The sequence below is a fragment of the Melanostigma gelatinosum genome (assembly GCF_949748355.1).
Source record: "Melanostigma gelatinosum genome assembly, chromosome: 11".
Taxonomy (NCBI): Eukaryota; Metazoa; Chordata; class Actinopteri; order Perciformes; family Zoarcidae; genus Melanostigma; species Melanostigma gelatinosum.
The window spans coordinates 18351456-18423367 of NC_136644.1; the positions used below are offsets into that span (position 1 = coordinate 18351456).

A 71912-nucleotide genomic window follows, 5' to 3' on the forward strand; every position below is an offset into this window, starting at 1 on the left:
GCTGCCGCACCAATCCTGATATATTGTGTTGGCGCTGTGTGATAAAGTCAAAGGTGGGGCCTGTTTCATGGTTACCTAAAGTTGAGCTGGTAAAAGTGCTCATACACATGAACAAGAGGCCTGGGGAGCACAATGATTAGGGTAAGATGATGGTACGATCAAGAACAGCCACCGGCAATCTAAAAAAGTATCGACAAGTTGTGAACACATTCAGGAATGTGTCGGCCTGTTGATCAACTGGAAGGAACTATAGATCGAGATATGGCTGTTGTTGGTTTGTGACTCCAAAGAATGTGTAGATTGCTTTATCTCAGGACCTGTTTATGAGTTTGTGTCAGACAAGATGACAATTTTATACCAGTAATGGCAGCAGCAAAGCGTGCAAACTGCCAAGTAAGATAAAGAACTATTGAGTCACACTCCAGTCACTGATGGATTTAATCCTGACGAACAAAGTGTGCTATGTAAAACGGTATGAACCAGTGAAATACACAAACCTTTTACTTTTTATTGATGAAATCATTTGAATACAATATACTGTGCACAGATGCAGGTAAACCATTGTCTTAAACTTACATTACCATCAAATCAATCATCAATGTAATCATCAAAACCAGTGGCGGCTGGTCAATAGAGGGCCATGGGGCATGGCCCCACCATAAGCCACACAAAAAAGGGAAAAAAAAAAAAAAATAATAATAAATTGTACAAATTGTCAATATTTGTGTTTTTGAACTATGGAATGTACCCAGTAATGTGTAAAATATGATATCTGCGCAAAATATATGCTTTATCTGCTCGTCCTCTCCCCATGTGCTCGTGCTCTCTGTCTGTGTGCACGACACTCTGAGAACGCGCAGCTTGGGGGGCCTGATCGTTTTGGCCCAAAAGAGACGGGTCTATGAAGCAGTTTAGCCAATTGCTGATTCAAGATATAAATGAGTGACATACAATTTAGCCAATCAGCGCCCTCAAATAGATTCAGCTGTGGGCCAGAACGATCAGGCCCATAGCTGCGTGTTCTCGTCAGGAGAAGTCTCTACAGGTGCCTGCGCCACGAGCACTCCTCCTCCAAGACCCGTTTGAGAGGAGAACTTTGGCGGAGATTCTGCAGCCAAAGAGCTGATATCAGATCAGCCTGACCTCACAATCAGACAGCAGGCTCGCGGGAAAGGGAAGCAGTACATGCGAAGCTTCTGTACTAGCTGTACACCAGACAGGTTTGGCTAGCTGGATGACGTCATGCTAATCATTTATTTAGCTTTTTAAAACAACGGGGACGGATCCAGCACGGACAGTTACGGGAGTGAGGGATGAGGAGGTAAGGAAACATGAGAACACCAGGACACACATGGCGAACTCTGTCAAGCTACATATTAGACAAAGTGAACATCTTTTCTTCTACATAGCTGTCCTCAGTCTCATCTGCTTAACTTGGTCATGGAGGCATCAGCATGTAATAGAGATGTTAAATTAACAGTGAAAACTCATCAAAGCTTAATTTAACATCAGTAATAATGCGTGTTTGATAATTACATTTTTTTTTTGCATTAAATCATACTGGGATGTTTGCTGAAATTGATAGGATGGCCCTACCTAGAAAATGTTCCACCAGCCGCCACTGATCAAAACTATTTCAAACTGTACAGTTGGCGCTCATTCAGTGAATAACTTTTTGTATTGAAATCAGTGTAGTTGAACCGCGGTTAATCATGTGTAACTTCAGAGGTGACTCGTGCTGAAAGCTTTTATCACAAACGGAAACTTTACTGCAACCAGAACAGCTAAAGGGGATTGTTTCCTGTGTGGGTTTTCATGTGTCTCTGTAAAGCTGAACTGTGGCTAAAAGATTTCTTGCAGACTGAGCAGCTGAAAGGCTTTTCTCCTGTGTGGGTTCTCATGTGTATCTGTAAAGTTGAACGCTCGTTAAACGATTTCATACAGACTGAGCAGCTGAAAGGTTTTTCTCCTGTGTGGGTTCTCATGTGCATCTGTAAAGTTGAACGCCGGTTAAACGATTTCTTACAGACTGAACAGCTGAAAGGTTTTTCTCCTGTGTGGGTTCTCATGTGCATCTGTAATGTTGAACGCTCGTTAAAAGATTTCTTACAGACTGAGCAGCTGAAAGGCTTTTCTCCTGTGTGGGTTCTCATGTGGTTCTGTAAAGTTGAACGCCGGTTAAAAGATTTCTTACAGACTGAGCAGCTGAAAGGCTTTTCTCCTGTGTGGGTTCTCATGTGCATCTTCAGATTTTGACTCCTGCCAAATGTTTTCTCACACTCTGAGCATCTAAAATGTTTTTCACCAGCACTACATCTTGAATCAGTGACATGGACTTCATCAGGTTTCAAATAGTTTAAACCTGACTGAGGTTCTCTGGTCTTCTTCCCATCACCACCCTCATCAGCGGCAGAAGAGTCTCCAGTCTTCTTATCAGTATCTGGTTCTGGATGTCTATCTGGATCCAAGTTCCTGTCTGGTTCTCCACAGTCTTCTCCATCAGCTTCTGTTCCCATCTGTTTAGTTTGTCTTTGATGAAGCTGTGAGGACTGAGCTTCCTCTTCTTCACTCTTCACAGGAGTGAATGAGAACTTGACATCAGCCTCCTCCAGACCTTGAAGCTGCTCTCCTTCCTGACTGGTGCAGAGTTCCTCCTGTTCTTCTTTAATGTGTGAGGGCTCTGGGTCCTCCTGTTCTTTAATGTGTGAGGGCTCTGGGTCCTCCTGGTCCAGACTGGAGCTCCAGTCCTGCTGCTCAGAGGGAACCTCTTCTTTAACCAACAACAGCTGCTGGACGTCTGCAGGAAAACCGTAAACACACACAGAGACGTTACAAAGACATTTTAGAATTGCGCAAATAGTCTCCTGGACATACACTTCCAGAGTATCACTAGAACCAGATAATACAACTAGAAAATGCATTTCCTGCTGAAAATGCATTAGAATGCTGAAAGCTGAAATTAATTGTGAGAAAATTGCTGAAAATAGATATCCAATTAAAAAAAAAAAAAAAAATTGCAAAAATCTTAATAATTCAAAAAGTTCAAAAACAGTGATAACTATATTTCAGCCCTTTTTTCTTAACTTCATGAGTCACAAACCATGGAAGCAACAACCGTGTCGCAGCTTTTTCAGTGTCCCTTAGAAACACTTTGTGTTGTTCGTCTTTGCTACTTGCAGCACATTTCTGTTCTTGGTTGTGTTTTTATCCATTTGCAGCATTTCATTCCCTGAATGCTGCACTTGTGTTGTAAAAAAAGATTAGGATTTGCAAAGTGCCCTGAGCTCTCAGGACCCTGTATAGATGTCTGAAATAATTCACTGTTTAACACCCTCAAAAAACAATGAAACCAAGTGTGGATCATCCCATCGTGCTGCCAAAGAGCCGATCAGGAGTTCTAGACGTTCCCACGGGCTCACCTTCAGCCACAGAGTAGCACATGATGAAGTCAGCCCCAGCAGGGAGGGTGTGCACAGCGCTGGCGTCCACCACCACTTCATTCATCATCCCCTTGTCCACGGCATCACAGGCAGTCACTGGATCATCGTGCTTGTCTCCGCGGCACGCCTAATGACATACACAGTCACCTTCACTCTCACAGAATCTCAGAAACTAAAACAGGCGTTTTTTTTACGCCACATTCTGCCGGATTCGACTGGGTTTCACGTGTACGTACCTGTAGTACAAAGATCTTTGGCTTTCCTACGAGGCTCTTGCACTTGTCTCCTTTGAACAGGGACGTGATATGCTGATCTTGCCGTCGTAGGTGTACACGTGATCGTTCTCTCCGTGGCTCAGGAAGACCAGCAGAAAGCAGTCGGCGTCTGAATGGTTTTCCTCGGCGGCTGGCGGGACATCAGGTGTTTGTTAAACTCGCTACCGAACAAGTAAAACGCAACAGGATACCACATGTTGGATCTGAAGTTTGCATATTAAAAAAGGACAAGGAAGCAGGTATGAATTAGTAATCAAGTGATCAGGCATGTGCTTACCTTCACTGATTTTATCTAAAACTTCCACCTGTTTGAAGTTATCATAAGCCCTCACTTCAAAGTTCAGGTCCTTCAGTCTAAAAAGAGAGGTGAAGGAAAGTCTTACAGTCGCTCAACAAGTACAGACAAGTTCTTAAGCACACAGTATCCAACATGTCTGCGTAGCGATACCTTTTCTCCAAGTTGTAGCGGTCGGCGTTGGTTCCGTGCCTGTCACTTAACCCAAGGCGCCAGAAGAAGCGCTCCTGGTTAAAGACGAGCGCGAGGCCTCGTTTGCGGTTGTCCATCTTGTACTCCTCTGCAGGGTCCAGAGCTAAAGAGCTGTTTCACAATGACAAAGAGCCCAGAAACAAAGACAACATTAGGTGCATACTGGTGTCAATTTTAGCAGCATATAGTATAGTGCAAACAAGAGACATAGTAACTAACAGGAAGAAACAGTTTACCTTCTGATGAAGGCATCAGTCTCGGTTACGTTCTCCGTGCTTGCTATAAAACACAACACATACATGAATACCCTCACAACAATGTAGATGTTGCAACAATGTTGCACTGAAAAGTCTGGCTTTGCAGCTTTTTTTTTAGACAACACAAATACTTTGCTGCTTTTCAGGCTTCTTTGTTCAGCAGCACAACTAAAGGTGCATGCATTGCTCCACTGCTGGCGGTATGGGGGTCAAGCAGCCATTGTTTCATCAGCTTAAGAGTCCTCGTGGCCCTCAATAGCTGGGTGGCCGGTGAAGCAAGATGGCAAAGGCTGCTAAAAGAACAGAGGCCAAAAGTGACACCTCCATACCCCACCCTGCAGATATGTGGGTCACACTGTGTGCGCTAAAGGCAGCACTTGGAAGGTATGTGACTATCTACTGTGTCATCTGCTGTCTAATACAACAGTGTTGCAATAAAATCCTACCTTCATAAAGGGTATAACACAGATTTGACTTAATGGCCATTTCGGATGCTGTACACACGGAGCAGTGTTTGTAATATTTAGTGTACCCTCATTGACAAATAGGTTGGGTGGACAATTTTACTTTCCCAAAAAACCAACAGATCAGTTTCTAAATGACAAAGGATATCAGGATATATGGGGCAATGATATCCTGTCAACGTGATATGTAGTAATCGAGGCAGTTTGAGTTCATGATTAATCTCACCCTTATTAAGTTAACTGCACTTCAGCCTCACTGGTAATAAAACCTCGTTTGTTTCACTTTTGCTTCGGAAAGAGCAAAGAAAATTCACAAGAAACTTCTAATAGTACACAAACTTGACAAAAACAAACAGTAGAAGTGTGTGAAACGCTCACCCGCCCTGTCTGGTGCTGCTGCTCTGTGTTTAGCAGCACTTCCTGGGAAGGCGAGAGAAAGAGCAATTAAGTCCCGACATTCAGAATGTTTTCCTAAAATAAAAACCTGTTGTACTAACATTGTGACAGGCAGTAAAGGCGTGACAACTCTTATGATGGAACATAGGAAGTAGTAAAGCGCGCTTCAATCATGATACTGAGCCTTTTACATCGAACAAGAAAAGTCGTTGTATTTACTTTTCTAAGTTTTAAAATGTCTACAAATGATGTCGACTGTTAATAACAAACGTTCGTGTAAATGTGTTACCTTTACATCTGTCTTCTGTCGTGTTTGACATGGTCCCTGGTTTGACTCCGCTACAACTGGCACCGCAGAAAAATGAATCGCTTCGTCAAAGCAACACTGATGAGCCGGGATATATAGCCCCTCCCCTTTTTAAATCTCATTGGCTGAAAGTGACAACCGGAGAATGCGATTGGCTCTCACGCCCGTCAGTCAAAGATCAACAAGACAGAGGTTACGTGTTCGCCACACTGCAACAGCGACTAATCAAACGTATAAATACAGGCATTACATATGTCATGAAGTCTGATTCAGATCATGAATGAGATTAGGGTTAGAGCAGCCGAAGAAATTACGAGGGGCTAAATTTCTAACCCAGACTATTGTTAAATAGAATTATCTCACATTATTAAAATAATGTATTTTCTCTTTGATGAGGTATCAATGGGAGTCGACTCCACTCTGAATGCTGTTTACAAGAAACAGTTTCTACCAGTGGCGGGCCATCAGGGCCTGCAAGGCCTTCTCTGCTGGCCTAAGCAGAATCACAAAGCTATTTATATATATATATTTTTAAAGAATTATAATTTATTTTATAATTTTATAATTTTTCTGAAATGCACTACATGTATTATAATTTATAAAATTATTTTTCCCATTATCTTATTTTCTCATTGCACAGCTACTGTCTTCCTCAGTTGCTCTCAGTTGCTCTCAGTTGCTCTCAGTTGCTCTCAGTTGCTCTCAGTTGCTCTCAGTTGCTCTCAGTTGCTCTCAGATCTCACCTCTGTGTGTCTATGTAAGAACAGAGCCAGAGGCCTGCAGACTCGGCTCTGCAGCCAGTGCAGATTAAAGTACATGGGGACGATATTGTTGATTGTCATCGTGTTCAACCAATCAGATCTTTAGTTTGACATGTTGGGCGTATTCTTTGACTTGTCAGCGGCAGCTAGCGGCCTATAATGACGTCAGCATTATGTGCAGCTCAGTGTTCATCTGTAGCTTTCCCGCTAGGTGCAGTGTGCTGTGATTGCTTGCTAGCAAAACTGAAGTTGTTAGCAGTCAGAGTTCAAGTCGAAATATATGGAAGAAATTATGGCATTTTTAGTTTTTTTTACTTCGCTTTGTTTTTTTAACATCAAATGGCGGAAGGACGAGAAGCTGATTTAGTGGCGGAGTTACTGGGAACGCCTTTCTCAAGAAGGACATTAAGCTGCCTGAGCAAAGCCGCTACACGACACCAAAGTACGCGGGACACTTGCAAGCTACGGTGCTCTTAAAAACGTTTGGAAGGACCCGAGTGGATCTCCAGATCAACGAACAAGTTCGCAGGGAAACGGAGCTCCACAATGAAAAAGTTAAGAAGAATAGGGAAATACTGAAAAGGACCTCTTGCTGGAACTGAAACACACGGATGTACTGCACAGCCGAGTTATTGACCTCTTTGTAAACAGAGAGGAGGATGGACTTTGTATTTAAATAGAACAGCATTTGGTAAGTGAAACTGCTTTTGTTTTCTTTATATCTGCAGTGTGTTAAGTCTGGCACATGTGTTAAGTCTGGCAAATGCTTTTTAGGGAGGTTAAATTGTTGGATTGAAATTCAAATCATTAAATACACATACTGTTGCCCTGTACCTTGGGCAGTCCATTTTGGACTGAACTGTGTTCTTCATTAACTACACTGGTTTGAAAAAAGAGAAACCCAGAGGATGAAATGAAGACAGGAGGATTTTTGCTTAAGAGCATTAGTTTATTTTCCACAGGTTACTTCAGAAACAGGTAATTATGTACATCTGGAATGTTGGATAAATGCATATCAATCATCTCACTGTGGCCGTTTCCAGAGAAACCTTAGAAATACTAGCTATATATACATTAAGAACAGTTCCTCTGCATTGGAATGTATTGCTGGTTTTACAATCGTAAGTCACTCATGCTGATGATTCTTTTCTCAATGTTTTTTGAAGAGTATTTACAATTTGATTAGTGAGGTCTAAAAACAGAAGACTGCTGAATAAAGAAGAACAATACAGGAGCATAAGAAACCGACCCACATGAGTCGCCAAGATTCCAAACTATTTTCATGCCAGACTACAAGGCTTTTGAATCAAGAAATAAAACATATCCCTTAGAAATTAGTAAATTCTTGACCAATAAAAGACACCATTAATTCAATACATTCAGGGGTTTTCTGCAACAGGCTTACTTGGTCTGGTATGACCAGTAGTTTATGGGCGGCGAATGTTTAAATGTAACCTTTCAATAGATATGTTCACTGTTTTAGCATTCATCATTATCACATATAGGCTCACTTTATGTGTAGCATTTCAAGTATTCAGCTATCACTGATTGTATTAATATGATATAAATGTGACTGTGGTGCTCAGCTGTTGCAATTAGCAACAGTCATTAGTGACCTTATAGTATTTTCAGAACTCATAATATAACACCACATCAGTTAAACAGAGTTTTGTAAATACATTTGGTTCAGGGGGGAGACGCTGTTTCAAATCAGTGTTCAATTTGCATGATATGTACTGGATAGAAATCTCAGTCCAGTGTGGTGCCATCTGTTGGCAAAAATATATCAGTGGATAAAAAGTGAATGAAGTTACAATACTGCCATCATGTGGAGGTTGTCCAGATGACATACATGCATGATTAGTGTCCCTTGTTTTTAGAAATATGTCGCAAAATGCACCACAAAGTGATCTTCTCACGATGTGTATATATAGGTGAATATTAATAACAATTCAAAAATAAAACTGATTTTATACTTCACAAAGCAATGAAATCACAGACCGTGGGCTGCTCGGTATCATCCCAGTGACAAATAAAAAGCCCCACATGGTACTCAATTAAATGCAATAAATTTGGGTTTCATGAATTGTGCAATCTTTGCATGATGTCGTTGGAAGCATGCAGTGATTCAAGTTTAGTGTAGTTCATGTCTACTCATGTCTACTGCCTTTCTATTCATTATTTTAAATCTAAATCAACAACAACACAAATGAAACTGCTGACATGTTTCATTCTTGGTTGAACCTTGTATGTATGCTCTGGGTCAAGATGATGCAAGTGTATCATCACAGATCATCACACACATCACGGATTTATGGAAACACCTATTGTAAACACACACAGTCCAAACTATTTACATTTACACAATTTACTACAAAATAAAATCTCTCTCACACACGCAACCCTGCGTTAGTGGAGGGGGCGTGGCCTCATAATAGTGACGTCATCGAAAAACGGCCTTTCTGAGTTGCACTTGAACCTAACAAGTTTACCTGCAAAACCTACAAGATTGAGCTCTCAGCGATCTGATCACCTCGAAAACAACCTGTTGGAGAACTGACTTGAATACCTACAGCAAGCAATACCTGTTGGATACAATGGCTTCCAGCGGACCCCCGGTGTGCAGACCAGTGTGCATCGTCCGACCTACAGGTACATTTTTTTAAATGTTTTTTTATTTCATGCCAAATGTGTATATTAATGTTCCTTGACTCCATAAAAGGCCATTTCAGTACAAAACGTGCATTTAATTACGTTAAATTGTTGAATATTAAGCAAAAGAATGTTCAGAATTTAAGCTAGCAATTCGAAAAACTCAGATTTTGAGGCCACTCACAGTTTCTGGTGTAAAACAATAATTATATGTTAAGACTGGACTTTCTTCTTCCAAATAGGTGTGGAATGTGTTAACACATGTGTAGGGACATGAAAACACCGTTATTTTTGTTCGAGGGGATCAAATCGTCAATTTTTGTGTTGAAAATCTCGGAAACAAAATGGCGCCTCCACCAAGCTTAGCAGATAGCTAACAGTAGATCCTTTCAATAAAGACGCAGGCATCCGTCGAAGAGTTTCAGGGCTTTAGTTAGAATTATTCTTAATTTGTAAAACTGTGGAAACACAACATGAAATATGGCCTTACAAACTGTCCATATACACATACATGAATACAAAACAACAATCCAGAATGAAGCCAATGTGTAAGAATGTTTGACTAGCTAGCTTCTAAGCTAAGCCGTGGCTATGGTCTCACATGGAAATAGCATTTTCATAATTTGCTCCTGATAAATACTGAAAAAGTTGCCTTTTGAAGCAGACTAGCGGTGGCTTTGTGTTAGTTGGTGGCTTGTGGATGTGACTTTTTTTAAATAAATGTTTTTCTTCCTACCTCAGTCCGCCCTGATGCCGCCCTTGTGCCCGACGACCCGGTCCTTCCTGATTACGAGGACGAGGAGGAAGAGGTTGGCGTTGGTGCGGATCCTGTGGACGGGCTTCAGGAGGCTGAGGGTGAGCTGCAGTTCCCACCACCACACTTTGTGATGGAGGGACAACAAGGCTTTGTTCCTCTTCCTGTTTACTACCCTGTTTACTACCCTGTTTACTACCCTGTTTACTACCCTGCATTCCCTCACGCTGACCCTGACCCTGCTTTCCCTCACGCTGACCCTGACCCTGCTTTCCCTCACGCTGACCCTGACATTGCTTTCCCTCACGCTGACCCTGCTTTTCGTGGCGCTGAACCTTTTGATTATAATGCTTTTGATGCTGCTTTTGAGCGTATTATTGACAGGTACAGGTATGGGCTACCTGAAGAGGAGGAGGACCCTGAGATTGATGTTGTCGGACTTGAGGACGAGGATCTTGAAGACATAGTTCCTTCAACTTCTGGCCTCGGCTCCTCCACAAAACGACGCAGGGAAGAGCGCGACGACGAGCAGGAGGCTGCTATGAAGAGACCGAGGTGGTCCGAAGACACCGACTCGGATTGACTCTACGATGGGACGGGCTAACAATCCTCCCAGAAACGTCATCGGAGCAACCACTGAGTCCACATCGAAGCAGGACCAGTGGTTCTCATGGTAGCCTTTGCATCTGGCAAGGCTGATGACACCCCATGTAGCGCCTTGCACTGGGGCCGTTGGATTGACCCACTTTAACCCTGAGGGCCTCATATCTGCACGCTGGATCGATCAACCTTTATTTCATCCTGAGTGCTGTCCTTTGCATCTTCAAGGCTGGAGAAAACCCATGTAGCGTCTTGCACTGGGGCTTTTCTGTAGTATCTCTTCATTTTTTCACAGCTCAACCTTTCTTTATTCTTGAGGGCCGGCCTTTGCCTCTGGCTGAGCTAGTGACACCCCATGTAGCGCCTTGCACTGGGGCTTTTCTATCGTATCTACTCGTATATGCATGCTGGATGGATCAATCCTCCCAGAAACGTCATCGGAGCAACCACTGAGTCCACATCGAAGCAGGACCAGTGGTTCTCATGGTAGCCTTTGCATCTGGCAGGGCTGATGACACCCCATGTAGCGCCTTGCACTGGGGCCGTTGGATTGACCCACTTTAACCCAGAGGGCCTCATATCTGCACACTGGATCAATCAACCTTTATTTCATCCAGAGTGCTGGCCTTTGCATCTTCAAGGCTGAAGAAAACCCATGTAGCGTCTTGCACTGGGGCTTTTCTGTAGTATCTCTTCATTTTTTCACAGCTCAACCTTTCTTTATTCTTGAGGGCCGGCCTTTGCCTCTGGCTGAGCTAGTGACACCCCATGTAGCGCCTTGCACTGGGGCTTTTCTATCGTATCTACTCGTTTATGCATGCTGGATGGACCAGGGAAACTCCCCAAAGACCCTGATTTCCCTAACGCTGACCCATATGATGGTGACGCTTTTAATGCTGCTTTTGAGTGTATTATTGACAGGTACAGGTATGGGCTACCTGAGGAGGAGGAGGAGGACCCTGAGATCGATGTCGTCGGCCTTGAGGACTCCTCCAGGGAAGAGAGCGACGACGAGGAGGAGGCTGCTGCGAAGAGGCCGAGGTGGTCCGAAGAGAGCGACTCGGATTGACTCTACGATGGGACTGGCTGACAGTGTGTTCCCTTTGGTGGGAAGTAAGTAGGAGCTTCTGTTTTGTTGAGAAAGTGACCTAGAATAGTTTACAACATAAAAACAAAGTAATACTATGTAACATACCTACAAACTGTATGCTACGTCTATTTGTTCATAATTCATTTCATTCATTTTCAGTCATTCAAAGTTTATTTGTCCGTCTTACTTACTATATGAATAATTTAGTGTCTTTGATTCAATGAATACAATATTATTTGTCTTACCGTTGTCTTTATTTTCCTCTCTCTCACTCCACCTCCTGAGCCGCTACCTTTCACGCTGGACTAAAAGATGAGTATGAGCATATATACTTATATGTAGTTTTATAAACTTAGTTCAGGAACAGGGCCACGCCCAGAACACTGCTCATTTCCTCTGCACAAAGTATTTAAGCACAACGAACCCGTTCACTTCCTCTTCGACTCTGTCTTCACATCCCTCCCCAACCCCGTTTTTGTCCTCCTATCTCTCTCTCTCTCTCTCTCTTGCAGGATTACAGGAACAACAGGGGACTCTGCACCGCCGGAGCTTCCGAAGAGACGGCCCCCACCCTACAGTCTCCATTCCCCCCGTTCCCGCCAGCCGCCGGACATCAACGGTCCCCCATCGATCGTCTAACTTCCTTTCCACAAACCCTCATTTCTTCTTCCTTACATCCCTTCATCCCTACCCTACATCCCTTCATCCCTACCCTACATCCCGTCATCTCTTCATCCCCACCCCACATCCCTTCATCCCTCTACCCCTACCCTATATCTATTCATCCCTCGACCCCTTCCGCTTCTTGAATCTAACAATCATTCCACTATGCAATAAACCTCTCGAAACTCATACTGTTATTGCCGTGGTCTTTGTTAGTGAAATAAATATATATATATATAAAGTAATGTGTGTTATTGTGTAAACACAGAAACACAGATAATTAATGAGGACGTTTCTATATTTACAGATGTTTCCTGGTCATTCTTCTGCAGGATTGTGTGAACTGCTCCGACTCATTTCTCAACTTCACTGGTTTGGTGTTGCATTCAATAAAACACTCGAGTCCTCTAAAGTCACACGTTTGTATTGTGAGATTTGTTTTGGTTCAACTTCAGTCATGTTGAGTTCCTGTGAAGCTTCTTAAATAGTGAATATAACATGTATAGTGGCTTAAAACAGCTTTGCATCTGTCACCAAGCAGCTACACCGAGTCATGAGGATTACTTTGTAGAACACAGGATTTTAAATCAGTCCATACACAGATCAAAGCATTGCCACATATCCAACAGCTCTGAGAAACCATCAACGGTCAGGGAGGTAAGAAGATGAACACATAAGACGGATTGTAAACACTTCAGGAATAATAAGTATTTCATTAGGTAATTAAGCATTAACTTGGGTTTGTTAGACGGAAAAAAAACAATGCTTTCTCCACACATACAACTAACAGGCCATGCTGGCAGTAAAGATGTGATGATCATTAAACAAAAAACATTGAAGGATGAAAAATTGAGGAAAAAAATCATTGCTACTCTTTGATACCACTCTACAAAAAATGAACCAAAAAAAAAAAGGGAATTATGTCCTGAAGGTGGACCCAGAGGTACCGCCATGCTGTTACAGAACAGCGTGAGTTTGTGCGTGTTGTTTTGCTTCCGGGGTCAGACGCTGACCCCGGAAGCAAAACAGTCAGACAGACCGGTGTCCACCGAAAACGTTATATTTACCACAATTTAAGCTTCTGCATTTTCCAAATGCACCAGTATTATTGTTCGGTTTGTAAGCCTTGTACCGAAACGAATACGTGATGTTACACCACTAGAAACAAATAACCGTAGCTGTGGCGCCATCATGAGGTTAGTAGGTGGTAAGACAGCAGTGAAGGCCCAGGTATAAAATGCACGGCCCACCACTGGTTTCTACAATAATGTCGATGACAAGTGACACACAGAATTATCAATAAAAGCATGTTTCTTCATATTTATGACATTTAATCCAGTGTTATCACATTGGTGCAATCCCCATCATGTGATACAGGAAAACATTTTACACATACACAAGGAACAGACTTATTATTCATCACATGTTCCTATTTGGGTTATGGGCGAGGGAACTGTGCGGTAATGGTATATTTAAAAGTATTATATGTTAAATAATTTATTGACTAAATACATTTGGTGTGTAATACAGGGAAATAAAGACAAAAGGTCTGAAACTTAGTCAGTTTAGGAACTTCCTTGTAAGAACAGCTCAATTTACATTACTCTGTTTTACCCATAATAAGTGCCAAAATACATTGTTTTTTTTAATACCACAAACCTTTGGGAATTATTAGGAATTTAGTAACCCATAAAATACAGTGTTGGCTGCTACCCAAACATCGAAGAGCCAGGGAAACTGACCACGCTGTCTCCAGTCCATCAAATGACAAACACATTACACCGTAATAATAAACTGCATAGATATAGATATTACATGTTCACTAGCTATTTTCACATTCACTTTGTCTAATAGATGTCTACATTTCAAAACTCCAATAAAAGAGAGACGATGGACACAAGTCAGTGCGGGCCAAAGAAGCTCCATCCCTGAGCAAATCTGAAAGACAACTTTACTGCTGGGCTCCTTCTGTCAGTGCTGCGCTTTCAATCAGTCCTTTCCAGTCTTGGTCCTGTGGCGCTGTCACAGATCACTCTTCACTTCATACTGACACACACAAGACTCTCTCTGGCTGTCCAGGTATGGCTTACATCCCATGTGCATAACAGCGTCAAACAGCAGAGTCACTGCTGACTCACAAGCTGCCAAGAAGGACAGAAAAGAAAGAAGATCATGAGCTAATAAACAGGTGAGCTAGTTTAATAACAGGCACCTGTTAACACCTTACTGCAAGTGAGTCAGACAAACTTTGTGTGCATTTAAATACAGTATACATTACTGATCAAATACAGATTTTATTGTAGACTAAAGATACATTTAATATTTACTTTTGTTTTGAAAATAAAATGACACAGCAATATCTTATTCACACTCACGGCAGCATAGGGAGGAAATTAGGACGACAGGTTGGATTGTAATTTAATCTCAATCCTAAAATATAGCATTTGAGACATTTTCATAAATATAGTCACGATCAGACCGATTCTAATGTACAAATGAATGACCGACAGGACGAGCGTGATGTTGTAGTTATGAGTCAAGACTCACAGTATGCTTAAACAGTAACTATCTTACCCTCTGCTGGACATGCTGTGTTTTACAGTGTACACTTAATTTGCACCAGCTCTGTAACTTCCATATTGATCCTTGAACTACAGAAGATAATGAATTTGTTGGTTTCATAAGATGTCAATGAAAATGTTTGCAAATGTCTACCACTGAAGCATAGCTTCTTCCCAACATGTTGTGCAAACGGTTTGCCGTAGTCCAACACTTTCTTTATTGTATTACTTACACCCGTGCTTTTCCTACTGCAACATGTTACTTTTAATCAGCAACATCATAACAATTCAACTATGAATGCAAGTGAAGTGTGCACAACATCTAGAAATGAGACCATCGGCTCAGCCTCTTACCTTGGACACTCTGGGCCAATCCCAGAGTCCTTTGCACATTCCTGCAGATTGTCTCCAGACAGTCCTGGAACTGCTCGTCGCAGTCGTGCTTCTCACTGCCGCAGGTGTCGTAGCAGCGGTCATGTTGGTTACAACATTTGGTCATAGACGGGATGCCAATGTCAAACTGCAAAAAAAATAATGTATTTATAATGTATTTTAGAATGACAATCAAATGTTGCTGCCAGTAGGAGGCATGCATTTCCCTCAATTCAAAAGATGTGATAATGGTTCAGTAAATTATGAAAAATTAAGTTTCAGCAATGACAAAAAAAAAAAAGCACAATTCACACAGCAAGTAAGAAAATTGAACATAACACAATCACAACCATTGCTCAAATATGTGAAAAAGATGAGTAAAATAAAGTATGTTATTTGTTCACCATTTAGTATCTTGTAGAAAATCCAAACAACATATTGACTATTTGTTTTATTTGTTTACATTACCGCACAACACTAATGGTCATTTTATACAAGAACCCCTGACATTTGGTTATTAAAGAGTTGTTTATTTCTGACATCGACCTGATTTGTTTGCAATATAAAAACATCTGGAACATCAGGAATAACACGATAAGTGTGCTTGTCCAAAACAAGTAAGGAACCTCCATAGCTCTCTGTCAGACTACCTGAAATCCAAACAGGGGGGAGCCACATCCGTTGGGTGGTGGTTTCTTGTATCCGGGACGAGGTGACGGCTTGTAACCTGTGAGAGAGGAGCAAAGGTGGAGATGTGTCTTGTTCTGTCAGTTGTCTTGCTTGTCAGAGATAACTACATCAGTCCACCATGATCAATTGGCTTACTGTGCAATAATGTGTATCTCCTGGCTCCCAAGTGTTGTATGAGCTCACATTTACTGTCGCCTAGTATTTAATATAGTTCTTTTTTTTGACTTGACATAGCAAGCTCAGGGTTGAATAATTAATAACAAATAAAGAAGCTGGCTTACCATCTGTACACTTATAATGACACAACCCGTCATCGCCACCAAACAAGTCCAGTGCTGCATTCAGGTACGTGTCAATCTTGTGTATTCCGTTACGGATTGTTTTCAGAGTCATCCTCCAGTCTGGAGTCTCTGGCTCTTGATTGCACGCGGACACACCTGTGAGACATCCACAATGGTACAAACTCAAGAGAAACACACAGATGTGGCTGTGGTAGTGCATCGTCCACGTAACGTCCGAGCCAGAAACCAGCGTTTCCCAGCGCATAGGTTTGATTTAAGGCTGGTTTAGTCCTCAAAATGTTGTCTTGGTAACATCTCAAGCTTCACTTCTGGTTGTTTGAGTTTCTTAAACTGGCACCTAGCAGGTAAAGCGCCCACCTGCCACAGCTGTGAATGTCGTTTCCGGGTTTGACGCTGTCACGTGACGACTGATAAACCAATGGCGATGATGTCACAAGTCGCCACGTCACGTTTAGCGGTTTTAACGATTCTAATAGTCAGAACTGCGCAATCAGTAGTTTACTCAGTTCCACGTAGCACACCTCGGTATCCACAGCACGTGCAGCATATGCATGCAGATACATTTATATCAATACAATTATATTGATGGGCCTACTGCTGAAATTGAAATGTAAGCTGACTCAAGGAGCAAATGCTCCATTAAAGTCGCCAGTGTAGACTAGATATGTGGGTCCACATACATTTTCTATTAAGTTCTGCACATTCAAGAGTGAAACACTTCTCTTGTTATGTGATTATGTGTGTATGCTCTGAAATGCATTTTCAAACTAGCCCATATCTCTTGATTTCTCTTGTCAATGTAAATTCCATTGTTTTATGAGTGAATGTTTTGGGATTAGTACATGTCTTAATACATTTCTCTTGTGTTGGGTCTTTCACAAGACTATAGAAGTGTATTACAAGGGACACACATGTGGAGGTCTCCAGTATATTCTCTATATATAAAATGACACTTCTGTAAATGTGCTTGTGTTACATTCCAGCACTGTGTGACGTTTCACCGATGTCTCGTTACTCAAGACTGTACAAAATAAATATTCTGTTTCACATTTTCCATTCACCTCCACTGTAGCAGCAGAAAGGTCACAAGTGGCTAAACTTTGGCAAATAAAACTGTAAGTGAGAAGTGTTTTTTTAACTTTTGGGGAATTGACCCTTTGGCATTTGAATCAGACACATATACATCCAGTCAATGGTAATAATTTTACTTTATTTAAATGATTGGGCGAGCATTGAAGAAAATCACTTTCTTCCATAGTTTCTTAAATAACTGCATACATTTCAAACATTCAAAAATGAAAAATGTACAACCATTTATGAATAACAGTTTCAATGTCCTTCCAAGTTTAGTCCAAACCAGCTTCACATTTTGAAGAGGATGACATAAAATGTTCTCTTGTAGCAAAATCACAGGAAATCTCCTCGGGATCCATTGACCTCCATCCACACCCGGGGGTGAGTGGGAAGCTAGAAGTAGCACTGCGTTATTTTCTTTTCTTCATGAAAATGAATTTGGCTGGAGGACAAGCACCTCCAAACAAACCTAAAAAGTCTCTCAGATTATATTTATGTCAAGCAGATGACGCCAAAAGCAGTTTGTTGATCTTAAAACCGTGAATTTTTTGGGTTCTCACTACTCAAAGCACATGCCTTTACAATCAAGTGTCCTTGTCCATCTTGTTTCCAGGAAATTACGAGAAAAGCAGAGTAAAAAAAGAAAAGAAAAAACAGTTCTGGGGCTTTCTACAGTGTGTGTAGATTGGTAACAAGGCGGTTCCTGGGGTCAGGCTGGAGTGAGGAAGGTGGTGTGTGTGTGTGTGTGTTTGTGTGGGGGGGGGGGAGTTATAAGAAGAGGGACATTTCAAAACTTCAACAATAGAGCTAAATCATTTCAGTAAGTTTTTGCTTCTAGTGTAAAGACTCCTTCTTAAAAAAACATGAACATACACATCTATTAATTTACATGTACACGATCTAAAAGCATTCATCTCAACCTCCTCTGAATAGGTTGTTTAGTCTGTCCAGCTCCCTGCAGTTGTCCATGGTCATAAGTTCTGCCTTCTTGCGCATTCTGTCGTCCCTGTAGACCTTAGCAGCGTACAGCAGGTCTGTTTCTGGATGAGACACGCAGAAAAAACCAACGTGAGAAGAAAAAAAACATTGTGCAAAGCAGAAACTACTATTGAATTCAGTCAGCTCGTTCTGAGGGTGCATTGGTTACTCACTTGTCTGTCTCTCCTTCCAACAGTTATTTCTGACATTAGATACATAATCGTCCTCCACGCTTTTCTCAATCTGGTGCAGCGCCGAGCCCTTAAACTCCGACCTGAAATCTCGAGCGACGTAGTAGTCGACGTGCAGGTTTTCTGTCTGCCGTTTTACCGTCTGACCCGTGGACCTGGAGGAGATGCAAGTTGTTGTGAAAAATACTCAAATGCATTTTGTTCCCCACATATGTTGCACCCTGAAGGTGTTTTATAGGACCAGGTTTACTGCGACACCAGGATGAGCCGCTTGTGTCAACTTTTCATTGCACATGTTAAAAAAAAAAGGCATAAAGGTGGCTGCATTCTAGTTGTTAAATGTTATGACATTACATGTTGTAATCTGTTCTACTGATGGGAAGTGAATGCGACCTAAGGTTGTTATTAGCGACCTATAATTGTAAGCAACAAGCAAGTTTGCCTCAGTGATGAAAAAAAGAAAGTGTGTGTGTGTGTGTGTGTACATACGGTCTAGAGTAGAGGCTGTAGGGTGGAGGGGAAACCATCATCTGGCTCAGTATCGACACTAAAATCAGGACCACGATGGGCATCAGCTGGATGAACATTGAGAAACCACCCTGGAGGCAAACACAGTTCAATGAGTCCTTCAGTTTCAACACACACTAATGTACTGGGACAGCATGCAGTTTCTATTGGTGCAAAGGGACAAAATCTGAACCCATGTACATACATCGTTCCTCTCTTCTGTTCTCTCTTGCCGGTTGTCCGTCTGTTGGCTATAGCTTGTTCTGCTGTTGGTGAAGGTGTGTGCCGCTGCTGTAGACAAAAAAATATTATGACTGTTCATGCTGTTCTACATTAATGAAAGGAATACATTGCGTCAGCTCACTTACAGGAAGGGAAGCCACCTCCAAAGAACATGTTGAAGAGGTCCTCAGGAGTGATGTCGGCCTCGAAGCCCCTGTGGAAGTCAAAGCCTGCTCCTCCTCCATGCGAGTGACCCGGGCTGCTCGGCTCCTCTCCTCCCGTCAGGTCATACTGCCGTCTTTTGTCTGGGTTGCTCAGCACTGCGTATGAATTACCGATCTCTGGAGGAGGACCCAAATGATGTATCAAGGAGGGGAAGAAATTATGGACGTACATTATTTCAAACTGTGTTTTTCTAAGTTTCAAAAGGTACAGTTCACTCACTAAGCTACTAACTAATGGGACAGGCTTCTCCTTCCAAAACACATGCGGGTCTATACTTCATTTTCATTCTTATTGTGAGCCAATAAACACATCAAGATTGTTAAATATGTTCTCTTACATCACCAATAGAGAAAAAAAAAAGTTTGAATCATGTTTTGACTGTGACATAATACCGTCACTGCAAAAAAAACAAAAGAAAAAACCCATGATGTAAATTTCAGGTCATGTTGCCCCCCCCCCCCCCCCCCCCCCCGGGTTAAGACTCATCGTTGTTTGCGCTGTTAGGGCCGTTATCACCGTTATCTGCTAGCCACCGGCTCAACCTTCACCATTTTGAGAGCCATGTGGAGGGAATCACTAAATCATGGCGATACTCAAAATGTCTAATTCATCGCGTTGAAAATACAATGCTTAGATATTCAACGTTTGCATTAAATGCAGTATTTTTATATCACATGCGAGCTACATTTAAAAATCGATCAGTAAATAATAATGATGTACTTTTAAAGGCCTCGGTTGCTCCAGGTGCGTGGTTTTTGTCTGGATGGAACTTGAGTGCTAGTTTCCTGTAGGCTTTCTTCAGCTCATCCTCGTTGACTTCTTTACTGACACCCAGCACTTCATAGTAGTCCTTACACCGCTTGATTCTGGAGGAGAGGGACACAAAGTGGAGCAACAATTCAGTGGATCTGTTCTGACAGACGAGCAAAATGTTCTTTGTACTCAAGCTTAAAAGACAATTAAATAATTAAACTGATGTTCAATTATTCCATTGTTATACATCAGAAAACATGTGTAAAAATAAAAAAAAATAGAATCAGTAATTTTGTTAGTTTATGATTACAATCTGCTGTAAAACAGAATGTTAATGATATGCTCACATAATCACGATACAAGTCGATAATATTAAGTTATGACTGGAGTAGGATCACGAATGAGGTCACATGGGAGACATTTTTAAAGTAAACTGGTGTCATTTTTCTTAGAAGACATGATGCAATTTTTAACCCACTGAAGCTTCCCCAAAGGATTTTGACTAAAAAACACGAGGGAATAGAATGCTTACACATGTTCAAGTGCAATACACTGGCAGGATTACATCATGACAAGCAGCAGGTTCACCCTCTAAATGCACTCAAGTTGCCATTTGCAACTTTCTAGGATACGATTGAGGCCATAGGCTCTCCTGTAGTCCTCGTGGTCTAAAACGATAGACCGTTAGCGGTTACCTGGAGTCGGCACACACCGCTAAACGTCTCTCACTTTCCCTCATGTGCGAGACACCGAGCCGACGAGGTTCCCATGACAATTAGCCGTGTGTGCACAACACTGCAGTGAGAGACTAGTGTCCTCCTGCAGCCACAGATGAAAGGGCTAATCAAGTATGATGGAAACAGTGCTGCTGTCACTGGGCCACATGTGGGACGGATTGCAGTACCACTTAGTGTGCACAGAAACACAGCATGAAAGAGAAGCGCCAGTGAATCCTTCAGTTCTCACCTTTGCACACCTTCCACCTGCTCTTTGTTGAAGCCTTTAGAAGAGTCGCCTCCTCCAGACTCTTGGCCTTCCCCGCCTGGCGGTGCACCGGAGCCTTCTGCTGGTCTCCTACGATATGCACCGTTACCCGCTGAGCTCCCATTCTTTGTTAATGCGTCCAACAAAGCTAAAGAAGACCAGAGGAGGCTTAAGATTATTAAATGACAAATTATTACCGGCGGTATGTTATGAGTCAAAGCATTTCCGATTTGGTGTCAAGATTCAAGACAACTTTGATACAACACTGTAAATTATATCACATATATACTGCATAGCTTTACAGACAAAGTACAACAGTTACTTACAGTTGGAAAATGTTCAAGTACGGTAGTTACAAATACAGCACTCAGGCACAATGTCAGTTGCCCAATCAGACCTTTCAAAAGGTCTTACTTTAAAGATTGGTCAGTGAATGAAAAGGCATTTCTTCAGTAAGGAAAAACCAAATTTGGGACAGTACAAGGAGGCACTGGCTTCAGTCACCGAATGAAGAAGCTTTTCAAGTACATGGATGGAGAATACATAACTTGCAAGTACATCAAAAACCAAGAGGAAGTCATGTTAAAGTCAACATTGTGGACCAGTTCCAGCCACCTATTGGGGTGCAGTGAACAAAAGGGCATGAAGATGGTTTCTCATTTAATTCGCACTATATTATGTGTTACAGAGACAGGATTGTGCATTATCAGCATGTGTTGCAACATGCTATGGATTAAACCTGGCATTACAGTGTCAGCAGCTCATTTATAACCTGATTAAGATGACGATTGTATTCATACAAAATATGCCCACTGTGCCGTAATGGCAGGCAGTGATGAGACTTCCAATTCATAAAGAATGCTGTATTTTATTCACAGTGTTTCACAAGGACCTTGATTCCACTGTTCTCATCTTTCAGCCTTTATATTCACACAATTTGCGGTGTCCTTTCAGTCGTCGGGCCTTTCACACAGAAAGCGGCGACGGCACCACTGCAATCTAAAAGCCATTATTTCCAATGGCTTGCGCAGCTCCACAGCGGCTTTTTTTGCTGCATTGAACAAAGCATGAGCGCGAGCGCTGAGCGCAGCGCAAACCACATCCTGAGTGAAAGGCACCTACGGGTCAAGTTTGCCAACCATGAATATAATATGGTCGGTGATACAAAAAAACGCATTCTCAAAGACAGTAGAGCAACATTAGAGCAGCTCAATCATGTCTCTCTCTCTCAAATGCTTTTAACATGTTCTGATGTTCCTTATTGGCCATTAATCAACATTATGCAGTCACCTGTAACAGAACAAGCACACAACCATGATCCGCTTCCCACAGCGCTGTAGACTACTTCACACGTTGACAAAGACATATTCACTGCATTTCTTTGCATATTACTCGGCATGCTTTGGTCATGCTGACTCGTATAGTTTTGTAGCAGCAACAACCTTATTTGCCCACACCGATCAATATTCATTTGACCGAATACACTCCTCCTGGTGCCATATTGTGATACGTTATGATATTGACAGCCTGTTACAACCGTCCCTCTTTAATGTGAACACCTTCACATGCTGGGTTCACGGAGCCAGTTGATAACCAGCCTACTGATGTCAGATAACTCAAAGAGAGCAGGGCAAATATGAACATGACTGGGATACGGGTTTTAGAGCTACCGTATACTTTTGTCAGCCCCATCCTGACTTAGCCTAACACCTGTTTCCTCTTACAGACAGGTGTGTGTGTCCCGGATGAGCCTAGACTCAATCATTTAATTAAAGGATTGGCAGTCGGGCTGGCCAGCCTGCAGTCGTGACTAAATCCTCCCTCTCCAGTCTCCACTTGCTTGTTCATAGACATCCAAACGAACCCACGGCCTTTACGCACACAGCAATAATACCGCCAGGTTAACGTAAGTTATTCACTTGAAGTGAATGTGAAATGACAGCAAACACAAATGCTCTACAGGTCAGCTAGTCTTCAAGATGTTGCAATGAATGACAGCTAGCGTTAACGTTCAACCACTAAGCCAACGACGGCTTGATCGTGGATCGATGTTACACGACTCGCTACCATTGCTCCACTGATGGCTGCTAACGTTACAGGCTAACACCTATCGACGTACCGTCACCACATATAATCCACATTAACTGAGAGGTCCGATGTAGCGAAGCGGTGGCTAGTTTAGCTAACACAATGCTAGGCCCACAACTTCGTTAGATAACGCTAACTCGGATATGTGTTGCTTTATGTCCCGTCTTAAATAAACAGTTTATTCGTGACTAACGTTAACTAATCATGCAAACACACGTTGAACAATAGTAAAAAAATAGTGAGTTGTTGTGAGCTTCAGACGTTAACAAACGTCAGCTATGCTAGCTAACACTTGGTGGTTGTCAGTGTAGTTGTTCCTTCGCTAGGTTAGCCTTTGACCGGTCAGTCACCAGCAGCCCTACCTTTGGCTCTGTCCGTCGGATACAGCTTCTCTGCTTTGTGCAGATACTTGGACGCTTTCTCTCTATCTCCGGCTGTGAGGGCTTTCGTCGCTATGTTTATACATTTTTCAGCTTCGTCTCTGTTCCCTTCCATCTTCATCCCTCTTCCTCCTCCGACCGAGTCAGCTGATCGTCTCACACACCACGTGGTGCCCCGCACTGACAGCCGAGTCCAGATGTAACGTTATACATGCCACATTGTCTTAATAACTGGTCAAAGAATGTAACTTAATGAGGGAGGATTCAAACATTTTAATGTCAATGGCAGAAGTGTTAAAAACCTATTTTTTAAAATATGGTTTCACATCCTCATACATTCTCTTTTTTTTATTGTAGGTTTGGAATTTTGCTAAAATGTAATTTTGAAATTACAAAGTTGTCTTTGTAGATGTCCGAATTTCATAGAGAAATACTGTAATGCTGGAAGATGATGTTTACCCATAATTTGACTCCGCATGGCTCCACCTTGTGGAACAACAGAACTATTACAATTAATAGGAAAACACTTGTTGAATCAAAATTGGTAGGATCATAACATATTTTTTGTTACTGACCTGACCCGGAACGGATTCTCATCCCTCCTTTGATGAAGCCGATTATAGTCTCATCCAGGAAGGTGAGAGCTGCTTTCTGCAGCAGAACTTCAGCATAGCACAGCTCTGCATGCATCTCCTCTGTTAACAAGAATCAAACGTCACATGATGGGTGAAAACAACTTTCCAGACCTGCAAAAATGTTAAAAATACAATACACCTTGTCATTTTGTTCATCAACTGCACTAAACTGTCCTCCCTCTCTTTCTGCACTAACTTGTCTTCTCCTGCAGTCAGAGAGGGATTGTTATCCTTCTTAAATGTTTAGATTCTCACTGTCTCTAAACTACACATCCTCCACGTTTTGAATTTCCCCACCCACCCACGACTGATGCAATCACCTTCTGTATACAATTTCTTTATTTCTAATAAAAACACTAAAAGAGTACTTAAACATGGCTCATTTCACCTCCTAATCACAGATCCAATGAGTCTGTAAGCTTATCACTCACCTTCTGTCAGGTTGTCAGCTGGTTGCCTATTCCACAGGCTGGTTAAAGTCTCCACTATTCTAGTTTTCTTCCGAAATCTAAGTTAAGGAATACACAGTATGGTGACAAATTAATCAGGACGGTGTCTCAACGCTTTGAAGACAAGGTGATGAATGAATTCTTCCCTATATGACTGTTTCTTTGACTCAGAAATGCACCACATTTTGTACACACCGTTTAACTTAAATCCTAAACTTTTATGAAAGTGTTCAGCCGTACCTTTGGCACGTCTGCAGGGATTCACCCAGTGACGCCATGGCAGCATTCATGTCCTTTGGGTCAAAGGTCATGCCTGCCTGCATCACCAAAATGCTGCTGTAGCCCATTGCGTGGTACATGCGCTGACTCTTCCTGAAGGGGACAAATGCAATGATTATTCATAAAAAGAACCCTGCATATTCTAAGTGTGAAATTAGAATATTGTTAAAAGTAATCAAATGCCCCCATAACTAAATGTTATCGTACAACCAGCAGTGTGAAACAGCTGTCCACAAAGATGCAGAGTCAGCTGGAGACTAGTTTAAGAGTCAGTGACTAACCGGGGTTTTAAGACAGCCAAAGCATCAGAAAACCTGTTGTTCAGGAAAAGGTTGAGGGCATAGGAGCATTCCGTCAGTGCGGCCTCTAAATCCATTTCAGGGGATCTAAATGAAAGAATGAAAAAATATATTATTTAGACTGCTGGGTCGAGAGATAAATCATTTATTTAAAAAACATGTTCTGCTGGACAAATGTGAAGTCATTTTGCAGTGATTTTTCTGAGTGAGTGTAGAACTGCATTTTGTGAAATTAGCACAAGAAGGGCCAAAGGAAATGTATTGCAATTCTCTTTTCTTTTCTTTTTTTAAATCGCCGTTTTTATTTTTGAAGCCTCCACACTGCCCTGATACTGCTTCTCGTAAAAACTACATTACCCATAATCCCCAACGCTCATAATCTAGTCATTCTGGGGAAAAATGGCGGCGCCTAATCCATCGACAGACCCGAACACAAACATCCCAGAATACGAATACACTGACGTTAACACCAAAATATTTCACATAGGTTCTTTCAGAAACGAGTGGCTGAACAGACTGAAGCCGAGTAACTACTCCTATCAGCAGGAAGACGAGGACACGTTTGACGCCGACTTCGCTGCAGATATTGGGATCAGTGCGGAGACCCTGAGCGACCTCAAATCCATCTGCAGGTAGTCACACCAACGTAAACTCCACGGCGAGCCTCGTTAGCTCACATTTAGCAACAGTTTACAAAGAGAGAACACGTGTTGTGTCTGATGAAAATGTTTCTACCAGCGGCTCTTCCCTTTTCCTGTCTCTCTACAAGTACAAATACCACCGTGTTAACATCAACGTATACTAAAAGTATCAACAACGAAAGCACAATGTTTCAACATGTAACGTTATGCACAATGTCCCATTTCAGAGTAATGTGTTTATTTTATGTGGACATCACGGTAGCATTAGAATGGTAACCAGCTGCACTTTTTTTATGGCTTGTCGCGAAACGCCAATTAGCAACACCTGCCACACAGGGGACTTAAATAATGAGTTGAAATACGAACACAAACATACAAAATACAGGTGTGTCTACAGGGGTGTTAGGTGTGAGAACAGTGCTGTTTCTCTTTTAGCCATTTAGTACGTCTACTCAAAATAATATAGCTGGTAGACCTTCCATAGCTTTATAGAGAAGACAGATTCAATGAGACAGTTACCGTTTGTGTGTGTCGACTGTCACTGTGCTTGCTTATTGTGTGGTTATATAGTGATATACTATTATTTAATTGTTATGACTAATGCCTTAATTAAAGGCTTCCTTTGGCAGTATTTCATTACACGATGCTCTTTCATGTTTTTCCTTTCAAGTCCCGATTCACTTCGCTGCCATGTTGAGGATCAGCCGCCGGACACAGAAGTTGTTCCCCCGAACTCAACGCTGAGAACACTCGAGTATGATTCTCCCTCAACCGTCACTATTTATATTGTGTCTCGGATAAACCAACGAGCAGGTAAAGCAATAAAAATAATGGAGTGCTCTGTGATTTTGTTTTTAACAGACAAAGAAAAAAAAGACAAGATTACAGAGCTTCTCTAAAAGTCAGCAAGAACAGACACGACCTCTACGCGGATGAACTGGTGGGTCCACTGCAGGAAACGAGATATTGTACCGCACCGACACGTGTCATCTTCATATACTAATATACTCTCTCTGTGTTTTACAGGAGCGGTTAACTGTCGGTAGGAAACCAGAGGCCGTGGTTGACGTGGTGCCTGAAGGAGAAGTCATTCTAACTATCAACGTCTACTACTCGGTTACTTTTGAGAACGTGAGCTTTTACCGCTCTCTCCTCCAAATATGACAGGATGTTATTCTCCTTGGTACTGACATTTTCCTTCCCCCCCCCCCAGTTTAGCACTGCCAGACCCCACATAACTCTGCTGATGACGGGCTCCCACAGCTTGGCAGAGCTCAGGGATGCCATCTGCTGTGTCAGCGACTTGCAAGTGTGCGGAGAGTTCAGCAACACGCCGGACATGGCTCCAGAGTTCATCAGCAAAGTGAGCACGTGTACAGTTCATCTGAAATCACAAGCAATATCTGAACCTCTCTGTATAAGACCTTTACATTAAACGTATCTATTTTCATGTTTTCTATTTCAGGATCTTTACAAGTCAGCTTTCTTCTTCTTCGAAGGAGTTTTCTATACCGACATGCGATACCCTGAGTGTCAGGACATCAGCATGTAAGTTTTTCTGCCAATTTATGGTGGAAATGTGAAAAAGAAATTCAGGTGCCAGGAGACAATTCAAAATATAATGCAGTAAGGCCCTTGGGCAGTCTGTGTTGCTTTCCAATATTTATTCTCCTGTAGATCAACTCTCATTTATTGTCATCTCTGCTGAGCCAACACCGATGTTCGCGTGATTGTCTCTTCTGTCTTATTTTTGTGTCTTTAACCTCTTTTTAAATATGCATGTGGCACCTATTCATGTTAATGATATTATTGATATATAAGCCCCTGGACTTTAATATTGTTTCAGCAAGATTTCTGCTCATGTTTAAAACTTCCTGCACATTGTTTTCTCAAGATGTCAAGTTAAGTCGTGATATTTTGAGAGAAAAAAAGTTGTAATATTATTCGAAACAAGTCGCAGTTTAATTAGAATAAAGTTAGAATATTTAAAGAGAAAAAAAAAAATCTACCTGCCCTATAAAACTAAAATGAACAGAAAACACTTCTGATCAGGCATTCATGTCACCATTGTGTGGCTTGTTGTCCACAAAAAAGTTAACGTCACCACCTCTGATAAAATGCAGGCTAGATCCGCCTTATTGTAAACATTCAACGCCCTCCTGCTGCTGCTCTCGTCCACTTTCCAGGCGAGGTGCAGTTCATCTCGAACGAGCCTAATATCATCATCGGTTGGAAAAAATAAATAATATTTGATTTATTTAATAATTTCTTTTGTTGCGACCTTAACGTGCAAGAGGAATGTGGCTTTCTGTTCAACTTTTCCCTTTAGTGATTCTAGAACCTGTGAACCCTCATCAAAAGGTCCTGCCGCGTTTTAGTTAATAGCCTGTGTGCAATAACACAATATCTACCTGCAGGCCATGAGTGAAATCGACAAAAGTTCAACGAAAGTATATTCTTTGTGAATAACACTGTGGCACTGTTGTTAACACTGCAGCTCATGCGACCAGCTTCTGATTGAACACAGACATCTTGGTTTCGAGGGTTTTCATTGAAGCCTTGGCCCCTTGCTTACCGGAGTTGCAGCCACATTTACTGAAATTATGAATCATGCTCACAAGTAGATCAAAGGGAGTGGTCAGTAATATTTGGGGCAGAACATTGAACTTCCATCCTCACTAAGGAAAGCATTGTTGGAGAAATAATGTGATGTGTGACCATAAAACAACAAACAAATATTCTCTGAATGAACAGATACCAGATACTGGAAGTTTTGATGTAACTTTAAAATAAACAGACCTGTCTTTGATAATCTCGTGATGTCCCTTCTGGGTGTTTATGCTACAGGACTGTCATTGAATGGGCAAAGTCCCACAGCTTCCCACCCTACAGCCAAGCCAGGATGGAAGACATGAGATTTGCGGGTCTGAAAGTGAAAGTGGGCTTCCCGTACCTCTACTGTCATCAGGGAGACTGCGAACATCTCGTCATCATCACAGACGTCAGGTCAGTGCTGTGCTTTCTGGATTTTTCACGATTCCTGCGGATCCTTAAAAAGTCTTAAAAGGCATTGAATACATTCATCTACAAATAAAGGCCTCAATTGGTATTAAAATGTCTGAAATCAATCATTCAGAAGTCTTAAAAATGCTAAGACATGGGAAGTATGATTTTATGAATCTTTTCAAATCTGGACACACAGCTTAAGAAACACAACCCTCCAACCGACGCCTGATATTTTCCAGTTCTATTCCAGTTTCTGTGCCCTCGTCTCCACCACAGGAAGTGTTTGATGTTTTATTTCCTTCAATTTTGGTTATGAAGTTAGTTTTAATGGTGTGTGTAGGATTTGGCGGCATCTAGCAGTGAGGTTGCACATTCAACTGAAACTTCTCCCTTGTGCCAAACGTGTAGCAGAACTACGGTTGGCAGACACGAAAACGTGAATGGTTCTTTCTAGAGCCACTGTTCGGTTTGTCCGTTCTGGGCTACTGTAGAATCATGGCGGCCGGCTCTGAAGAGGACCTGCGCTGTGTAGATATAAACGTCATTACACCATTCTCATGGAATGAAAACATAACAATTCTTATTTTCAGGTGATTACACACTGAAGAAAACGTACTTATTATTATTATTATTATTATTATTATATTGCATTAATAGGTCCTCCTAAATGCTACATACTGTTCCTTTTAAAATAATTTCTCTCCGAGTGGCACTGTGGCCCCAGTGAAATATCTCTACATATACAAGATTAATTCATATATGAGATTTATGTTCCACAGTCGATGAAACCTAATGACTTTGAGGAACTTTTACTCGAGCATCACCCGCAGGTTGACATCTGTTTAGTCTACAACCGCTACCATGGCTGGAGATTGTTATCTTGTTCTACAGCCTACGTCGTGACCGCTTTTAACACACGCTCTCTCATCGCTCACATGGGAATATCGACATGAATACCATGTTCATTAGTCAAACTTAACGCATACTTCTGTGCACCTTGATTAACTTGTGCTGCTTGCTCATCACAACGATGTCAAAATTGACTTCTACTGCCAATATGAGACACTTGTACAAGTATTTGTTGTCTTCATGAAGCTCTTCACTGACAGTCCAAGGTCCTTTTTTTCTTGCTGCCACGACATGAATTGGCTGCTTGTTTTGCGTTGGAAGCACATGCTGGTATGGGAAATTGCATGATCAAGCCACTGAACATGCCCTCTACCTAAATAAACTTCACCGCCACAACAATTATACATGGTGGTCTGGTACGTCGACACATAGCTTGCAACACGACGCTCTCTGAATGTCTGTTTCATCACTTTAACCTTTTGAAATAAAGCCCTTCGTTGTCAGACAGGATCTGACTGCTCTCACAAGACTTTCTAGCTCTGAGAAATTGTAATTATCTGAAGCGATTTACTGTTTTCATGAAAGCCTCTTGATATCACACGGGACACAGATGTGTCACATCTCAGGCTCTAAACGAATGTTCCCTCTTTTTGTACACGTTGCAGACTGACCCATGCCAACGACTGCCTGGACAAGAAGCTGTACCCACTTCTCACACACAAGCACAGGGTCACCACCCAGAAGTGTGCCGTGTGCCACGTCTACATCGGAAGGTGGGTCAAAAAAAGTGCTCTGGTATTCTCTAACTGTGAACACGAGTTTACCATCCCCGACTCTTTCCAGGTGGCTCACAACCAACGACCAGTTTGCTGCGAGTGACCCGTGTCTCTTCTGTGACAAGTGCTTCCGGATGCTGCACTACGACGCTCAAGGCAACAAGATGGGCGATTTCATGGCCTATCCCTATGTGGACCGTGGTGCATTCAACTAATGTATTTTCTTTGGATCAGATCACTTACTTATGCTGCGTAATAGACCGCAATGTTTTATAGCTCAGAGAAATGTATATTGTTTCAAAATAAACATGTTTTTGTACAATGATGCTTACATTTTTACTGACTGTTTCAAATCAACTAACTTTTATTGGAAAGTGTTTAATGTTGATTTTTAAATATTCATTACTTAAACGCACAAATCTTTGAGAAAATATTCTCAGTTATATTTAGTTTAACAGTCAAATATTCAGCTTGTGTGCTTCATCAAGACTGTTTCGGTATAGTTTGATAGCGACTTGCCACCAAAACATTGATATGACAGGTTACCACTCACTTCAAACCTGTGAGAATAGCACAAACATACAGAAGACTTGTGAACCGATCATCCCAAGAAGCTCATTGAGGAAATCCATTTCTGGTAACTTCATCAATAGAGGAAGATCTTTGAGTTGTTCTGTACAACCACAACTGCAATGTTCAAGATTGCCACATGATCTTCATGCAATCATTGAGAATATAAGATTAAAAAGACATGTATTATTTTCTGCACTACTTTTTATTGGATGCTGAAACAGACGGGCGCAAAAATACTCTTATTTACATCTACGTTAAAAATGAAATTTAAAACAAGACACTTAAACTTTGGTAAACTGGAAATCTTTAAAAATGTTAATGTAGCCAATATTATTGAACACGGGAATGGCACTTCTAACTACAACTAAGCATCTGTACTTCAATACACTAAGTGAAGTTAAGATCGAACTGCAGATTCTCTTAATGTCAAACTATTTAAATGCAATGATTGAGGACATGAAAAGCCATCTACTCCACCAGTGAGAAACAGGACCAGTTGGTACTAATCATGCCTCTAATCAAGGTCAAGGTGCTGCATATCTGCTATTTCTAACTCTACACAGTCATTACTCAAATTCAACAGGTGTGACAGATTGTGTCTTAAAAAGGTAAATATTACACAAAGTAAAAAACGCAGTCAGTCTATCTGGGGAGTGGAAACCAGTGATCACGATCAGTCATCAAAAGGAGCTGGACCGTTGGTCAGCCCGGTTTGAACAAAGCAGCAAATGTCTTCTCTCTCCTCCGGGCACGTAGGACACTCAAGCGGACTCTTCCTGAGCTTTTGGGCCACTACAGTCAGAAAATGAAGAAATGGGTTAAGGCAGTAGCAGCTTCTTCTAAGCTGAAAAAAACATTCATGAGCCACACTTTCAGTTCAATGAACATGGTTGCTGTAGTTCACTTTGAGTCAATCCCACATGGCCACAAACATTGTGTCCTGACACTTAACTACCGATACTCACAAGAGCACCAAATGTGGATTAATCCACACCTTAAAATAGTCCTGTCAAAAAGTTGAGGTACCAGGAGAGCTGCCTTAAATGGGGAATATATGGTAGGCCTGTAAAATTAAGAGTTAAAGGATGAAATCTAATAATCATATGATAGCAAGCATGTATTACATACCAAATGTCAACCTGATGATAAAATCGGTGTATCTGGAGTCTGTGTGTGTTTTGAAAGAGGAAGTAAAGTGGGAAGAAAGAGGAAGTAAGCCTCAAGGGAAATAACAACGGTTGAGTAATGATGACGAATGGGTCAAGATAACCCAAAGGTATTATAAAAGAAGTGACTCGCAAACGGCCAGTGGGATAACGTCGTAAGAGCCACCCTAGTGCTCCACCGTAGAAGACCCTGGACTTCGCTCGACAGACGCATCGGTGGACTTCGTCTCTGCTCAAGAAAGAAGACGGCCCTTCGTGAGCAAAGATTGAAAGACGGAGAATCACCTATCCCCCCCCTGCTCAACTTTAACAACTGGACAACGAAAGAACCACAGCCGCCCTAGAGACTTTGTACTGAGCCTCGAGGATCGCTGAACGGACTTTGTTTGCCGCGCAGGAAGGAGCGAGGAGGGTCTGGCCAGACCCTCGCCCCTGACAACAACAAAAAAAATTCATCGCACCTTTGAAATCCAGCACCAACCGAGCGGACTCGGCATCAAAACAAATGAGTATAATCAGAGAATTGAAGGTATGGAATCATGTGTAGTTTTTCTTATTTTATGTGAGCTGTAGCGTTAAATAAATATAACCTGCAATAAATATCTTATCTGCATTTAAAGTAAATTTCTCAAGTGCATTCATTTTGCTTAAGTAGTAAATGTTCGTCGTGACAGTAAAAAGTTGAATCTATTGTATGTCTAACAACTGAGTTCTGAATGGTTATCCTAATGTCCTCTCCACTGAACAATCCCTTACGGCATTGAAGATGTAATCCTAGCCGTTAAAACCAAACCTGGCAATTTACCAAGAGCACGGATCCAAAAGAGGGAAGCTGCCATAACTGACGCGACTGGTAGGAGCCCAGGGTGGCCCCGGGAGAACAGACACCGAATAAAGACAACAGAGGCAACGTCCAACATCAGGTCATCCTGTACGGAAGAGGATGGACCACCTGGGACGCTGCCATCCTACAACACCTAACCGACCTACATCAAGAAGAAAGTAGGGCGTCGGTGGGAGAGAAAGTAGAACAAATGTGCAAAAAAGAAGGGGGGTACCTAGCTCCCCTCCTCCACCAGTCCGGGGTGGCTGTGGCAGAGTGTCCAGACCCCCCCGAGAGGCAACAAAGGCAGTGGCAGCGCTAGCATATCTCGTGGTTATGACCATGGCTATGCAAAAAAGAAGAAGAGGGCGTTGGCTCCACAAGACCGGCGCCATTGCTCTTTGGGGAACAACTGTCGCAATGTACTGGGCGGGTTCTGAATCATCGATCGCTATAGCAGCATGGCTCATGATGTATTAGCCCCTTTTTTCCAAGAAGGAGCGGACCGAGGACAAACACCACCCCCGCCTATGGTGTTGACTTCTCCATGGCTAAATTCCCTGGCCGCAAGGCGCTCCGATTCGGAGGGGGGGGGGGGCCTTAAGAATGAGAATAAGACTACCCCCGGCTATAAAAGTAATAATTAATGAAATCTTTGTGTTCACCATCATTGCAGGAGGATGCCCGATGCATCTGCTGTGGAATCCTCACGGGGCAGACATTGCACCTATGGGAGGTAGCCCCAGCTCTGTGGTGTACCCGGTGCTACATTGGGCATTTCCCAGTAGGAGCAGCCAGCGGTATCTTCTGCAAGGAAAGCGTCCCTTATATACCTGCACTAAAAGGAGTCGACTGTATGAAAGTGGAAGGAAAGGCAAAGGTATTGTGGAATACCGCTGCGAAAGTGGTACCAGAGATCCTACTCTACAACAATGGTACGTACTGCCCAGTATATGCTAAAATGTGGGAATATCCTGACGGCACCCGGGTGTCCACAACCCATCTCACCAATGGCCGGTTCATCATCATTGGGCCACGCTTGCGACGTGTGTTATATCGATCACCAACTCCCGAAGATCGGCGACAACGCTGCAAGCACCCCAGAGGTTGAACACCGGGAGGTGGGCGTACAGACGGAGGCCGCAACAAGAGTACGGTTGACTGCAGGTTGATTAACATTTGCTGAAAACTACAATACCCAGCGGTTTTAGGAAAAATGACTGACCCTTTGAAAAAATGGAACTTAAAATCTTGAAAAAAAGATTTATGTTGGGCTTGTGGCAGCAAGTACTGAGTGACCGACGAATATGGGATTTGCAAACAATAAGAAAAACATAGCGTGAAGCCAGCATTATACTTAAAGATATTGTTTCTTCTCTGTGCCTGTATGTTCTTGCTTTTACACTGTAACTGTTATTTTCTTCATATATTAAAACTGGAATTATAGCTTCGCAGTTGTATGCTTCCACCAACCAGTCAAGTTGTAGTTTACATCCATCATTTTATCCTTTTAGACATTAGTTATAAAATTGTCACGATCAGCAGATGAATGAATGAAAAACACGTTGACCTCCAACTTGCAATCAGTTCATCAGTGAGTAGTTTGTGCCTGATGTAATGGAGCTTTTCCTCCAGGCATTCCTGAGATGTCGCGTTCACCAGAATGGGACGAACTACCCGTAAAACATAATGCGGTCGGCGGCGCAGAGGCATAAAAACAGAGTTAGAACAAAATAGATTTGCACCGTGTGCATGTGTTGGGTGAACTACCTGTGATTTTCCCCCACCGAGATGTCCTCAAGAGGCCTCTCTCGCTCCGCGTCCTGCCTCTTCTCGTCGGGGCTGATATCACCATTTGTCATCTTGTCTTTTGTGGTGCACACACACAGAGAGAGAGAGAGAGAGAGAGAGAGAGAGAGAGACACACACACACAGGCTCAGTCAGACAGAACATCGCCGCAGACCTAAAACACCGCAGAGAGGAGAACTCACAGGAGCATGTGATGGCACACGCTGAGCTCCGGCCCTTAATGAGATAAACATGATTTTCCAGACATTTGGCATGCCTTGCTGTAATAAGAGAGCTTTCACAGAGATTATTTTAAGTGGAAGTGTAGCACGTACACAGATAAAGTGAGTCAATAGAGCATGGATGTGTTTCTACTGAGAATGTTAACCACAGTGATCCTATGATGGCCTCCTGGGAGGGATAGAGGAAACTAAAAGCTTCAATGTCTGTTGTCCGGTTGGGTTTTCATATTTGTTTATTTATTTATTTAGTTTTGATATAGTTCTGGGGTTCAAGGCGGTCTCCGTTTACTGCAATTATTCAAGACTTTTCTCCAATTTCTGATCCTCTGTTCACCATGGAGGCATGCCAGGTTGCCTTCAAGAATATACAAATGGCCATTTTCTGGGTGAAGTACATTTCTTTAACAGAGCTCGGGATTGACATTTACACCGACCTAAATGTGTCCAATGAAATCATGAGCAGCTGGGTAAATAGCTGTATGGACTGAGAGAAAAAACTCGGACCAGAAAAATACTAAAGCCGGTTTAGAAAGATTCAGTAACACCGTAGAAACAAAGTGTGTCCTGATGAAAATGCATTTTAACAAGTTATACTGCAGCAGCGGTGAACAACGCATACAGAGGGAGCCGGCGTCTCAAGGATTCACAAATACTTCTGGTGATCAAAGTCTTTACTCATTCGCCCTCTTTTGTTGAACCACTCACCCATGTGTAGAAACAAGCAGCTCCAGGAAAATAGAAATGCTCCCTTAAATAACCAAGTTTAAGCAGAATTAATAATAGCTTGTTGCATTGGCATAAAAACTAAATCCACAACATCTGACAATTGTCAGTGTGTCATTATTTTAGGTGATAAGAGGTCTTCAGTGTATCGTATGTGCCTACAGTCATTTCTTCACGGAGAAAACGATTACGTCTGAAATTTCTAATTTGTTCTTAAACTTACTGAACAAATGGTATTTGTACACCAAAAGTACTTGCCGTACGATAGTAAAAAAAAAAAGAAGTACCCGAGTTGTTTTCCTTGGCTTGCTCCACTCTCTTCAGCGCTCCTTTCTTGGCCTCCTCGTGCTGCCGTTGTTCAGCTAAAGACTTGTTGAGCACCTGGCTGAGCACACAGTCGCCTTCTCCAACCAGAAACATGCTCTTGAACTTGTTGTACAACATGGTGGCCTTGTCCATGATGTCCTGGCTGGCCTTGAATCTGCGGATCTAGAAGAGGGATTCAAACAACGAGCGTGGGTTGTGATTGGTTCAACTTGAAAACAGTCGTACTTTAGCTGGATTGCGGACGGCGTACCTTCTTGAGGGTGGCGATGAGTTCACTGTGCTTCTGCAGGTGCTGGGTTGTCACTTGAAGCGCAGCGATGTCGTCTAATGCGTCCAAGCACTTCCTCACGTCCTGGTGAGGCGGGAGCAGGAGGGCCGTGGACAAGAGTGAAGCAAGACAAAATAAAGAAAAAGACGTGAAGCCATTTAGAAGTATACATTTAGATGAAACAATCCGAAGCAAAATGCAAAGACGGTTTTGTTAGTTTAGTGCATGAAGGGGAATATGAAGAGAACATTGATTTTCAAAGTTGTCAGAGGAGAACGTTGACGTGATGCGTTTATGATCAGACTTACAGGGTTGTCTATTTTCAGTGAGATCTTGATTTCACTGTGGAGTCTCTGGAGCTTCAACTCAGTTGACATTCCTGTGGAAAAGAAAACATGATGGAAATGGTTTCGCGTCACTAAACGTTTCAAAAACATGTTTTCGGGAAACGCAACAGCTTTTTAAATTTGGGTTTTTGGGCTACAGCTTTGTGTTGTGAATAAAGCTCAGACTTTCCCCCTGTTCTCAGCTGCACAGATGACCGGAATCTGAATATCTGTTTTGTAATTAAATTGAAATAGGGAGATTTCAGGGTTGCATTTTGATGTTTGTACAGCACTCACCCTTTTTCTTGACTCCTGTCCTCTCCTCATTTTTCTTCCCATCATCTTTGTTTGGCCTGCAAGACAGAATAACCAAACCATGTCAGCAATATATCCATGTCTCTGCTAATGCTAAGTTTACAGCTTAAACAGAGTCAACATGATAAGCTGATGATTGTACTTTGTTATTCATGTTTTTTCTACATTGGGCTTCGTATGAATACGTACTCTCTTAATTCATCGGCTTTCCGTCGCCGCGCATCTTTGTCCATTTCGGAGTTTTGGTGTTTCTTTCTGCCTTTGTTTTTCTGAGATGAAAAGAAATCAAAATCATGCGCATGAAAGCATCACACCGACTGTTCACACACATTTCTGAAAAGGCGGAATCGTGCTGGACTTGACGCCTGCCTCTTCATCGTCAGAGCCTGAGGAGCTGTCGTCCTTCTTCTTGGCTTCAGGCTCCTTCACCTCTGCTTCCTTTCCTTTGCTGTCCTCCTTCTTTCTCTTCTCCTCGTCTCCACTCTTGGACTTGTCCTCTGCTGCCCGCTTTCTCTTTCTCTCTGACTCGGCAGTGTCCCTACATGTGAGAGAAAAGGTCTGATAAGAGGCTAAGGGTCAGCTCCCTCTATAGTGCCAATTTGACAAACTTGTGATCAAAACTAAAGCATACAAGCATTCATTCTTCCTTCTAGGATCAGATAATTCAAGGCCCGTCACCCGAGCAAAGGTGGTGTACAAGAAACACACGTATGTGAACATTTTCCACTGTGTGTACGTTTTATGTTCATTTTTATGGAGTTACATTTCACTTCCTGAGCCTTGCTGGTCCTGCTGCTGCTGCTGCTGCTGCTGGAGCAAAAGTAACTTCTCACTTTTGGGTTTCCTGCCTCTTCGTTTCGGAACTTCTGCACCTGGTCACAAAAAAACACACACATTCTAAATGCAGGTTATGCACATGCAGAGCTGAATTATAACAATTCTACTTACAGTAGAAACAAAATCAGATACAGTGCAAATACGGCCTACCTGAGGGACTAACAGGACTAACAGGAGCATCGTGTTTTTCAGTCTCCTGCTCAGCATCACTCTGAGAAAAAAGAAAATAGAAAAGAGAGATTACAACATACCATCTTATGAAATGCATTTTCACAGCTTGTATACTCACTGAAAGTAAACACATTAATACACACTACCAACCTTTTTCTTTCTCCCTCTCTTGGGTTTAGGAACATCGGTAGATTCTTTCTGTGCCGAGCCCTAAAATGAGACACCTTTTGTTAAAGTCATCACACTCTATGATCTTGACTTCTGTCTTTATCGTTCTCTTCGGTACAACATCTGCTAAAATGAAAGCCAGTTTTACATGTCAAGTGGTCGGCTTTGCATACATTCAGTCCTTGTTGGACGATTTGATCTGCGTTCTTACCTTCTGCCTTAACAAGCTGCATTTAAATGGCTGGTTCAACAGCACCATCTAGTGTAATAACTGGGATATTACAGTTATTAAATGTGCCAGTGCTTCATTAACAATGGCTGTGACCAAATTCTAAACATGGTACATACTATATAATAATATTTATAGTATACAGGGTATGAAGTTATTGTACAGAAAAAAAATATGTATACTTAACTCTCAATACTGACAAAAATGTAACGATAATACTTTTAATGTTTCTGAAGTCTTTGTGGAGCAGTTTCTGAATTCATGCTAAAAAGCACACTTTTTAGAATTCATACTTGAGTTTTGGGTATACTTTGTGTATATTATTAGGAATTGGGACACTGCTTATGACTTAAGAAATATTTAAATATTGCAGAGACAAAAAGGGGGAAATGTAAAGAAAAGAAAAAGAGTCCGTCTCATCCTGAGCAAAATACATACAGAGTCACAACTCGCCTTTCTCCAAAGCACACAGAAAGCCATGCAAAAATATAACAACATCAACCAATTGCAAACAATAGCTTTGTGAGTGTGTGGACAGGCAAAGGCTGGAAATGGAAAGCAACAACACAAGTTTTCAGGGTGGTCTCGGTGAGATAAAACAGAGAAGAAGAAACCCCACGCCCCCAAATACTTGTTGTCATCGTCACACAAACAGTTCATGTCCTGAACCTAAATCAATTTGATCAGGACAAAGCTGATGTTATTCGTAAATAACGTTTAGAAGTGTGAGGGATTTAAGTTTTAAAAGCTCCTAATTATGGATATTATGTGATACAGTGGATTGACTTGTTAGAGTTTGAACCAAGTAGTGTGTTTGAGTGTCTGTGTGATCAGGTTTGAGGAATGTGCTGGAGCGGGGGTTGTGTGAAAGTAAGTGGCTGGCTTGAGGTGTTAAGAGTAACAATGGGGCATCGGCCCAGGAGGGGCTTGTTGGACTTCAGCCAATCAATGAGCTGATCGATGAGCTGAGAAATGTAACTTTGGAGGGACAAAGGCTCTTCCAATGGCAGGAGAGATTCAGACCTCCTCCTGAGCACGGGGCAGACAACGGTCTGTCGTGTGGCCCGGACGGCGCCTCACTTTCATTTCATATGTTTGTTTTGTTATTAATGGTGTGATTCGGTTTGTATCTGTTTTATGCTTCTTGGACAATAAATCCATTTGATTTTTTACTTAAACCCGCTGTTGTGTTTTGGAGGCGATTGAGAGCAGAAATAATCACCTCAGTGACATCAACACAGAAAACCCAGACCAGGCACTCTAATCAAAACATCAAGCACCCATTCAAGTTTGTGGCCGCCGACAAGAAGTCAAACAGAAACAAACCGCCAATTGAAAAAAAAAAAAAAACACCAAGTCTCGCATGCTTTCCCACAGGGAGAGGGGGAGGCGACCTGCGCCGCTTTCCCAGCATGCAAAGTACGTACATCCTGGTTCTGAGGACCCTGCTCAGAGATCAGAGACCCTTCCTCCTCCTCCTCATCATCATTCTCATTCTCCTGCTCAGCCTCACTTCCTGGAACCTGAATGCACCCAAGACACAGCATAGGATGCAGTGTGGTGGTGTAAACAAGTCTTAAAAGGGAGAAAAGTTAGCGAGTATCCTTCTCTTCCACACACTACTCTTAGCGCACAAGCCTTTTTTTAAAAACGTATTAACACAAAACAACACTTCAACACTGCAGTGACATGTAATTCAGTATGAAGCACACACACATTTGAGAAAGAGGTAAAACAGCAAAAGAAGAACGAAGCTGACAGCACAGCAACAAAGCAGTAGCACGTCAATGCAGTGAAGCCACTGTGTGAATATATTGACTGCTGAATGGCAGATTAGAAGAGCAGCTTACTTTGGGTTTCATCCCCTTGTCATCCGATTGATCTTCTCCCTCTGGGCTGCTCTCCGAATCCTTTCCAGTGAAAGATTCAAAGGGGAGCGGCTTCAAAACAAAAACAAACTGGTTAAATGAAACAAATTCACAAAAACACAATAACTGGAAGTGCCAAACCAGTTTTTTTTTTTTTGTTCAGCCCAACTTCTCTCAGGTAGCTAAAAGTAATAAAGATATCAAACATTTTGGTGGCCCTGGGCTACAATATGAGTGATAAAAGTAAAGACAAGCGGGCTCACAATAAAACTGTCAAACTCGGGTACCGGTATATCAGGATCTGAGGTTCAGTCAATCCAAGCTAACGGCAACATCTGGAGGATAAATAACCGGTACAGAAACATGTGTTTGGAGGAGACACGTACCTTGGGTGCAGTGAGCTCAACTTTTGGGTTGTTCTCAACCTCCCACAATCCTTCATTGAAGCCTTTCCTCTTGTTGGGCTTGGCATACTTCTCTTTGTTGAGCTGGTACGGAAAGATATCTTTTGGGCCAAGAAATGCTCTGTTTGAAAGAAGATGATCCAAGATGTTGTAACCATTAAAGGTGTAGTGTGTGTGTGTTTACTGTGAGATGGAGCAGCAGCACACAGACACAACAGAAAGGGAACTCTATTCAGCCACTCAGCAGATATTTATGCATTTAGAGAAACACCTTCAACAGAGCACAATGACAACTCAATAGGGAAAACTGTATCCATATAAGCAGCCATTTACTATTCTAAATAATTCTAATGCTATGAACTCACTGTATATGCGAGTGCATATGATCTAAAAACTCTCAAATAATACAAAATAATTACACTTGAACTAATGAAACAAACTGCTTCATTCACCACTTCCTGCCAAGCCCATGAGGAATTAGAACAACGATGAAATGTTCACATGTATCCGAGGGCCGGTATCGTGTGCAACACAAATTTAGGACATCATTTTACATATTATTTCATTTATAATGGCAATACAGTATACACTACATATAAACAATGTCTTCATTTCCTGCAATACTTTCTCTTTGTGAGCCCATCAAAGTAAAAAGGAAATAAAGGTTGTTGGCAGTCGGTTACTCACGTTTCATGGGTGCCAAAGAAGAAGATGGGGAACTTGATATTGGACGGCTTCACAGCACCGTCTGGGACTTCATCAATCTGGCAGAGGGATGAGGAACACAGTTTAAACGTTACTTACTGCCACGAACGACACAAAGAAACACGCAGGAAAGCAAACTGAAAGCGTTTCTCAGGTGTGTGTGCTTAGTTGCTGTCTGTGTGCCTCTTAAGTCTATGGAGTTATTGGATGGGTCTTTTTGCACGTGAGTTTGTATTGAGAAGTTGAATTGTAATCAAAAGTTTTTTATACATGATACATTTGCATAAGATCCAGACTTACCCTGGCAGGCCAGTGTGGATAGCCCTTCATCTTGGCAAAGATCAGATCGCCAGGGTTCCAATCTCGAGTCATGCTGAACGTATTACCAAGCTGCAAAAAGAAGACAAAATGAAGTCAATGCACACGTTTGCGCTGCAATTCACTTGATCGATAGCATCTACTCAGGCATGCAAAACGTGTACACACCCATTCGGTGCAACAAGCCCCTTCACCGACCTCTAGTTCGTGCAGGCGTCTATAAAGGTGCATATTATATAATATTTCAGTAAAGTGTTATTGCAGCACAAATTCTTACCAGGAAACCACAACGCTCCTTTCCCTCAACAGTCAGATGCACGTTTTCGGCTCCCGCGCAGGACGTCGGCAGACTGTACCATTATATGGCAGGACCGGGGGGGAGTCTATTCTAATAACACTTCGTTACTTGTGTTGTTTACTTTTTACGAAGCAGAACCACACTATTTAAGGCGCTTTAAGAACATGCTAAATACTGGCGAAGTTATAGTGAGTCATAATTACGCCAAAGGGGATTTTATATCTGCGTGTGTGTGAGTATTTGTAATAAAATAACCGCACTGAGCATCTTGACACTACAAAGCTCGTCTACTCGGGCATTTTGGTCGACGTACGTGTTTGAAAAAAGTGGGCGTCAACTTCCACGCATGCGCTCTCAAATCTTGGACGTTCTTGGTACCTAAAAAAAGCATCAGAGTGGGAGATCTGCAGCTACTCCTCTCTACAGCTTGATACTGATGCGGAGGCCCGGGGTCTTATATACATATATACATATATATATATAAATTATATATATTACATATATATATATATCTGCGAGTATATATATATATATATATATATATATATATTCATATATACAGTCTATGGTGCAGCCTGCCAGTGAGAACAACATGTAGAACATGGCTGATATCCCTGGTAAAGAAATGCATTTTCTTTGTTCACTTTTGTTACACTTTAATCTCAAATTCTTAATCAATGAATTTTGTAATCCATGTATGACTGTGTTAAGAATTTACATACATTTCACAAGATTGACGGACAAAATTATGGACAAAATATGGAATTATTTAGGAATCCATTTGGATGGTCTTCAGGGACCTCTAGTGGCGAGATGAAGGAATAACATATTAAGTATATCAAGAGCGCAATAATTAGAAACAGCAAGCTCACGTTCTGCTTTTCTTGATTTTTATTTCATTTGATATGGAGTTTGGTGTGAATGCTCATTAAAAACAAATTTGAACGTATTTAACGGTGATTCACTACAGTGCATCTCACAAACCACCAATTGTTTCCTTGATTAATCATTAAGTCTATTGAATGTCAGACACGACTGGATAATGGTCGTCACAATTTTATGGATCCTGAATTAATATTTTCAAATTCCTTTTTTTTGTCGACCAACAGTCAACAAACCCAACAATACTGCATTTCACAGAAAAACTGCAAATTCCCATATGAGAAGCTGGAACTTGACAATATTTGAGATTTATGCTTCAAAAAAACCCCAACCTAAACTTGAACTATTTATTCAAATTGTTTCAGTTCTAATCACAAACTTTTTATTTCAGGGATAATCAAGGATTTAAGAAAACAAAACATCTATACATAAAACAGCCACTGGGCCCTGAAGAGCTTTATATTAACAAAACACTGCAGATGGTGAAAGTATATGAAGGTGACCTCAAAATGTGTGGCACAAGCAAGCTTACATAAATCCAAGTCTACTGTGTGTGTGTGTGTGTGTGTGTGTGTGTGTGTGTGTGTGTGTGTGTGTGTGTGTGTGTGTGTGTGTGTGCGTGTGTGTGTGTTAAAGACAATAGAAGATGTTGATAGGACAGGCTCATCAGCCACAGGGACCCAGAGAGGGGGATAAGGGAGAAGAGGAGGCCAGGATGGGCCAGAGGCGAGCAGGATGAGACAAAATGAGAAGAGAGAGGTGGAACCCGGGTCCATGCCCAGGAATAACTCACAGGAGCTACCAGGCCCCCCTGCCCAGCCTGCGAGGTGAGAGACCTTGGTGTTGGAACCCAGCCAGCTTAGTGGGGTTCCTGCTCAGACACACGGCTGTAACACAGGCCATGGATGGAGCTATAGAGAGATGACAGTGTGTGTGTGTGTGTGTGTGTGTGTGTGTGTGTGGACATGAATGCGAGTGTGTATCCTTCACCCTGGCAGACGAGGTGTTGGCAGAACATCCCAACCCACTCTGTCTCAGAGGGCCACAAAGTCCTGCTATCCTTCCTCAATCATTTGTTAAACCTGCCTCTCTTCTTTGCGGCGTCCTCGCTCACATGCTGAGAGAAGCTACTTTATGTATGACCAGTGCCATTCACAATCACCTCCCCCTGTACTTTACCCGTTGCCCTCTGGCACATCGCGGCAACGAGACAACCCAGAAATGGGTTCAGGTTTTCAGGAAAGGCAGTAATTCTCCTTTCATGTTCTACATCACCTATACAGCATCTACAAAAAAGACTGCTGCACAGAGAGACGCTGTACAGCAGCTGCTTGACCTGGCACAGAGACACACAGGCAGGTGTCTCAGGTGAGCTCATTGGCTGGTTTCACCTTCTCAAATATTCATTGTCATACACGATAGTAATCTGAGTACCTTTGGGACGTCACCTTGATCAGTGGGAAATTACAGCAGCCATTTCATTTTATAGACAAAACAGTAAAGCAATAGCGAGGAATTAATGGCAGATTAAATGGAAAAAAAATGAATGCATCAGTAATACTAATCCTATTATATAATATGTAAAAGTACAACACACAAAGTGGTACTTTTTCAGCATGATGAGTACTTTGTGTTTTTATGTGTGTGTACATGTATTCGAGCAAGTGCACACACACACACACACACACACACACACACACACACACACACACACACACACACACACACACTTACAAATGTGCATATTGGTTGTCTGTCCAAAAATATCCCTATCAATGTTAAAAGTAAACACAGTAACACATTTGAAATATTGATTGAAATGACAATATGCAGATATGCTGCTGGGAAACAACCTATAATAATTACATTGCCCAAAATCAACAATTTGCCTTAAAGGGTTTCACAATATGTACAAAATGCAACATAATCAACCTTTAAAACCTCTTCTTGAACAAGAAAAAAATCTCCAAAACTCTTTAATGGGGAAAAAAGAAGAGACCTCACCATAACCTCATCTGCCTTTACTCAGTCTGATCGATACTGATGGAAAATTAAAAAAGTCTCTGCTCCAAACTTTGTGCAAAACCATTGATTTGGGGTTTTTACACTTTCCCGTGTGGCATCATCTGAAGGGCACCTACCCTGGACTTGAATGAGCGATGGTGTCCTTGAGCTTGTGTGTGTGTGTGTGTGTGTGTGTGTTTTATGTGCATGTCATACACATGGATTGGCATCTTTCCCCTTACTGCTGGCAACCCTTCAGCATGTTAGGGGAACGGACGGGGGTGCCACTAGAGAATGATAAAGTATAGTCGCAAGACGGGTCAGTTCATTCATTAACACCACACCAATGTTTGTTGATGAATACCGCGGAATTTGGCAAAGTAGAATCTCACACGTCTGCATAGTCGTACAGAGGCCTTCCTCTCATAGTACACGTTGGAGGGTTTCCTTTTGCATGATTATAATGGTTAAACAAACTTGTGTTATTTAGGAAAAACAACTTTAAAACAACACCAGCGCATATTTAACAGAAATCTGCAAGTTTCTTTGTGTCGAGTTTGTAGGATCTCTAAAGGAGGCGTCCAAGAGCTTCACACATTCACTGGGAAAGCTCAAAGAGGCAGGAGCGAAGAGAGAGAGAGAGAGAGAGAGAGAGCGAGAGAGAGAGAGAGAGAGAGAGAGGGAGAGAGAGAGAGAGAGGGAGGGAGCGAAGGAGGAAGAGTAAGGCCCTCGGACAGCAGGTGAGTGTGTGAAGGCAGGGCATGACAGATGCTTCTGTCAGCGTTCCAACAGTCGCCGCTTTGTGGGAGCAGCGCAGATGCCTTCCTTCCCTCTCATCCCTCCCTCCCTTCCTCTCGACAGGCTGTGATGTGGGGATAACAAGACAGGAGCAGTCCTCTCAGCAGTAAAGTGACCACACTGGCACGGTGCTACATGTGGACGGGGGAGAGGGTGAGGTGATGGAGAGGCCCAGGCCTGGGCCCAAGGCTTGAGGAGGTCTCAGCGGTGGTGGGGGTGGGGTTATAAATGTGGGGGTCAGTGCGCGAGGACAGGGGAAGGGGCTCTCTCTCCGAGCTGTGGGGAACCAGCTGAGACATGGGGTCCGTGGCGGTCCTGCCTGTGAGGAAAGCAGATGTTTTCACTCGGGGGTGTGCCAAGTTTGCATGAGCAACCTTCAGCTGCTTGGAGGTCAGGTCTTTCATAAGGGGGCTGGGCGCGGGACATTTCGGAGGCAAATGCTTCAACTTTGATACAACAACATATTAATTATGAAGGTAGACCATAGGGCAGAGGGTTGAAGTGGAACATCCCACCCCACTGGTCTGGAGCCTCCATCAGGCTGACGTTCGCCAAGACTGGCTGGCAGATTTACTGCTGTCCCAGCACCAGCCCTCTCTTTCAACCAGACCTCACTGATGCAGAGGCAGCACTTTGGATTGCTTCAATCTCACCCGGCTCAATATTGTGTTTGAGGGGACATTCAAAAGCAACAGTTTATTTGCATTGAAAACCAGATGTTAGTGTTTAAAGCTCCATTACAGCTGCTCGTATCAACATTTTAAATTCGACAAGAAATCAAATGACTGTGCTTTGAATGGGGTCACCATTGAATAAATAGTAGTCAATAGTGGGAAGTCGCATGTTTTTTTTTTGACTACCGCTTTGAAGCCTCGAGTTCAGCATTTTGACCGTCGCCATCTTGTTTTTTTGCAACCAGAAGTGACACGAGAGGGCGGAGCCAAGTACAACAGAACACTGAATATGGCATTTTTAGGTGACCAAAAAGGTTCCGAATAACTACCAGGAACTGAAAACACGCAACTTCCAGACCTGTCAATCACAAGGTAGCCATGGTCTAACCATAGCCTGCTTAATGGTCTATTTCATTCTAAATGGGACCATAATACGAAACTAGAACAAGCATTTCCTGCTGAAAATGCGTTGGAATGCTGAAAGCTGAAATTAATTGTGAAAAAATTGCTGAAAATTAAGAAATGGGAGACTATGATAAACACACAGACTCACAGACACACGCGCACATACACTCCTCTCTCTCTCTCTCTCTCTCTCTCTCTCTCTCTGTGTCTCTCTCTCATACAGTCATTCAGGTCTTAGGGATCTTTAGAGGTCTGTAGTAATACTACTACAGCTATTAGTACGACTGCTACTAGTACTACTACTACTGCTACATCTTCTACTGCCATTACTATTACTATTACTACTACTACTACTACTACTACTGTGATATTAAATACTACGACCAATACTACAGCTATTACTATGACTACTGATACTACGTCTTCTACCACTTCTTCTAATTACTAATACTTCTACTACTAATAATACTTCTACTCCAACTTCTACTACTACTACAAATATCACAAATACTACTACTAGTAGTTATTCTAATGCTACTAATACTTCTACTAATAATACTTCTACTACAACTTATACTACTACAAATATCACCACTGATGGATTTTTTCAAGCCACAGAAACTGTTCAAATATCAAAATGTTCAGCTCTTTCAGGAGAGGTGTGATATGACTTTTCATATTTGTAATCTTTAAACTTTTTGAATTATTAAGCTTTTTGCAATTTGTTTTTGAATTGGATATCTATTTTCAGCAATGTTTTTGCGATTAATTTCAGTTCTCAGCATTCCAACGCATTTTCAGCAGGAAATGCTTTTTCTAGTTACCCACGTGATTCAGATAAGACGACAAAGTTTTACTCACTTTAAATTCTTGTTTTTGTTTTGCTGTGCAATCCAATTTGACTGGCTTTCACCAAACCGTCCATATGAATTGTGGGAACCTGTTTCAGCAAACAAGCTCACACAAGCCAACTGTATGATACCTGCCCTGCATGAAATAGCAGAGAGACAAAATAAATGAGCGTCTGGTGAAGAAAGTCAAACATCCAATAGCACAGTGTGACCCAGATATCTTTCCCAGGAGCTGAAAAGGTGAGTGAATATAGTGATATTCCACAGGTGCTAAAACAAACAGGGCTCTAGTGGGATGTTATTGTGGCTCATTAATTAACAGCACTTAACAGTGTTGCTCTAACTTTGTTTTCAAGTGTCTTTGGAAACAGGGATACATTTCACGACTAGCAGCACAGCATCAGCACCTTCTTCTACTGTTTTCTAAGTATGTTGACAAAGGACATCGTGAAAAGCTGCGAGGATGCACGAAATAGGACAATTAGTTTCATCATGGAGCCACAGTGATTACAAAAAAAGTGATCCTAAGACTTTATCACTTCCCAGCCCGATGACTTAAGAAGGGAGTTTCACCTCATCTCAACCTTTGCATTGATTTTCGAGAGAGTGGGAGATCTAGGGATTATTTTGGAGAGCAGCAATGAAGACCTAGCTTATTGGGTCTTTTTTGTATTTGGCAAATGGGCTTGACAAAGATGGAGGAGACAAAATCTAGGGCTTACAGCTGCGGCACCCAATCGGGGGAACTTGAAAGCAGCGCTGGGATGGGAAGCTGGGAGAGTGGGTACCTCATTTAGGAGTGGTGAATTTGGACAGGGGGCATGGGGAAATGCTTAACGTAAACCACAGAGGCCCCAACAATCGTCAGGAATTGAGACGTTTTAAACCTTTAACCGGGGACTCCATGTGATCAAAGCGGCAGCGGATCCTCACTTGAGTGTGAAAGCGCAACCGGAGGGAACAGAGGGGATTGTGGGGGATCATGGCAGGTTGAAAACGTAAAATCAGCACATTAGCTTTATAAGGGCGTCAGTATATTGGATGATCAGGGGATCATTGGACCCGTGGGGGACCAAAGAGAATCCAGTATGTACCGAGCTGAGCGGAGGAAAAATGAGGCCTCTGCTCACAGGAAAGCCTCTCTTATCAAAGATGCAGTTAGAGTGGGAATAATGTTGCTCAATTCCCAGCGCAAATAACTTCATACACAGGTTTGGCTTGACAACTCTCAAACTATCTTCAAGTACATGTTGTCGTTCGCAAATAAATCTTAATGCCAGCGAGTACTTTACAGCTGAGTCACATTGCAAATGAGCAGCTTTCATCATATCAAACTTTTCTCTCCAAAGTTCAGCTGCAAAGACATTTACAACTCTGACAACCATTTCATCTCATCAGAGAGAGAGAGGGACGCCTACATAACAGTTCATCCTCAAACCTCCCTCTGCCATGCTCTATGATCTGACGCGTAGCAGGTCCAGGTATGGACCTCACGTCTCCTTCTCTTTTTAAACCCACCTCAAATTAGTCAGGTTCTCCCCCCCCCCTCTCGCTGCAGCCTCTCCCAGTCGCGGGGCTAATTCAGAGGAGCACTAGCCTTGGGTAGCAGGGGTTCTCGCTATGCTGAATTATAAATCAAAGAGCACTTACATGAAACCACTCGCTAATTACATGTTCACATCGCTCTTTTTCCTCCGTACCGTGTCACTTTACACTGTGATCACTGGGAGGCAGCGGAAGGTACCGAAACCTGTAACTGGCTTTGGGATAATCACGGCTAAGTGACTGAGCAAAGATGACAGCAATTATTTTCCTCTGATTACCATGGGCTACATTGATGTTAATGCCCACCACTTGCTCACACTTTGGGCTCTGTCCTTGATGTGCTCTCCCCAGCTAATACACCCAGAATAGAGGCCAAACTGCACAGCTCGCGCGTCTCATCTCTTCAGTCAGTTTAAGATATTTTTATCTGTAAATCCCTCTTATCCTGCACAGTATTTGTGACTTCTTCATCCCCTTCATGTCCTCTGAGTGTCATTCCCCTCCCCTCCGTCTGCGAGGCAAACCAATTTATCATTGGCCAAAGGAGGGCCTTCACTTTGTCTGTTTTCGAGGCTCTCCCACCATAAGCTGCTCTGCTAATGAAAGGGGGTGCTGCGTCCCGGTCAGTCCACAGAGACTTCAGGGGGCAAGAAGTCCAGTTCCAAGTCCAACTTGGGGAAGTAATTACCCCTCTGGTGGACCGCTGAGAGGAGCCCCTACAGCCGGCCAGAGCATCTCACACTCTGTGGACTTTCACGTATGGGCTTGCAGCCCGGCCCCCATCGTTAGGGAGGCCCCTGAAGCTGGATGTCATATGACCCGAACGGGGGTGATGCGAAGGGGTCGTCTCAGCACGCCTTGGCCCGGGTTGCCGGTATTGGCGAAAGGATCGGAGGACCGGTGCCAAACTCAGCAGAGGAGAGAAGAAAATGGGGAGATGGAAGAGGAGGGGCTTTGACAGGAAGAGGAATGAACTGTCGGGGAGAGATAAATAACGAGGAGAAAGCGGGCAGCAGGTGACCCGCTGCAGGGCTGCCTCGTAGGGACAGTGACCGGCTGACCTCTGGGCTGGCTCTCACGGCGGCCACCCACTGGTCACCTACTTCTACACTGTCACATCACACGAGAGGCTGGGGGTGGATACCCAACATGACAGAGTACAGAGAGGCAGAGATCATGATCGCCAGCAGACGGCTTTTAAAAAAGAAATCCATTGTTAATGAGCTCTGACCAGAGGAGGAGCTTTAGGTCAAAGAATTGGAGCACAGACACTCTCCGGACAGTCTTTTAATTCGTGTAATTCAGTCTTCAATTTGTGGCCCATATTCCACAAACCACTTTGACGGGCTTGTGTGGAGCTCATTCACTTCTTGGGAAGTATTGTGGTTAAGTACAAATTTGAGGCGCCGGAACTTTGCTTGAGTGTTTCCATTTCGTGCTACTTTAGCTTTAGAGACTTTTACACCTGAACATGCTGAGCTTTTGATGCTTACACATTAATGCATCAGAATTGATAATACAATAACATGTAACAGTATGACACTCACACCATTTTCTGCATTTTGAGTACTGTTACTTTTGATACTTTAAATACATTTTGCTGATAATACTAACAAGAAAAGGATTTGAATACTTGCTTCTTAATTCCTTCCTGTAAATATGTTGTTTTACTATCATCACACTGAAGGGATTTTAAACGTTGTTCTGGTGGTTGAGGATGCCAGGTTAAACATTTGTCGCATTAATCACTATTTCAAACAAAGTAATGGCTGCAAAAATAATTTCCAAAATACTCCACTCCCCCAAAAAAACAAAACTGGAAAATCCTGAACTAAAAAATGTACTTCAGGCTACAAACGACAACCTGCTATTTCTGGAACAGATTGTCCATAAATTTAAGAGCTGACTTCTCCTGAACAAACTCCCTCTGGCTGTTTTTTCCTCCTTCCTCTACCTTTTTTCATCATGAATCAGTGTCTCAGTTTCTAATGTAATTTACTTCAGTGAGATGCCTGGGATGCCCAACATTCTCTCTATCCGTTCCTGGTGGTATTGATCCTCTAACCAATTTGAGATCTGCCTCCACAGGAGCTGTTGCATCCATATCTGCACCACTGGACCACACCCAGCGTCAGTCCAGCCACAACAGCACTTATGGTATCAAATGAATTGTATTTTGGGCTTTGGACTCTAAACTCTACTCAGCTGCTGAATAAAATGAACTTCCATAGTTTTCCATGTTTCCTTTTCTTTTGCAAACCTGTCTCAAAACCGTTCGCACCATTGAAGCCACATTAATGTTACAGGATAGGATGTCACGTTAAATTTGTGTCGCTGGCTACCTTTAAAAATCCTTCAGCGTTTTTAGAAGGTTCCTGATGTTTCTTTTTTCTGTAAAAAAGAGTCAGTAAAGAAGCAGTTTAAAGGAAGTGACTGATTAATTAAATGTGATGGGTCACAGTGAGTAATCTGATTTACTGATGAATCGTTGCAAGAGGATCCTGGAGAATTGTAGCATCAGTTTGGCTCATGTTCATCGTCTTTACTGGACTGTAGTTTGTAGTCTGAAGGGGGGCCCCATGTGACATGGTGGCACACTGCTGTGAGACAATAGGGCCCAGTTGAGAAGTTTATTATTGTGTGTATGTGAACGGGGCTCTGTGTTCTCCTCCAAGCACATATTTGCCCAAGGCAGTCAAATGAACCGTATCCCATAATAGTCAGGCTTCTGCCCTGAGGAGAGGTGACAGCAGGCCAGGCTGGAGTCGTCATGGCGATGGCCCGTATGGAAAGTCGATACTTGGTGAGACGAGGGGATGGAGGGGAGGGTGTGGAGCAAGGGTTGAAGGAAGTGCAGATCAATTTTTACTGTTTGATCTTGCACAGGCTCTGAATTAATGTATATTTTGAGATGGCCTTTTTTCTCTCTCTCGCTCTCTCTTTCCGCGCAAACATTGACATTCTTCATGTTGATTCCTGACTTTTGTGGATAGAGACTTTATGTTATCCAACATCTTGGACTTGTTATTCCTGCAGCGGTTTTCCTGTACTTCTGCAGCTGTGCTAAAGTGGCTTTGCACGGGGCAGGGCACTGAAGGTTGTGGCTATACGGCGCAGACGCGCTCCTCTTGGCCCGCTGCTGCACAAACACAGACGGCAGTTATTCTGGCCACCATCCACCACACACACACACACACACACACGAGCACACCTCTTCATGGCGTCCACACCCAGCCAAAGTCATGTGGACCCACACTATCAAATAACAGTTTCCTCTCCATCAGTGACTCCTTCGCTCCTGACCACATCGATATAGATACTCCAAGGCGCATTGTTTTTGATACGAACAGTTGACTTAACTTCTTTCTTACATGTGCAGCTCAAGACACATGCAGGAGAGAAGAAAAACTTTATTTCTTTAGTCAAAGCTCTCTGATGCAAGAGTGACGCAAAGCGCTCCAATGCTTGGACAGTGCCAAACACCAATGAACCAAATGGTAAACAGTGTTGCGTCAGACTATCAGACAAATTGTATGAATGTTGGTGTTACAGTAAAACACAAAAAGCCTCTTAGCCTGACAGTGTGAATAGTCTGTATCTGTTTCAACTCACTTGAAAGGGTCCCTACTAGCCCATATTTACTTTTATTATTTCCCTGTCTGGCCATTAACCGGTTAATTTTTAGTTCATCAAGACATTCACTGTGTATGTGTTTAAAATACACCCTCCACAATGAGCCAAGGGTCTGGGAGGATTTGGCCCATTTCCTGCTCTCTCCTCCTCCTACATGGCTATCCATGCTCCATCCCTCCATCCCTGCAGTCCTTCTTGTCCTTGATCTGGTTTAAAAGAGCAGCCACTGCCGCCATAATTATGATTTCATTCTCATCGCGTTTAAAGTGGGATTAAAGTGTTTCAAGGTCGGACAGATTGGAAATAAAGAGGGATTTGAGCACGAGTTAATGAATTAGGCCGACTGGACATTTGTCTAAATAATTTATTGTCCGTATGATGTTAAAGATATGTGGTGATTAGCAATTTAAAAATCTTGAGGTGTGGGAGGGGGGGGGGGGGGGGGTTATTATGTTCTATATAGGGAATGTAAAAGGAAAGATACAACTGCTTGTCAGGCCATGCCTCTGTAATGTGTGTTCAAAAGGCATATTCCCTCATTGCTTCAGATGCATAAATTATGTTATTGACTGGGTTTTATTTTCTGAACTACATCACAAGTGCTGCAACACTCAATGCAAGATCAGATGAAATTACACAAGTTAAAGGAATGCGGGATCTCAAAAGTGGTGACCATGGCTCCTCTGTTCACATTGCACAGTTTTAAAAACATTTGTTCAACATCAAATATTTGAAAATAACTTGTTTTCCTCCGCTGACCAGCAAAATTAATTCATTGTCTGCATAAAATATCACCAACATATATTCGTAAATCACTGGTTCTTACTTTAATGTGACATTAAAGGCACAATCCAAAAGTAATCAAAACGGCAGCTCCAAAAGACAGAAAACCATACAACGCTCCCACTTTGATCGTCAGGCCTTTTCAAAAACTACTACTTCCAAAATCAACAGTGAACTTTGAACCTCAGATCCAAGGTAGCACCAGTGAGATGTCCTGAAAGTGTTCCGAAAAAAACCCTCTAAATAGTATAGTATTATTGTTTTCTGAACAACTAAATCTCAGTTTTCTGATGCTGTTAAGGATTGTTTTAATCATGCACACTTCAGTGGTAGAGGAGTAACAATATACATAACAGATAACAGTTCTGCATCCAAAATCTACTTAAAACTACACAAGTGTTATCAAATGAACTTTAATATCAAAGGAAAAGCCCTTGATGCAGAGATTGGTGCCCATAAGTGTTAAATAATATATAGTGTTTTACGAGATGAACATTACTGATGCATGGATCATTTAATCTATAATAATGCATCATATTTTATAAACTCACCACATTCACCAAGTTTTGTATTTAAAAATCGTTATTTGTAAACTCTCTGGCTGTTCAAGATATGTAGTCAAGGAAAAAGTACAATATTTCCCTGTAAGAAGTAGGTATATGAAATATAAATACTCAAATTAAGTATTACAAGTACCTTATATTTTACGATCTATTGATCAAACTCCTTAGATATATGAGAGGAATAAACTCAAATTGCTATGGTCACAAAAACTAAGGATTGCTCCTTAATCTGTGTTTCACTTTGTCAGTAATGGAAGGCAATGTCTCCAGGGAATGCATGTTGGTATGTATGTATGTATGTATGTATGTATGTATGTATGTATGTATGTATGTATGTATGTATGTATGTATGTATGTATGTATGTATGTATGTATGTATGTATGTATGTATGTGTGTATGTGTATGTGTGTGTGTGTGTGTGTGTGTGTGTTTTTTATTCCACTGAAAGACTTAAATCTCTTGTGCAATTGAATTTTAAAGCAAGGTAATAAAACTGAATGATCCACACCTAGAGGAATATTTGACATATGGAGAGAACTGAGGTGCTTATGGGATTCCACTCTGTCAATATGGATCTTAATACCACTCAGCCTTTCCATTTTGTGTGTGTGTGTGTCTGTGTGTGCAAATGTTCATCATTTTCTGGGAAGCACTCTCTGTGTGTACCATGTTTTGTATTCGACTGCTCACAGCTTAGCGTGTGTGTATACGCTTGTGTACTTGTGTGCGTGTTGGATCCTCACAGGAGCTGCGGTGGAGCATAGTGTGCGACCTGCACCGGCCCTCTGCAGCAGGACTGTGAGCTAACAACACGGCAGCGGGAGCGGGGCCTGCAGGACCACCTGTGTGTTGGCCCACGTGCACCGTGCCGCCGGCGTGCTGCAGCTCTCTACTGCCTGACCCGCTGACCTCGTCCCGAGATAATGAGCAGGTAGGACGGCTGAGCTGTGGGGGTCGGGATGCTTACAGCAGCTGAGCATTGCCTTCGGGTTCCAGATGATGCCATTTGTCCCCATCGCAGAAAGACTTTGAAGGAGGCAGCTCCGTGTGAATGTTTCACTCTCAAAATCACAGGAGGCAGCGGGTAAACATGCAAAACCCCAAGAGCTTGCACACAGAAACATATCGAGTAGAGCCGCATGAATAATTCACTAACTTTAATTATGACATGCCTGTATCTCAGTTTGGTGCCTTTGCTGAAGGCATGTTAATGTGACTGTCTGTGAGGACAACCCTTTCCTTTTCTTTCTTGCCTCCATCCTTTTCTCCCTTCATGGGAACAGCCACTGCTACCAGCCAGCCACAGCCACAGGGACCTAATTAACACAACATAAATGATGGGATGCTGATAAGGCAGTCGCTGGTGCCATCGCAGGGCAGCACGCCGCTGCGCGGGCTTTCGCTGTCCACACAGTAGACCGACGTGGCCAACTGTGTTTATTTTGTATGTATGTTTGTGTGTATTTTGTTTTGCTTGCTTGTAGAGATGTGTGTGTGTGTTCATCTCTGGCCAATGCCACCTCAGTGAGGGTGTGATTCACTCTCGTCTGGCAGTTCACAGAGGCTGTACTAATTACTGCTCCACACATGTGAATAATATCACTGCAGACCCGCCATCCTTCCATCTTCAGTTTTTCATTGATAGGCATTTTAGACATTTATTTTTCGTGATCTTTCGGGAAAGCAGATATTTCTTGTGATTCATATTATATATATATATATATACATATATATATATATATATATATATATATATATATATATATATATATATATATATATATATATATATATATGTGCTTGTTATGGAGATATGTCTGTCAGTTATATTGTGTGATGCAATGACTACCTGGCAGCCTCAAGGTGAAAACAAGACTCTGTGCACAGCCACAAAATCCACAAAATCTAAACCAGAAACAAATCTAAAAATAAAACTTGGAACCACAATTTAAAAAAAAAAAGATTGTAAAATATTAAAACCTTAAAAACACTAAGAGCAACCAAAGGCGACTGAAAATTAGGTAGGTCTCTGGCCTTCTGTACAATCACATCATATCTCACCCAGAACAGCCTCATGCACTTTATTTACAGTGTGATGTGTAATACGAAAGGATAGGTTCACATTTTTCAACGCATTGTTAAAAATGTTAAACTGCTCGGGGTTTGAGGGAAGAGCATCAACCCACTGATGAATCTCTGAGTAAGGATGCAGGATGGTATACAATCCAGAAAAGTATTAGTGCTTATTTATTTGGCCGCTGTATTGTCCTCACTTTCCCCTGACGGAGAGCATGGGAACACAATGCAGGTGAAGGGAAAGTGAGTTATGTTCTTTGGCTTTAAGGAACAGTAAATATCTGTATTTGTGTACACAGAGACACTCACCTGTCAGGCAGAAGCTTGTCCTCTTGGACAGTGAACACAGCGAGGCCTTCATTCAATACAACTCCCCCAGCAGTCCCAGATGTTTGCTGTTTCATTCAACAAACACAGCTATCCACACTGGAAACATGGTGACTGTGTTCCTTTGTGGCTTTATTGCAAACCCCGGAGGCACGCTATTGCAGGTAATTTCCTGTGACTCTTGTTTTACAGTTAAACATGTAATATAAAAGAAAAAATCCCTTGTGGTATGATTGCACAAGTGTTTGCATCCAGTCCTCTTCTCAAGTGTCCTTTTGGTGCCGCTTCTAGTTGACCCTCTAAAAACAAAAGGCCATTTCACCCATAAAAATATATCAATGTTGCATGACCAAGCAAAAAAACAAGGGAAGGGGAAGGGAAATTCACAGTATAATCAGAACGGCCCAAAGAGCTTGTGTGTCCTCCCTTGAAAATACTTCTAAATTGATGTTGAGCAGTGCAGGTCCAGAGGAAACATGTTAGATTATTGCATTTACTGCAGGTTAGAGTCCCCTATGAAGGAAGAAATGGGATTCACTGACCAGTAAAATGATGTCTCGAGAAAGGGATTTTTTTCCCCTGCGCTCTTTAAATCTATTCCATGCACATTTCACGTCTGTCAGGCCAGGGAAAATTTGATTCAGGATACAAACGCAGGGGGATTGGACCAATTATTAGTAAGTATGGTGGAAATCTGGCAGTCAGTAGTGTTTTGAGAACGAGTTGACAACAGAGGAGTTGTCTCCCTTTGTCTCACACAAGTGTACAATACAAATAGATTGAAGGATGTACAAGGTCGTATACAACTGCAAAAGTCAAGCAACTGAGGAAATATTCTAAAAAATGAAAAGAAAAACACACATTTAACTTTATTAGGTACATCTGTAAAATCGAATGCAATCCAATACAGCTGCTCCGCCATTACATCTAACTTTACGATGCTCATAGTGTTCACTTTTTGGTGAGACTGACAGAAATAGATAAAGGTGGTACTGAACTGGAATGCATTATATTTGTATTTGAAATCATCATTTAATATTATATATGAGCGGGGTAGAATATGAGACACATCTCTCTATATATAATGCAATATATCAAAAAGCTGAATCATGTTGGCAATAGTTCAGGGTTTTCTCAACATTTGAAAGTTGAAATGGTGTCTTTAGCTGAAAGTATGAGGAAGTTGAAGGATTTGAAAGTTGAAGAAGTTTAAGAGGATTTGAAAATATTCTCTATGACTGTCCTGCCATAAGGTCTACTTTTATTGTTTTATTGTTGTTTATAAAGAAACAGGATAACAATAGTTGGAATGCTTAACTCATAAGACTATTTTCACAGAAATGTATGTAATACATGTAATAATGTTTATTTCTATAATAATATATATATGGAAACCAATTTCTAAAAAATGTTTATGAGAAAACAAGTCTACAAATAAACCTGCTCACTCATAAGAGCCCCTCTCTGCACACTCAGGCATATGTGGCAGTTAAAGAAATAGTTGGCTGTGTGGCTTCACAGTCCTCCCAAGGATGTGGGCAACTGTCCCAGACTCCAGTGTGCTCGAGAAGACCTAAGGTGACCCATGAATGCTCCCTGTCAAAGACAGCAGGGAGCCAATCAAAAAGGGCACTTAAAGGATGACCCTTGGGTAAAAGTAGCGGTGGATCAGAGCTGTGAGTTTGCTGAGGCCCCTCACAGGCAAAAGTGCATGTAAATATTAAAAGAGTTATAAAAAACAAAATATTGCATTTATGTTTTTTTTTGCCATGAGGTATTTTAAAATGAGGCTGGTTACAGATCTCTGAAATACTGCTGCCCACATCTCAGATTATTTTACCTTTATTTGAACCTGAAAAGCCTTGTCAAGGCTGAGAAAGGCAGAATTAACAATGAGTTATAGACAAACAACATAAGACAGATATAATATAGGCCACAAAATTGAAATTAAACGAAAGTGTGATTATTAAATTATCAATAAAATCATGTAAAATGTTTCATTCCCAAAATGACCTAAATTGCACCTTAACAACCACCAGTTTACAACTGCCAACTTCTTTTTTCAGTAATTCACATTATTTCTATTTTGGAAAAACGAGCCAATCGAGATTATGGGAACGTCATCGATATGTGGATGAGCAGGAAAAGCAGCAAAAACGTAAACCAAGCTTGGCTGAGGTCAATGCAGCTATACAGGTTGTTGTAAATCAAATTTCAGTAATAACAACAAAAAAGTAATTTAGTTTGGTGATCACGCTATTTTAAAACAGTATTACAATTACATTGTCGATACATCGTCAATAAACATGCAGCGTACTGCACTTCAATGAAGCCAAGACAGTAAGGTTTGAAGTATTTCATGAATGATTAACTGCAATTTTTGGTGCTGCATGTCTTTTCTTTTTGCCTTAACAAAACAATAATATTGAAAAAAGTCTGCACGAGTATCGGAAGCAGGCTTGGGAGTATACGGAGAGAAAAAATTGAATAGTCAGCGAGGTAGTGGTCGATAAACTAAGACAAGATGAGAATGAATGTCTGGAGCCATCCGTTAACCTCCAGCAATTGAGGAGACAAACCTCAGCCGTAGTTAATGTAGACATGTTGGGGACCAGCAAAGAGAGGCAGTGGACTTAAACAACACTGAGGGCATAATAGCTAGTTCAGAGAAATAAAGTGAACGAAACAGTGGGCTAACGAGCCATGAAAAGATGGAACCCACTGGCACCAACATCTCTGCCAAAAAAAGAAGCGAGTAAATATAAAAAAACGAACCAAAAAAAGACTATTCCAGCAGCTCTTGGCTCTTGAGGAGAATCAGGCAGTGCTCAGGTAGCCTTGTTCTCTGTTTATCCAAGAACATCAGAGAAATGCGCCAAGGTGTGTTCCTCCAGGTGCATTGTGGGCATTGCCCACGGATGCGCTGTTTGATTTGCGCTCGGCCTTGCTGTTGTGCTTGTCTGTGGGCTCTTGACATGTGCACTGCCGCATGAATAATTGAGGCCTCGCACGCAGTCAGGGTCCAGCAAGCACTGCTCGCTCTCTCTCTTTCGCTTTCCCTCAGTCCTCTTTTTTCTCTCTCTCTCCCCCCTCTCTCAACCTCTCCCGAAATCTCTTTGTCTCACTTTCCTTTCCACTGGAATCAACAGTCAGTCCTTGACAGACTCCGTCTTCAAGATGTTGTGACACTGAAGTTTTAGTAAGATTATAACTGAGCCAAATTGTGTGTTGCCCTCTGTCATCCATGACTTTCTGTTTTCCAGTTAGTTCTCTTGCTGTATAAACCTGGTCTCCCTTCTGATTTCATCCAGCTGGCCCCTATGTCTGTTTGTACTGAATCTTTAACTCCTTTTAAGAATAAATGGATGTTAGAGAGAGAGAGACAGTATATTATTTAGTCTAACTTTTCAATCTCAGAAACAACAGACACCTGAAATGCTGATTTGTGACAACAAATCTGTGAAAACATTTCAATATGACATTTATATGTCCCTATAATTGATGTCCTGGGCCCTGTTTAGTCCACTTTCTGCTGCTTTGACTGACGCACGCTAGGCGGGTGCTCCCGTCAAGTCCATACCAGAGGTCTAAGCTGGAGAATGAGATAAAGAAAGAAAGCTGTACCTGGGTCCGACTGTTGATGAAGACATGCTAAATCAATGAGAAAAGACTAGAGGAGATGAGAATATATGAGTGGTCTGTCTGTCTGTATCTCCCTCCCACTCTCTTACTCCCTCCCCTTTGCTTTCTGCTTCATACTCAGGCCAGTGCAGTTATCAGCCCCAGCAGATAAACAGGTCTGGCTGCCAGATATAACTCCAATATGTGAAACTCAATCATAACTCCGGAAACCGACTGGGAATATGAATGGTGGAAAAGGGAAAATGAAAGCTGCCATGCCCACAGGGCAAAACCCAAGGTCCCTTTTGGCAAAGTAAAGCTCCTTCTCTTCCGTCTTTTCGATCACTTATTTATCTTAGAAAGTCAAAAAAAAAAGAAGAAGAAAAATAACCATGCAGCAAACCATTTTTACTCACCCCCCGTAACATTTGTTGTGAGCATGATCTCACTATAGTTTTTATTGTATATAGCAGAGAAGATGTGCTTGGTGTCTTCATTCTGGAGTTCAGGACACTGATAGCTGTAGGGTACGCGTCTCTGAAGTCTTTTTCACTCTCCATCTTTTGCCAGCAGGATCTCTGTGATTTCCACTTGTCAGTGAGGGCCAGTCATGCAGAGGGGATGGGACCTGTGCATCAGAGGGAAAGAGAAAACTTAAAGGGAGAAAGGGGGGCGTGGGGGGAAACAAAACAAGTGTGTGCGTGTTGAAGGAGGCTTTGACTGGACTCACTCATGCTTTGACATTGACGGCCCTGGGAGAGGAGAAGAGGACCAGCTACCCCAGAGGACCGTGGCGAGGGAGGGAGGAAGAGGAGGGGGTGAACTGCCAGAGGCGGCTCTCGGCTTTGAAGCGGGGACTAGAAAGGGCTGAGGGCACTGTTAGCCCCCTTGAAGTGGTTTCAGCACTTGTCACTCTTTCGGGCATCGCCTAGAGCTGCGGACAGCTCTGCTCTTTCAGGATGAGGTCCCACAATGGACTCCGCAGCGCTGATGCTCACCTTGATGTGGTGACTTGGATCAATAGTCAGACCAGTGAGCCACTGGCACCAGCGTGTTGTGATGTTAGAAAGTAGCTGAAGTGCTTCTCAATGCCTGTGCGCCGCGCAAGTGAGAGGAAGCGGTTCCTGTCAAGACCATCTCAGCAGCACACTGCAGGCTACAAAGTACTGGAAAGCCACAATGGATCAAGCCATACAAAGCTGCTCTGTGAATAACACATATAAAAAAAACAGATAAAAATAACATTAGGTCGCATCTGTACATTTTCAGAAGAAGAACTTACTCCACACTTGTTTAATGTCATAATCTACATGATATATAATTAATCCTTAACCCTGCAATAACAGATTTCTTTTGGACACTGAAACAGGCTATAAACACAACATGTCTTTATCTCATATCGTTGTTGGCAAACATATAAGCAAATAGTTGCCAATTTACACATCCAACAGTTACGGAGCAACATTTGCATTAATAAATTCACAACGTCACATTCAGGTTATTCTCTGTTCCTGTAGCTTTTGTTACTCAGTACTATCTTTCATTGAGCATTTCTCTCATCATATTTCTGAAAGAGCAACTGTGAGACTGGGGTTGGAGTTGAGCAGCAACTAATTTATAAGCTAATTTTAAACCACTAAAAATCAAAATCGTCATCACACGATTGCAAGTGGGTTCCCAGATTGCATTACAACCAACACGTTTCTCTTCTTTTTGCTCTCCGCACAGACTGTTTACCTGCATTCAACATAAAGCCTGCTCCAATGTGATGAGTCAATACCATACAGACTACAATCAGAAACCAGAGCACTTATAAAACTGCGATACCAAAGACTTGTCCTATTGCCTACAGATTCTGCATATAAATGTAAAAATATACCAGCTCTGCAACAGCGTTGGTACTGCATCGTAACTTGGTTTCATTTTTCCAACCAGCTGTAATCTCTGCTGTCTGTAACAGCCTTAAGTCGACTCTGTCTCTTGCTGTTTTTCTGGCCACCAGAGGAGGATGGTCTCCTTTAAGATCTGTTTTGGTTTCTATTAACTCCCGAGGGAAACATCAGGCTCTTTAGCTGGTAAATCGCTGCACTATCTCTCCCATAGTCACCGGTAGCGTTTTCACAAAAAAAAAGAAGCTACATTTGCATCACCAGAGCGGTGAGATTGAACCAAATCAGTGAAGTTGTGGTCTGTAAAACCGAAATAATGAGCTTAAAGACAAACCTCAGGGAAACGGCAGAGACAGATGATAACTCACTTTTGTTTGGGATGTCACAGATGAGCGACCCCCTGTAGTCCTTTGATAGAGTATATATTATGTAATATTAAAACACTGATGACATGCTGCTTTAAATATTTGTTTACCCTGCTGCAATTCATTTATCATACATTTCTCTCTATAAAAACCTGTATCTATGCTTTAGGAGCCCAGCTCAATAAGTAGCCTGAAATACTCCTGCTCCCAAAGTACCCACTAAGTACTATTAGTATTTACTGCCTGTGTTTCCTCTGGCCCCTCTTTCGGCCTCTCCTTTCCCCAAAGATAGATTACATCCAAGACAGCCTATGACCGATGGATAGGGGGCACAATGCCTGAGCCTTTGGAGAAATATGTGCTTATGAAATCATAAATATTATCTCAAACACTAATTAGCATTAAGAGCACTGGTGATTTTATTTATCAACTTTAGCCACAATTAATAACCACAGCCTTGAGAAGAGCACGAGGCAGATAGGCAGGACACGTTTGCCGCGTCAAGGCCGTAAACCCATTACACACATAGACTGATTGAGGCAGCCCCACTGGGGGAATAAGTAATTGTGCCTGAGAAATTTTAATTGCCCTGAAATGCATTCTAAATTACACTACCTTGTTTTCAGACAGAAGTAACATGGCGGAAGGGCTGGGATAATGGTGGAGTGCCGTGGGTCCAGTAATGGGTTGGTAAACACCAGACGACCTTGCTTATTTTTTTAATATAGATTTGACTCCCTGCATCTTACAAAGCTCAGACTGAGGGTTCAGTGTTGAGGTCTGGAACTCAAGAGCTAATGCTTAAAGTGTGATGTTGCACACTGTTTTATTGTAAGCTAAGTTTGACAATTTCTGGAAATTCACTTATTTGCTTTGTTGCCGAGAGCTGGATGAGAAGATTGATACCCCTTTTATGTGTGCCCTGTAAACATGAAGTATACAGTCAGCAGGCTTAGCTTAGCATGAAGACAGGAGGAAACAGCTAGCCTGACTCTGTCCAAAGATAAGAAAATCCGTCTCCCACCACTTCTAAAGCTCACCAATTAACACATTCAGACTTGTTTGCTCAATCTGTACAAACACAGAAGTGTAAAAACAAGTAGTTTTCCTGTTGTTGTGCTAAGCTAACCTGCTGCTAACTCCAGCATTTAAGGATATTATATTGATCCCAGCAGGAAATTCACATGTTCCATAGACAAAGAGACAAGCTAAGCAATAAGACATAAAGAACTACAACATGAATAAAAAATAGAAATGAAAGAAATAAGGGGGTTTAAATTAAAACATCAATAGATATGAGAGTGCCATCCTTTCATCTAACGCTTAGCAATGAAGCAAATAAGCTGTCTTCCCAAAATATCCAACAATTCTTTTAACAGTAATCTGTAAACCCCTCCACTGCTCCACTAGCTGGAGACATTGCCAGTCAGATGCTTATTGGACTGACAGATACTGAACATGGTTAAATGGAGGAGAGGAGATGGAGGGGATGAGTTAAGCACAGTTTGAGGATGAAGGGGGTGAGATATCAAGGGGATACGGGGCTGGTGGTGGTGGTGGGGCTACGGGCGGCTAGTGGTCTCATTGCTAATTATCTTTATTGTGTTTGGCTGGCAGTTTTTCTGTGCAGGGCCTGTCGCTGGCTCTTGTGTGGGAAGCTCTCCAGAGCTCTCCTTAGTGGGCCCTGGCTAATAACCGCTCAACGAATCACCACGAGGTCACAAGCTTTGGCTCTGTCGTGTTTTAATCCCTGTTGGATACCTCGCATAGCTAGGAATATGCGAACATAAAAGGACCAATTCGACCGCTACATGCTTGACAAGCAGTCAATTATCGGGGGGAGTTCGTGGAGGTTCAAACTGCAAGATGTCCAAAAGGTACACTCCAGATATGCCTTAGGCCTGCAGAGGTCCTGCCTGAGAGCAAAGCACGATGTCGAGGTTGGGAGAAACAGTCAGGGCCCAAGGGTGAGCCTCTGTCTCACCTGCTTCACACACCAAACCTCCTATTCTCTGATTCTCACCCTCACTGTGGGGGGGATTACTCAAGCCCTTTGCCTTGAAAAGTGGAGTGACCACTGGGCAAAAACAAAAAGGCTCTGACAGCTCTCATGCTGTAGGAGGTGATCGCTAGATGTTGTTTTCTTTGCGATCCATGACAAGCACCGTGTTGGATTACCCTTCATTCAAATGCTCACACGCACGCTCTTTGTCTGGCACTCACGGTGGAGTACTCTGGGAGATTTCTGATGATTTATGTTTCCCAGAGATCTCACAACCCTCTTTTAACCCTGTGGTTGTTGCTGGGGTTTGCATCACCTCCAAATATTTGTGTGAAACTCAAGAGGGGAAACCTATCAGATGGATGAATATTGGACTGATGTGTTTGCAGAAAATCTGTAAACAACATTAATTTCATATGAAATAATAAGAAAGTAGAAAGTGGCAATTCTCTCATGGTTTTATTTTCAAGTCATGCTCTCATCAAGCTGATAAACGTTTGAGGTAAAAGTAAGCTATGAATCAAAGTTTTGAGCCGATGACTCAAAGTCATTTGACAGGAAGAGCTCCTTCATGCCTTGTACAAAAATGCACTGAGTAATTTGTCACTCTAGTTTTTGAGAGACCTTATTCAGGTTGCGTGCAGAGCTGCAAACACTGATAGGGGAGCTAGCCTGCTAACTCTGCAGCGAAGACCTAAGTACTGTAAACTCCAACAGAATAACCCAAGAGCCAGTTCATCTTTGTCGCTTCAGGGGAAAACAGACACCACAAGTAAAGCCAGATATAGTTTGAAAGCAGCCTAAGATCATACACGATCTTCAACATCAAAAAAATGTCCACATGGATATTCTTAATGGGTTTAACTTGGATGAATTATTCAAATCTTCACCCAATGCCGCTCTCTGGCAAGTGAATCCACAATGCACAAATGGTCATGGCTAAATGTTATCACTCTTCTAAATCGGTATTAGTCAGTTTTTCAGTGCAATCTGTCTTCTGAAAGTTGATCCAAATTTTCTATAACTAATTGGACTCTCGAGAGTCAATAGAAGTCCGGAGAGTTGCAAACTATTTTTCTCGCTGGACTGTGATATTAAGTCTAAATGATGCCTTGAAATTAAAAGTGTACTTCACTTGATGGTAGGATGTGACAGTGAGAATATATTTCAGTCATCTTCAAAGTCTGTCTTAAAACGCATTCACTGTTTGAATTGTTGAGACAATAACTACAAACTTTGTTGTTTACACTTGTGGTTTACCCAAACACAAGTGTAAAAGATGCATTTATGTGAATGAATGTGTCTTTAATTCACTGATTAGGGTCATATCTCATTCCCTTTATCACTCAACATCACACGGTATATAGCACATACTTTATGCAGAATTTCGGTTTGAATTTTTACATTATTAATATTTTCATGTGCTGATTGGCAAATTCAATTTGATGCTTGAGAGCTTTGCAAAAATGGTGGAGAAACAGTAATGAATTGGTCTCAGAAACGAGAAACACAGCCACCTGCTGTGTGAACTGTCAAATCATCCAGATTGCTGGACGTTTTGAAGATCTTGCCACATGTGGACTTCTTTTTGAGGCAAATGAAGAGGGAGCTCTGCTTAAGCTCCGTGGGGCACCCACTTTGATATCCAACCCAACATGGCTTACTGTGACAACACATTACAGGGGGTCTCTGTGAAGCTTATCTCTAATAAGGGATGAAACGTTGCTTCTGATGAAGCGGCTGAATGCCAGGTTGATCTTTACATAACTGCTTGAAGATTGACTGTTAATGACCATGTCTTAAGATGGTTGAAGTAGAAGTGTTAATCATGGACCTCTACTCGTGGATCGGCTCCCTTTCACCGAGATTTTTTATTTCATTTATTTATGAATCCATACTTTAAGATTTACGTTTTATAAAATCCTTAATTGGTTTGTCTAAGCGAAGCCAAATATGACTTAGTGTCAAATTTATGAGAAACACTCTCATAATAGAGTATTAGGAAAATACAAACTAGATTTAATCAATGTTACAAAAAAGTGGTAATTGGCTGTAAATGTATTTAGACCAAAGCAACAGCCTACACCCCTTCTTTGGCTTATCTTTTGATTTGATGAGAAAGTATCTCATAAATATATGAACATTATTGGCTCCTTCCTGTTGTCTTGATTGACATACTTTGTTTTAAAAAAGGCAGAGTGAAATAAAAAAGGTAATTGGAAAACAGTTATTTTAAAATAAATTGGAAGTGCATTTTGAAATTAAAAAGATTATTTGACATTGAACATTTTGGGTCTCTAATCCAGGACTACGAGCAATAAATGATATCTTGCCATAAATACATTTTAATTGATATAATAATACTGGTGGAACCAGCTCCGGGTGAGCAACTCTCCCCCCCATGCAGCATTAAACGTAAATGCTAACAGACAATGAAAGCTGAAGATTTATACATTTTTATTTGGGGCTATGAAGGATGGGATTCACACTGCGGTCAAGTGTGCCGTCATCCGCGGAACCTCGGTCACGTCAGTCGGCGCTTGAAATTTATTAAAAGTTAGATGCTGTGTTATTTTACTTTTTTATGTTGTGAACTGCTTTCCAAATGGTGAGAGTTGAGTTTTTTGGAAGATTTGTCTTCTTTTCTTTCCTTATTGATCACATTTTAGGTAAATTACTGTTCTTAAATTATAACACCAGTTATCAAAAATACTGTGTTGGCATTCCTTATTGAAATTTATTTAAGTACCTATACTGTAAAAAAAAACAATTAAACTCAAAATGTGTTTTGAGTACCATACTGAAGTACCATTCTGAAGTACCATACTGGCAAAATACAAAATGCATGTTCTAGTATATTTTCTTTTGAGTAGGGTGTGAAAACAAAACACCAAACAATAAAATGAGTCGGTATCAGAAAATACTGGACACATTCAATGATAAACTCAAAAAACTCTCAAATTTCAAATTTGACAAGAAATTATTATTCTCATTTGTATGAATTGCCTATAAAACATATATTTACTCAATTAAGTTGTTTACTTGTATTTCTGTCTTACTTTAAGTTGTGGAATTTCTTGAAAAAGGAAAGTAGAAAGTGACAGGGTGTTGACCTCTGCAGTTTAACATGAGAAGCTTCACCACCACAGCTTGAGGTGAGACTATCAAAATGTGTTGCATCTCCCAGTTCGTTTTGTGTTTTTGTAGCACTTGCTGTTTCCACATTATTACTGCACTCTGCTCATGGAATACGAGTATGAAATGCTGAAGATGCATCTCTAAGTTGAACTGTGTTTAGTTGCTTTTGAATGATTATGTGATGCAACATATAGTTAAATGAATGTATTACTGATCTGTTCATACTGTACACAGAAATCCAAAGTGAAACAGAGATTATTTTGTTTTGGGAATGCAAATCATTCATTTTAAAGCCTTTCAATTGAAATGATATGTGTCATTTGATAAAGATTATTCATATGTGACGAATGGACTTCTATCGGCTAACAGTGGAGTTTCCTGAATTTACTGGTTACGATTTTTTTCAACGCATCTAACATGGCTGCTGTAGAATGCGTGGCACAAACTATTGTTCCTAGAAAACTGATAATATCATCTTTAAACCATTACAGTCAGCACTGAAAACTTTGAGGACAGATGAGTCCATAAAACACTTTATTGTGCAAAGAGCAACACAAGACGGCACTCAAAACTCATAGATTCAAAATTACACTGGTCATCACATTAATACACACAGAAAATAATACAGTGAAACTCCACAACAGGTCTGGTGGAACAGTGCAGGACGAGAATCTCTACTGCTGCAAGAAACAAACAAACGAGTGTAAGGCAACCTTCCAAAAATCCATCCACTTTCTCAACCACTTATTTAATTGTATTCCCGTAAGTAACATCCCTGTAATGCGCAGACATTATTGTTAGAGCTGAGTTCTGATGCCTAGTATTCATGGTCCCGGGAGAAGAATACCAAATTAATTAATTTTAATATATATTCTATATTTTACTTCAATAACGTCAGTGTAAAATTTTCACAGTAGAAGCAACAGGCATCCGAAGTCTTTATGTACATTTTTTGTACAACTTATAACTAATCATTATATTTTTTAAGTCAATGAGAATTGAGAAATACTAAAAAGGTTTTAGTAAAAAGTGTGTATTTGTGTAAGTTTAGCATGAATAAATGTTAATATTTTGCCTTTGTGTGGTTACATGAAGTTGGTTGATATAACCTTTTCAAACATAAACATTTCAAGATCTTATACACACTTAATTCTGCTTTAAAGCCATAATTTTCCCCACCGCGTTTCTTAGCGCACAGTGGACTGGAGTTGATCCTGAAATTAGCTCCCCATGTACTAAATTGAGAATTGATGTAGAATCTGGAATCGATTTTGAATCGTGGGCCCAAGAATAGAAATTGAATTAAATTATGAGATACCAAAAGATTCATTCCCCTATTATTTGTGTGGTTATATGTTGGGTATATTTGTGTGTGTCACGTTGCACCTTTGCTTCCTGGTTCTGGACAGGCAGCTTGAGTTTATACTCAGCTGGGAGCTCGTCCTCTGAGTACAGTCTGTCTGAGAAATAAACTCTCCTTATTCAACAGTTAGCGTGGATCTGAGAGGAAAACAGTTCAGAAATTAGCAACAGAAATGAGGCTCCACAGTCACACAAGTACATCTGGAGACAGCTGGTTCCAAGTCCGTCTCTGTGCACTAACCTGTACATGCAGCGCCCCGAGGTAATTGGTTCCAAAGGCCCTCCTGGTAAAGTCTGACAGGTTGAGCTGATTCTGGTTCCCGCCATTATCCAGGCTCATAGGCATGGAGCAGAAAAACTGCGTCACTCGTGTCATGCGTTGATAGGTACTCACACGAAGCCGCCGGTGATAGTTTTTATCATCTAACAGCTCAACATTTTTTCAATATTTTTTAAGCAACCTATACACCTGTGATACAGCTAATGTTGGGGAAATAAGCTAGCTAACTCGTTAATATGGTTCATAAAACGTTAGCTTGCTGAAGCATTCAACCAACTACGAAAGAAAACTAAGTTAACACTATTTTCACTTAAGGTTAACGTAAACAGCAGAAGCGAACGTTAACTTCATATTTCATCCGATTTGTGTTTACTTTATATTTTATCCCAATAGTGTTGCGCCACATTACTTGCAGTTTTTAATTGTTTAATGAAATGCAGTTGGGTCTCTGACGTAATAACGCTTTGTCATTTAGCTTGAAATTGGTTGTTGCTGATATTGTAGTAGATATATTAGGATTATATTATATTATTTAACTGACAGCTAACGTTAGCTCCAAACTTGTTCGGATATCAACTGTCCATCTTGCAGGTGTATAATAAATAATGCAGATTTATTATTATTGATTAGGTAACCGTACACCTATAGCTGAAATTAATACAGTCCTCCAATAAATCCTCAATAAATCAATAAATCATGTTACATTCTTGTTGAAGCTGTTTTAGAGAGGTGCTGCTTCAACTGTATGATCATCTTGGTGGTGTTGTGGTGCTGTTGAATTGTATTGCGTTAAACTGACAGGTGTTGCTGTTATTTTGTCCACACCATTTGTATCAATGAGTATAGGCTAGATAACAGGAACACCTCTCTGTGTAATGAAGTGAAGTTCAACAGCACCACAGACTAAGTTACATCCTTCAAAATGCTCTCTGAAGTAGTTTCAACGGAAACTAAACATTATAACCTTCGTGGAGGTAGACTTTATTGTCTGGCTATTGTGTTAGACTGCATTTGTTGCCAGTGTACCTAACAGGCGATTGAGTATAAATCCAGCCTTTGCGGTAACAAAATGCTGCACGATTGGCTTCTAAGGTTCACTAGGTTAAAAGGTCACTGATCTACAACATCAAGACTTAGGCTGGTGATATTGAAACACTTTATTAATGACGTTCATTCGTGATCCGACGACCAGCTGACCAAAATATAGTTTGTGTGATTATTTATTTGCTGTTCATAGCAGGAAACCCACATGTAATAACTTTAACAATGGCTGAATTCCATTTAAGTGAGATTGCTTCAGGGTCCTGGTATTTTGCATTCTGTTTCACAAAGATTGTTTACTTTGGACATTTGAATACAGCTGTGGCTACAGAAAAGGGTCTATTAAGGATAATTAACGTTTTATCCTCTTTAATTCATACTTCGGTGTTCAGCGGCTTTAACCTCAACTATTGCTTGGCATAATAACAACTCTGAATACGTTTAACACATAAACTGGCTGTTCATCCACACTGTCTGTGTGTGATTTTCTTAAGCTCAAAGTAGAGCAACAAAAGGAAAAAGGCCTTAAAAAATAGTCTCTTTGGCATGACAACTTCTTTCATGTTTCATGTGAAACAAGGACCAAATAGACAATAAACGCTGCTGATGAGCTCGCTGTCAGAGCCTGCCATTTCATATGTAACAGATCAAATTATGAGAGACCTTGCAGTGCAGTGCCGAGGCTCAGCATGGGATTAGGGGGCAACTATCTCAGGGCTGTGCTTCTCAGATAACCGCACCTAAAGCAACCTTTTCTCAAACACACAATTACCCGTCCGCTCCATCCCCCAATCCCCTTCACCACCCCCCTTTTGAATTTCATCAGGGGCTTAATTAGTATACAAATAAAACTTCCCTTATCTCCCTCTCGCCCTAATTGGCCTGTCTTTAGCTATGCCTGGTGAGTGTGTGTTAGTGTGTGAGAGAGCTGGGACCCCTGTAATTAGGGTGACCGTGTTCACCTTTCCTCTCAGACGCACGGGTGCTCAGGCAGCCCATGGGGAAGGCGGGGCTCTACATTGTGCTGTATGTTCACATGGACGTGCATGTGTGTGTCTGTGTAAGTTTTAGGGTATGTGTGTTTGTAAGGGGGTGTTGAGGTGTGGGGGGTGCGCTCAGGATTAATGCTCTGCAATCATTCTTGGACCATCCCAACGGTGTTCTCATGAGCCAGGAGGGCTTTGGGTGCTGCTGGTTCCCACTGAATGGAAGGGGCATCTTACTTTTTTCATTCTCTCTCTTCTCTCTGTCCCCCCCCCCCTCCCCCTCCACAACTAAAGTGTTTATCGATTACCTCGTCCCGCTCTTCAACAACTTAATATTGGGTGACAGTGCACTGTGTTCTCACCGTAATTAGAGTTCAGCTCCGAGGTGGGGGTGCGGGGTTGTGGGGGGCAATTAGAACCCTTTGTTATTAAACTTGATTCATCTTCCTTCTGCCCTGCTCCACTCTGGTCTCCGCTGGTCTCGGATGCTTACCAAGGGTATCAGGCCATCCAGCCTCCTGAAATTGGCTAACCTGCAAATTATCATGTTTGCTGCTAGACTTCCCCCATCTGCCCCCTCCACCCTGAACCCTTCCTCCCAGGTCTCCTCTCCTCACGATGCCAATAACACACAGTAATAACTGTAAAGATCCCCAGTCAAATCCACTCAGATGCCTAAACTTACAATCACAACAGAAGTCCACAAGAGCCACTGAGAATGCATCCTTT

The 71912-nt window shown here is 41.9% G+C and overlaps 3 protein-coding genes, 1 long non-coding RNA gene and 1 pseudogene across 7 annotated transcripts; 2 read left to right on the forward strand and 3 right to left on the reverse strand.

Annotated features, from left to right (window-relative positions):
- Positions 1–1001: 1001 nt before the first annotated feature.
- Positions 1002–16435, reverse strand: LOC306785035 (annotated as a pseudogene). The gene is made up of 13 exons (XR_013773171.1): positions 16051–16435; positions 15730–15806; positions 15062–15227; positions 14173–14287; positions 5609–5664; positions 5302–5343; positions 4439–4481; positions 4164–4313; positions 3993–4069; positions 3677–3845; positions 3420–3567; positions 2174–2797; positions 1002–1069 (listed from the first exon to the last, which is right to left on the reverse strand). The product of XR_013773171.1 is annotated as an uncharacterized misc_RNA (transcript).
- Positions 16436–17270: 835 nt separating this feature from the next.
- dnajb14 (DnaJ heat shock protein family (Hsp40) member B14) lies at positions 17271–23616 on the reverse strand. Its single transcript, XM_079279404.1, has 8 exons — positions 23456–23616; positions 20988–21153; positions 19989–20134; positions 19190–19384; positions 19027–19112; positions 18804–18913; positions 18297–18469; positions 17271–18185 (listed from the first exon to the last, which is right to left on the reverse strand). The coding sequence occupies exons 1-8, from the start codon at positions 23592–23594 to the stop codon at positions 18061–18063; spliced, it is 1140 nt and encodes a 379-aa protein (XP_079135530.1). The 5' UTR covers positions 23595–23616; the 3' UTR covers positions 17271–18060.
- Positions 23617–25534: 1918 nt separating this feature from the next.
- Positions 25535–30708, forward strand: snapc3 (small nuclear RNA activating complex, polypeptide 3; the record flags this gene model as incomplete). Its single annotated transcript, XM_079278019.1, has 9 exons — positions 25535–25767; positions 26447–26530; positions 26638–26716; positions 26803–26907; positions 26990–27139; positions 27242–27324; positions 28624–28782; positions 30297–30404; positions 30475–30708. 9 exons carry the CDS (start codon positions 25535–25537, stop codon positions 30620–30622), a joined length of 1149 nt encoding a protein of 382 aa, XP_079134145.1. The 3' UTR covers positions 30623–30708.
- A 470-nt stretch (positions 30709–31178) lies between these two features.
- Positions 31179–41979, reverse strand: psip1a (PC4 and SFRS1 interacting protein 1a). Of its 3 annotated transcripts, none has more exons than XM_079279165.1 (17): positions 41937–41979; positions 41642–41731; positions 41324–41400; positions 40619–40757; positions 40215–40304; positions 39792–39887; positions 38118–38177; positions 37947–38007; positions 37723–37831; positions 37329–37497; positions 37149–37228; positions 36942–36997; positions 36627–36697; positions 36301–36402; positions 36011–36212; positions 34740–34836; positions 31179–31772 (listed from the first exon to the last, which is right to left on the reverse strand). In XM_079279165.1, exons 2-17 carry the CDS (start codon positions 41711–41713, stop codon positions 31742–31744), a joined length of 1512 nt encoding a protein of 503 aa, XP_079135291.1. In that variant the 5' UTR covers positions 41714–41731; positions 41937–41979; the 3' UTR covers positions 31179–31741. The 3 variants fall into 3 exon arrangements, with proteins under 3 accessions (XP_079135291.1, XP_079135290.1, XP_079135292.1); XM_079279164.1 differs by lacking the exon at positions 41937–41979 and adding an exon at positions 41828–41935; XM_079279166.1 differs by lacking the exons at positions 39792–39887; positions 41937–41979 and adding an exon at positions 41828–41935.
- LOC306784179 lies at positions 32209–34415 on the forward strand. Its single transcript, XR_013772349.1, has 2 exons — positions 32209–32675; positions 33646–34415. It is a non-coding gene; the product is annotated as an uncharacterized lncRNA (long non-coding RNA).
- Positions 41980–71912: the final 29933 nt, after the last annotated feature.

Coding starts and splice junctions, on each gene's coding strand:
- psip1a (XM_079279164.1), bottom strand. CDS start 41,890: ATGCACCTTTATAGACGCCTGCACGAACTAGAGGTCGGTGAAGGGGCT. Junction 37,498..37,722: donor CAAGGCTCAGGAAGTGAAAT/GTAACTCCATAA, acceptor TCTCACATGTAG/GGACACTGCCGAGTCAGAGA. Junction 36,213..36,300: donor TCATCGCCACCCTCAAGAAG/GTACGCCGTCCG, acceptor TCCCTCTTCTAG/ATCCGCAGATTCAAGGCCAG.
- dnajb14 (XM_079279404.1), bottom strand. CDS start 23,594: ATGAAGATGGAAGGGAACAGAGACGAAGCTGAAAAATGTATAAACATA. Junction 19,113..19,189: donor TGGAGGTGGCTTCCCTTCCT/GTAAGTGAGCTG, acceptor TTTTGTCTACAG/CAGCGGCACACACCTTCACC. Junction 18,186..18,296: donor TTGGAAGGAGAGACAGACAA/GTGAGTAACCAA, acceptor TGTCTCATCCAG/AAACAGACCTGCTGTACGCT.